The sequence below is a fragment of the Dermacentor albipictus genome, chromosome 1, assembly GCF_038994185.2.
Source record: "Dermacentor albipictus isolate Rhodes 1998 colony chromosome 1, USDA_Dalb.pri_finalv2, whole genome shotgun sequence".
Classification (NCBI taxonomy): domain Eukaryota; kingdom Metazoa; phylum Arthropoda; class Arachnida; order Ixodida; family Ixodidae; genus Dermacentor; species Dermacentor albipictus.
Window position 1 is genome coordinate 401,588,774 of NC_091821.1, and position 72,089 is coordinate 401,660,862.

The 72,089-nt window shown below is 44.8% G+C and overlaps 2 protein-coding genes across 3 annotated transcripts; both read right to left on the bottom strand.

Annotated features, from left to right (window-relative positions):
* Positions 1 to 10,869: 10,869 nt before the first annotated feature.
* On the bottom strand, positions 10,870 to 33,672 carry LOC135903563 (salivary anticoagulant protein P23-like). The gene is made up of 8 exons (XM_065433879.2): positions 33,364 to 33,672; positions 29,606 to 29,675; positions 27,734 to 27,811; positions 27,582 to 27,635; positions 26,913 to 26,978; positions 20,633 to 20,775; positions 19,654 to 19,836; positions 10,870 to 12,581 (listed from the first exon to the last, which is right to left on the bottom strand). The coding sequence occupies exons 1-8, from the start codon at positions 33,379 to 33,381 to the stop codon at positions 12,273 to 12,275; spliced, it is 921 nt and encodes a 306-aa protein (XP_065289951.1). The 5' UTR covers positions 33,382 to 33,672; the 3' UTR covers positions 10,870 to 12,272.
* A 9,885-nt stretch (positions 33,673 to 43,557) lies between these two features.
* Positions 43,558 to 67,174, bottom strand: LOC135903562 (salivary anticoagulant protein P23-like). 2 transcript variants are annotated; one of them, XM_065433876.2, is made up of 7 exons: positions 66,822 to 67,174; positions 56,791 to 56,851; positions 55,830 to 55,880; positions 54,986 to 55,153; positions 51,814 to 51,932; positions 50,339 to 50,518; positions 43,558 to 45,137 (listed from the first exon to the last, which is right to left on the bottom strand). In XM_065433876.2, the coding sequence occupies exons 1-7, from the start codon at positions 67,089 to 67,091 to the stop codon at positions 44,829 to 44,831; spliced, it is 1,158 nt and encodes a 385-aa protein (XP_065289948.1). In that variant the 5' UTR covers positions 67,092 to 67,174; the 3' UTR covers positions 43,558 to 44,828. The 2 variants fall into 2 exon arrangements, with proteins under 2 accessions (XP_065289948.1, XP_065289949.1); XM_065433877.1 differs by lacking the exon at positions 66,822 to 67,174 and adding an exon at positions 61,302 to 62,833.
* Between the last annotated feature and the right edge of the window lie 4,915 nt (positions 67,175 to 72,089).

Here is a 72,089-nt window from a genome sequence, read left to right on the forward strand (position 1 = left end):
ATTCACCCGTAGGCACGCTTACAACTGTGGTAAAAACGAAAAGTACAATATGAAGTACATCACATGTAATACATCATACTTTATGTAAACAAAACAGATTAACAAATGAAATAATAAATGGTGTCTGCTTGACACTGGCTTTGCCACACACAGCAACAACAACAACAAAACTCATTACCGCATCCACGCAAAAGCCTTATTGTCGGCCTCGAATTTATGATAGGTACCCGGGGCACATACAGATACAGTCTGAACTCGGGCAACAGAATTGAGCATTATTCTGGCTGTAAAAAGACTTTGCCTCGGGAGACAGTTATGTACCGCGTAGACTAGCGGCGAAGAAACTCGGCTTCACCGAGTTCGAACAACTGTTCTTCAAGATGACCCCATATTATCACCCGTAGTTTCCGCATTCTGGGGTACATTGATCTATTTGTCTGCCGAGATCGTTCTGCGATGTTACGGCAGCACCACAAAACGTAGCTAACGCTGTAGTAGACGAGACTCGCAAACCGATCTCGGCGATGTGGTGGCCGCACGATGGATATTCCGAACATTCTTGCAACTAGCTTCCAGAAGGTGCGTGCTACAACGCAGTCCTTTACTACATGCGCGTTGGTCTCTGTTTATGCGCAATATATGCATTTATCATTCGCTACCATATGCCAGCGTTCAAGCCTGTCTCTTGTAGGTAGAATGCCCCACTGATATTGCCAATGAAAATCCTTCACTTGAGAGGGCAAATCAGGTGAAAGCACAGCTGTCCATGTTTGTGTAGTAGCTGTCCGTGGAGGTACAGCTGTCTCACACAACATTTCACAAAGCCTGGAAACTGGTGTCGCACGCCACTTTGTAATTCTTAGTTGTACAAGCTGGCTTTTCAAGCGCGCAGCCGCCGCATACTGCGGTGCTGGCGTTACTGCCGTCGGAAACAAGTTGCCTGTACTGTGCGGCATAAGCGTTCGACGGTAATGGCCCAGCCAGTAAAGGAGCCGTGGCCTACCAGAGTACTCATCATCATCAAGTAGATCACATGTACTCTTAGTGCACAACAGCCTACCGAATGTAACTATGCACGGCAAGCTCCATCCTCCACTGAATTTTCGCAGACGCAAAAATTGCTGCGCTACGTATTGCGACTTGTTTAGCCAGGACCATGAGAAAATAAGTGAGTTTACTACTCGAACTGTTGGTGACGGCGGGAGAGCTACCCTTGCAGTAAACCATAGTTTACTGCACAATACGTTCTTAATGAAGAAAGCCCTTTCTGCCAGCGGCAGTGGCGACGCCGTCACTGCTTCTGACTGTTCTTTAATGGAGCTGACAATTTCTCGCCACGTGTGAGGTGAAACAACACTTGTACAAAATTTGATACCTAGTATTTGCATATGCTCGGTCTGTTTAATGTGTCCTGGTAGCGTTATTTCGCCGCGACCTAAATTTAATGCTTCACATTTTCTCATATTTATTTTGCCCCCTGACATTGAAGCATATTGATTATAAGTACGAAATACCTCTACAAGACTGTCCCCATCCCGTAAAAACAAAGTGATGTCATCCGCATACGCAGATACTTTTATGCACCCGGATCCCGGCTCTCGCTAAACCGCCTTAACAACGGGTCAATCGCAAGCACAAACAATATGGGTGACAAAGGACAACCCTGCCGCACTCCCCTTGTCACATCAAACCTAGGTGTTAAAATGCTGTTTAGCAGTAGCTCAGCTGTTGTTCGCGAATACAACATCCGCAGGATGTCTACAAACTCTTCACGGAAGTTATAGCATCGTAAAACCTCAAATAAGTACTGGTGTTCCAAGCGGTCCAACGCTTTGGCTTGGTCCAAGCTTACTAATACCCCTGAAGCTTCACGCGCTGTTGTGTATTGTATGATATCACGTGTTAAGTTGAGAGATGAAAATATACTCCGACCCGGCACGGAACATGTTTGATGTACACTGACTATTTCCGGCAATAATATCTTCATGCGATTTACAAGAAGGGTTGTCAATATTTTATAGTCTCTGTTGAGCAGCGTTATAGGCCTCCAGGATGAGGGTTCTGCAAGGTAGGAGTCTGGCTTTGGCAAGATCATTACGCGGCCCCGATTAACCGATTTAGGAATACCTTCCCGTGCAAGAATTCCGTTAAGGAGCGACACTAAGGCAGTGCCTACTTCCTCCCAGCAAGATCGGTAAAATTCGACTGGTAAGCCATCTGGACCGGGTGTTGATCCGCTGTTCACAGATCGTATAACGTCAAAAATTTCTTGCAGATTTGTTGGAGACAATAAATTCTGGCCTTCTTTATCTTCTACTTGAGGTAGGTTAGCGCAAAAGTCTAAAATTTCTTCACTCAATAGCTCTACATTATAAATCTTTTCCGATGAAAATGCGTCTGAGAACCAGTTCCAAAAAATTCTTTCGATATCTCGCCTCGCACCACTCTCTGTGCCATAGTGGTACTCGCTTCTGCGTATAGCCCCGCTCTAGAAAGGCAAATCTTGGCTGTTCGGCGTGCCCGCGACCGGGCCGGTGGCAACTAGCCGGTTGCGCGACGAGTTCGCGTCCTCGCCGCACCTGCAATAATGTTTCGGCACTCACTCACTCACTTGCTACCACGTGACAATATATACATACATACATACATACATATATATATATATATATATATATATATATATATATATATATATATATATATATATATATATATATATATATATATATATATATATAAGGTTACAAATGGGGATTATACATACATACAGAGGGAGGTCCCATAGTCAACAGACTGTACAGGGGACCTCCCATTACAAATGAGTAGGATATATAAATATAAAGCAGCTATATGCAAACACAACAGACACGATATTAAATTAGTCACTAGCGTACGCTGTAAAATATTTAACAACATAAAGCACTTATTATTATAATGATGACGATCAAATTGTTATATTGAGGGCAAAATTTTACGAAGGTTTGATTTGAATGTGTAAAAATGAGAGAATACTTTATTTTACACGGTAATAAGTTCCAAAGTAGTGTGGCTGAAAAATTAGTAGTAAATTTACCATAATCAGTTCTAGGTTTTTTTAGTAAATAGCTGTTGGTAGAAGCGAAACGGGTAGACGTGGAATATGGATACCGGCTGGTAGTAATTATTGGGAATGGGAGCTTTCCGTTAACAGATTTATAAACAAGTTTTCCAAGTGAGTATTTATTTAGTTTCTGTAACGATAAAATGCCGTTAGATCTGAGCAATGGAGATGCTTCCGATGTGTAGCTGCTACGTGTAATGATGCGAATTGCTTGATTTTGGGTATGCTGTAGTGAAGATAAATGTGTGGGATACGTGTTTCCCCATGATGATATGCAATAATTAATATGCGTGTGAATAAAAGCGTACTAGAGGGAGATGAGTGTCTTCATATTAAAGAAATTTCGAACTTGAATTAATATTCTAATTCCATATGCTGCCTTCCTTGTATATATATATATATATATATATATATATATATATATATATATATATATATATATATATATATATATATATATATATATATATATATATATATATATATATATATATATATATATATATATATATATATGTAAAAGCAGACTTTGCAGTCATTAATCAAGAAGTCCGTGCAAGTTTAGTTATCTTTTGCTGCAACTTTGATAAGCGCAATGTCCAAGATAGCTGATATTTATTACGCAACTAAGTCGCTGATCGCACTAATGCGAATGCAACCCTTGGGCGCATACGAAGCAAGAAGCAAATCAACAGCAACAACAAAATGAAACAGCGTTGTACATCTCTCAAACGTCAGTGTAACAAAAAAAACGTCTATTCTCCGTGCCTAAGTTGCGAAAGGCATCATTTATCGCTGGGCAACGTATAACAGTGCAGATGAAGAGTATACCGATCCAGTTTATGCTGGTAAGAAACACTCTCGACCTCATACTATGCCTGATCTTTTATCAAAAAACCCAAAGCAATTTTAGAGCGTGGTTCATCTAACGAAAGCAGCAAGCTTTCAATCAACGATCGTTCTGGTGAACCGTTGCCATCGTCTGAATGTGCGTTGCTGTTAAGCATTATCTTTTCCACCCATTTTTCGTTGACACAAAAGTGCGCCGTGAATGCTGTTCGATGTTTCCTGTTATCTTTGAACCTGCTGGAATTATGAAGTTAATTCCTCGAAAAGCGCTTTACATACGACTTAACGCATAAATAAAAACGTAGCTGATCGGCGCTGGTGGCCGGTAATGGCTGGCTCGCAATTAGTTTATTATATCTTGTATTACCTGTAGACGATACATGATTTTTTTTTCAAGCTTAAGTTAGATAAAACGTGTATGCTAGGTGGACAACTGTATTGCGAAATTTAGGCTTTTTTTGCAAAGTATTAAGATTTAAAAAAGTACTGTAAAGTAATGTGCGTAGGTACCTTGAGAACATAGGTAAGTTATAAAAATTGGCATCTTGGCGGCCTACCGTTACGATTGGCTCCAAAGAGACGTGCACGGTGCTGTTCCCTACACCTGTAGTTCGATGTTTGTGGCATTTAGTTTAAGTGTAACTGTGCCTTTCCGTGGGTATACGTGTTTATATGTTGGTGCGTGAGGACTCGAACATTACTTACGTTGAAAACATGCTGTGTTTCCTTTCTTACATGTTATCGTCCCGGTGGAATTGTGCCGTGATTATGACTCAGTGTTCGTATCGTCTCTTGTCGAAATAAACTTTTTCTAAACACAGTTCGATGTTTAATAATTGTGATACGACTACTGTGCTCGCCCACTGCGGTTGCTCAGTGACTGTGCCGTTGGGCAGCTAAGGACGAGGTCGCGCGATCGAATCCCGGCTACGGCGGCCGCATGTCGTTGGGGGCGAAATAAGAAAACACCCGGGTACTTCGACGCACGCTAAAAAACCCAGATCAAAATTTCCGGAGTAAGATAGTGGTTTCGGCAGGTAAAACCCATAATATAATTTTTTTAACGATTACGATACTCCCTAATGCGAAAATTTAACGCAGCTCGATACGTGTTTTTATTTCGCGAGGTGTTGAGGCAAAGAACTTCAGACCGAAATCACTGAACCGACTGGCAGTGGGCCAGTGCCGCCAGCGCCTTCCCAGAGGGAGAAGCAGTATGGGAACGCTGCCAAGATGAGCGCCGTCATCAACGTGGTTACACCGAGGGACGCCGACGCTTCTAACATATCTTCATCATGTGGCGCTGACAACATTATTTCATAGTTTCGGACGCAGGCTTGCGCCATATTCCTCTCCCTTCGCGCACAAACCTTTTCAGAAGTCGCTTGCTGAATGAATCTTGCCAGCGGATTGGAAAATCTGGGCGGGGGGTCTGAATACATGTCCGGTAACAGACATAACGCTTTCAGCTATGGACCCACTTCGCTAAGAAACATTCCTTGCAAACTCATGGAGCATACTTTGTACTCGCATATCGGTAACTTTTTATAATACAATTCATTTTTTACAACTCAATATGGTTTCAGGCGTACATTTTCTGTGAAATACGGTTGCTTCTATTCACTGCTGTACTTGATAAACATTGTAAGGTCGACTGCGCTTTTTTTTTACTTTGCGAAGGCTTTTGTAAAGGTCAGTCAAGCTTTGCTGATCCTTAAATTCTTCTCACTCAATCTCGACAGTAAGGTACTAGCTTTGCTTGAATGCTTCCTAACAAACACCTTTCATTTCGTCAGAAACAACGGCTATGACTCATTTCAAATTAAGCTAGTGTCGGGAGTACCTCATGGTTCAGTTTCAGGCCAAGTTTTGCTTTTAATATATAATAACGATTTGTCTGTCTCTTCTGTAAATCTGTATGTCGACAACTGCGTGCTTTAAAGGTCACTCCTAACGATGAAAATAAAGGTGTCTTGCAGACGGACTCGAATTACATTAGAACTTGGTGCGATCAATGGTTCATGGATTTAAATTCTGAAAAAATGCGAACCAATGACTGTTTCCTGGCAATGCGAAACTTTTTCAATGTATAAACTAGGTGACAATGTAAATTGTGCACGTTTCATCATACCATTACTTGGGCGTTACTATTATCTTCAATCTAACATTGGATACTCAAATTAACTCAAATTGTTGTTATCATTACCAGTGCTACGATTTAACTTCTATAAAGTTCCACCCTCACACAAATTGCTTCTCTGCAAAACTCTCGTGAGCTAATAACAGAAATCTAATTAGGGTTGTCGAATTAATTAAAACTAACGCCACTCATTTCATTCTAATTACCAATGCGCATCAACTATAATAGCAATGAAACGCAGTATCGCTTTATCAAGACCATTACTGCGCCGTCAATTTTACGCGTCTGTTGCCTTTTTCACAACGTCTACAATCATTCGTCATTGTGTATCGAAGTTGTCATTCTTCCGACTTATCGCGCATCGCGGACTGATCATTAACACCAAGTTAGATGCGCTTTCTGAAACACAGACTTTTTCTCATTACTTGATACAACAAACACCTAAGGACTGAATCCAGCTTCCTGTCGACATGATGATGAGCTTAAACTCATTGGCCCATACACACTCAGGGGGATTGCCCAAGAGTCGGGCTGATTTTGTAGTTGTGTTAAGGGAATAGAATTAGTAAGCAAAAATTTTGACGAATAAAGTAAAGCGACTAAAATACAACACGTTTCAGTGAACAATTATTCTGATAGAACGCAGAATATATATATATATATATATATATATATATATATATATATATATATATTCATAAAGCAAATAATGAAAGAAGACTCGCCGTGGTTGCTCAGGGGCTATGGTGTTGGGCCACTGAGCACGAGGTTGCGGGATCGAATCCCGCCCACGGCGGCCGCATTCCGATGGGGGCGAAATGCGAAAAAACCGGTGTACTTTGATTTAGGTGCACGTTAAAGAACATCAGGTTATCGAAATTTCCGAAATCATCCACTACCTCATAATCAGAAAGCGGTTTTGGCACCTAAGACCAAATAATATTTAACAATGAAGGAAGAATGAAATTAATGATACAATTAAAATTGTATGTATTTGTCATCACACGTATTTTGTCGTTGTTTATCTACACGCCTTCGCTGTGATAATTCTGCGGGGTAATTTCGCATTTCTAAAGAAAGTAAAGGAAAATAAAAGCCCCATGGTGGCTGTTTGGTAACAAAAAGCCACCGAACTCATCTACCGATGAATGCCGGCGGTAATGCGTTCGCATTCAGTCAACATAGCGACACATATTATCTTCACCGTCGAAACGAGTTATGTGCGAGGCATGTATTGCAGCGGGACTCCTTGTTCGCGCTTCCCTAAGATCACTGGGCGCCATCAGCCGAAGCTGCCGCGAAGCCTGCGCTTGGCCTCCGAAATGCGCGGCGCGCCGATGCGTGCGAACGCTATCGAGCTGCGCCGCGCGGCAACCGGGCTCCTTTCTCGCGCTTCTTTCTGGACACGCTGCGCCATCTAGCGGCACTGCCGGCAAGTCCGCACGTGGCCTCCGAGATGAAAGGCGCAGCGCGTCAGTTCCCGTGAACGCCGAGACTTGTACCCTCGCTTGCCGAACACTCAGTGGCACCCACTCCTTGAGAAAATTTGGCGAGAGGTTCATTGGAGAGAGCGCACACCTACTGGTACGTACCTAGTGACCACTGAAGAGGGCCACTGAAGGCCAGCACAGACAAGTTCCAAGCCGGCGTCAAAGAGCTCCTTCGAAAAGTGGATCCTACCCAGTCCCGCATCTACCCATGTCGGCGCGAAAGAGGTGGTTTGAAGATCGACGCTTATGTACGCATTATAACGTACTCGCTGACCCAAGTTGGCCCGATGGTTGGTTTCGGACCCTGTTCCCTCAGCAGCAATTCAGGTAAATCTCAGGATATATGCTGTTAAGGGACGCCGGATTTGTGTAGTGGGTTTGCAGGTGTCTGAGCGTACACCACGTGACTAGGCGAGGGCTCAACAGCTGCTTCGCTGGCGCTTGGTCGCTCAGTCTCGCCATGGATGAAGGACGCGCGGGTGCGAGCGGGTCAACTCTCCACCGCAGATGCCAATAAAGACTTTGATGTCCAATAAAGCATTCAATGAAGCAAAACTGTGTCCAACTGTGCTTAACAGAGCTTTCGCTCGTGTAACAAGGTTCAAGCTCGTGTAACTAGGTTCAAGCCACGTTGAACCCCAGCTATAAATTGTTTTACTTAGAAGGGTTTTCCCGCCGCCTCACTCCAAGCTAAGTAGGCCGCAGGCGGTCATGCTCAGACTCTTTCAAACTGACTTCTACCCAAATCCAGCGTCCCTTAACAGCATACTTAACAGCATAAAAGCATACTTCAGCGGTTACGTAAGTATGACTTAAGGAGATTGGGATTAAAAACAGATTCGAATAGTTTGACGCTATCGGAGAGAACAGCAGTTTACGATAGGTAGCGAGGCACTGGAAGTGGTGAGTGAATACATCTACGTAGGGCAGATAGTGACCGCGGATCCGGATCATGACACTGAAATAATCAGAAGAAAAAGAATGGGCTAGGGTGCATTTGGCAGGCATTCCCGGATCATGCACAGCAGGTTGCCATTATCCCTCTAGAGAAAAGTGCATAACAGCTGTGTCTTACCAGTACTCACCTACGGGGCAGAAACTGGAGGCGTACGAAAAGAGTTCTACTTAAATTGAGGACGACGCAACGAGCTATGGAAAGAAAAATGATGGATGTAACGTTAAGGTGAATAAGGAGAGAGCCGATTGGGTGAGGGAACAAACACGAGTTAATTACATCTTATTTGAAATCAAGAAAAAGAAATGGGCATGGGCAGGGCATGTAATGAGGAGGGAAGATAACCGATGGTCATTAAGGGTTACGGACTGGATTCCAAGAGAAGGAAAGCGTAGCGGGGGCGGCAGAAAGGCGGGCGGATGAGATTAAGAAGTTTGCAAGGACAACATGGCCACAATTAGCATGTGACCGGGGTTGTTGGACAAGTCTCGGAGAGGCCTTTGCCCTGTAGTGGGCGTAGACTGGCTTATGAGGATGATAGGGCCCCCGATGTGATGAGGAACGCTGCCAGCGTCTTCGCTGACGTCGCACTTTGGTGGTATACAAGTCCGAAGCAAAAACGTCGCAGTTTGTCAGCGCACAAAGACAATATTATTAGATAGATTGATTTTCGCATTTACTGGCATCCGTTCAGCTCAGACCAGTGTGTACTACATGTGCCACGGTGTGCTATACATGCACACAGCTGCTCAGCTGGAACGACATTATGGGTGTGCCAAAATACCTCGTGCCAACAGCGTTCGCCAAAACGCTGCACTGGCTCTGGTGTCAGGGCCGCTTGAGCGGAGCGTCACGGTGCCGTCCCCTCGGTTTCGTGGCTTTAGACAGTGCGACCTTGCCGGCGCCAACGGGCCGGGCGCTATAACACGCCTCGAGCCTGCATGTAATTTATGTTCCAATAATAAACCCGCCATGGTTACTCAGTGGCTATGGTGTTGGGCTGCTGAGCACGAGGTCGCGGGATCGAATCCCGGCCACGGCGGCCGCACTTCGATGGGGGCGAAATGCGAAAACACCCGTGTACTCAGATTAAGGTGCCCGTTAAAGAACCCCAGGTGGTCGTAATCTCCGGTGTCCTCCACTACGGCGTGCCTAATAATCAGAAAGTGGTTTTGGCATGTAAAACCCCACAATTTAATTTTCTTTATAATAATCTTGTGGTTGGATGCTTCATGGACGGCACTTTACAAGTGCTAGTGCGTCACAAGAGTTTTCGAAGAAGTCTGGGGTGAATGCTGCGTCCTTGTCATCGTTTTTCCACATTTGTATCATACGGAGGCAGAATGCCTATATTGATTAAATTTTCTACAGTCTGCTGTAGCACGTATGACGTGCTTTTCGCGAAGTGTAGAAGTTTGCGTAATTAAATGTGAGCGTTACCAAAATAACTGGCATTATTTTGTGTGTGGCGAGTGCGTGATCATTGTATCGTTTCATACTCGGCTGCAGACATCAGCAGGTGCTTGCTTCAACACTTCCATTTCTCTTCCCCATTGAGGAATATAACCTTAGTTCTCATTCTTACCCCAATCTGCTTCATTATGTCTTTCCCACTTCCTTGTGTGCAAATGGTCGCATTACCTTTCGAATCACCTTTCGACATCACTTTTTTTGCAGGGAAGATTAAAACAGTATAAAGAATAACTATGATTTTCTCAGCTGCATTGCTTTTACATTGCACTATAGCTGGACGCTTATTTAGACTGGCTGTTGCTACGTTCTGCCTGCCAGCGGCCGGTAGCTGCGATATGAAAACCAGACCGAAATAGCAGTGCGAAAATACGGCAGCTTATTTCCGGTTCGGGAATATAAAGAAATAAAAGGGATAGAAAGAAAAAAAGAGAGAGCGTGGACGCGCGCACCGAGGGGGGTTACTTGGTACAGACGTGTTATCTGCAGCAATAACCTTGACCGAAGTTTAGTTTTGCCTCTGGCCATATTATGTATTAAATTAAATGCAGAGCTTTATCTTCAGTAAGATCTATTTACCCTCAATCACTGCGCTTTCTAATTTCCGAGTGGCGCCCATTACAATTTGAAAACTTTGAACCTTACAAGGCAGTCGTAATTGTCTGTATTCTCGATATTTTTTATGTCGATAAGAGAATGATTATGATTACTGTGGCCTTATTAGTTATTATGTTCACCGAGACAACTGACCTACAGCTGCTCTTGAGAACCAGTCAAATGTAAGCGCTTTGCTTTCTGAGTGCATGTCAAGTTCCCGGTTCACCACTACCGCGTTAGCCGCGAGATTGAAAGACACAAGTTCGAATGGGAACGATCAAAAAGACTTTATTTGGTAGCTCATGCGCGTTGTCAGTTTCATGTAGCACCAGACTCTCAAACGCCTTTGTGCACACTTTTAACTTGCTCGACTTGTGCGTACTGTGCCGCCTTTCACGAAGTAAAACCTGCCACGGAAACAGATCAATGCCGCGTTGGTAAAAAAGAAAGAAAAGAAATGCTAATGTGCCAAAAGCAGATCACAGCTGAGTAAACTGTGAGCTCTGCAAAATCAAGCTAGCCCCTTCTCATATTTAGTCAGCATGAATAGGCAATGCTGCGTACCATCGCCGAGACATCTGCTCAGCGCGGCTCGGTGATCGTCAAGTCCCATAGCGAGATTATAATTATGGAAACAAAATATGGCTTTTGATCTGAGCAGTAAAAAAAAAGAACATTTAATTTCAAGGACAACACAAGTGAAGCCAGACTCTTTGACAGTTCAAGGTTTAGTAAAAGACTAGTACGACACATTTGCATGCAACAGCGCTCAGCTCGATCCACTTCGTATAGCGGAGAGCTTCAACAATCATTGCTGTCGTAACAGCGTGAGCATGCACTCTCTGGAATCGCATGACCAAACATTGCTATATCACATGATTGCGCGAAGCATCTTTAACATTATGGGGTGTGGTGGACTGGCTGAATGTTCACTGAAATTCGCTGAAGCTTCTCTTAAAGTCTCTCTCAGAAGCTCATTTCTGAGGAACATAATTCTTTGATACACGAAGACCTACTGCAGGGTGTCCAGAAAACTACAATCTCAAACCAAATTGTCTTGGTCGAAACTAGAAGTGTGAGCTTCAAGTTGACATTGAAGAGAAATGTCAAACCAACTTAGATGTAATGATTCGACACAGTTAGAAACGAGGATGGGTCTGTCTCTCTTACCATGACCTCTGTAGAATGGAAAGAGCGCTTTAACAAAACAAGGGGGGCGGGGGGGAGGGGGGGGAGGCTTCGGAACATCCCCTTTGGATTCATGTAGCAAATCCTCGCGACGTCATAGCATTCAGCAGCGTCTTTTCTGTACTCCGTTCATTTACCAATATGTATTTGAGTAACGTAGTGTTACACTGTGTTTAAAAGTGAACTAAAACTCAGCCTGCTGTCATTTCTGGACTTCTCCGGACTTCTCCACCGCAAGAAGTTTCGCAACATAGGCTAATTAAAACACCGGGAAATCCGCGAGGACAAAGTGGTGTCATCGCTACTGTATTTCAGGCGCAAAACTAAGAGACAGTTGCCCTCAATCTTCTCTGCTAATAGTCAGCGTTTTTCCACCGAAGAACCGACAAATAGATTCTCACAAATACGAACGCACTAGACGCACGCGACTTCAGCTTCAGTGGCGTTTGAGAGCAATCTCGACTGGGCAGTCTTGCGTACGCGTCAGGCCTTTGGCAGTTCCGTGGTGGCGATGGCTCTCCCCAGGAGCGGCGCGTACTCTTCGTGCATGAGGGCGTCCAACTCCCTGGCCACATTCGTGCGCACGTGGTGCTTGAAGCCCCTGTCGCGGTCCTCGTTGAGGCTCAGGTTGGCGCCGTGGGCGACGTCCAGACTGACGTGGTCGATGAGGAAGGTGCGCAGTATGGCCTCCTTGCCCGGCGCGGCCGTCGCCTCGACGCGGGCCGCTCCGGTGCGCACCACCACGTTCACCGGGACGGCCTTGATGGTGCCGGCCAGCTCGTCTCCTTTTGTCTGCAAAAGGCCACAACGTCGCTTAAAGTGTTGAACACGGGAGATTTATTTGCTGCTTCTCGCAGCAGTAGTGTTGTTAACCGCTTTTGAGATAAAAAGAGGGAGAAAGTAGAGAAATGTAGGAAGGTAAAGAGGTTGCGTCGCGTTGGCTACGCTGCGCTGTAGAATGTAGAAGCGATAAGAGAAGAGCGCTCAAGCTAGAGAAGGGGAACAGACGGCATAGATTCACGTAGGCATGGAATGATACCGCCCCACTCAAAGACGTTGGGAAAAAATAAAAAAAAATAACAACACTACTTCCACGAGGCGAACCCGTATATTGCGTGGGAGTGCTTCCTTTCATTTCCAACCACCATTGTTTATTTAATTACTCTATTATTGTTTATATTGTTACGGTGAAGTGAAGGAAGACGTTGAGTTGGACTAGAGAAAGACGAAGTCTGGCGGTTGCCTGAACGCCATATCCATCATTTGTAAATATAAGTTATTTTACACTCGTGGGCCTGCTTTCTTCCCGCAACATTTTGGTGGAAGGTGCGGGGTACCACCACGGAACTTCGCAGCGGACGTCATCTACCTGCTGCCACAATGGCAAATCAACCGACACAAGCGACAACGCCTCGGCAGCCCGTGCCCACGGTCATCCTCACTCACCCACGGGACCCGGGAACATTTTGTGGCACGGACAACGTCGACGTCGAGGACTGGCTTACGATGTACGAGCGAGTGTGCGACAACAACAGGTGGGATCCTACAATGATGCTTGCAAACGTAATATTTTATCTGAAGGGAACTGCGAAGCAATGGTATGACACACATGAAGCTGACCTAACGAGCTGGGATGTTTGCAAAGAAAAAATGCGAGACCTGTTCGGCAGACCTGTCGGTCGTCAGCTGGCAGCTAAAAAAGAACTTGCGTGCCGCGCTCAGACGTCCACAGAATCCTATGTCGTGTACATACAGGATGTGCTGGCCCTCTGTCGCAAGGCTGATGACAACATGACCGAGGCAGACAAGATTGGCCATATATTGAAAGGTATTGCAGACGATGCCTTCAATCTCTTGATGTGTAAGGATTGTGCCACTGTGGATGCAATTATTAAGGAGTGCCGGCGCTTCGAACAAGCGAAGGGCCGCCGCGTCACTCAAACTTTCGACCGGTTGCCCAATACCGCCGCGACATCTTCTTGCGAAGACCCGCCGCGGTTCGTTCAGCCCGCAGGACCGGAAGAAATAACGCGCATCGTTCGCCGTGAGCTTGAGGCCATGGCCCCGGCTCCCGTTCGTTCAGACTGTCGGGAAAGCGTACCCGCTATCTCCCTTATACAAGCGGTCGTTCGGGAGGAAATAGCAAGTTTGGGCATTCCATCTCTCTGCTCAGTCCGCCATACCAACACCTACCAAATTTCTCCGACCGCTCGCTCCCGGACGCAAAGCTTTCCACCACTCCGTCGCAACCCAGCTGAATGGCGCACAGCGGATGATAAACCCATCTGTTTTAATTGTTCCGGTATTGGACACATCGCCCGTCATTGCCGCAACCACTGGTCGTCGCCTCCTCGGTGGTCGTCTCCGAGTCACTACAGCCAAGTACCCGACAATCGCACTTTCTCGCCCTATACGCCGACTAGGAACATCAACGCCGACAGTGCTCCACCAAGATCCAGCCGATCCCCGTCTCCGCAAGGTCGTAGGTCCCGTTCGCCTCTCGTTCACCGCTCTTCGTCCCCTTCTGCAACCGGTCGCTTCGCTTCGGGAAACTAGGCGGTGCAGCTCCCGGAGGTGAAGCTGCAACTCCGACCCGGCCCACAAATCCTCTATTGACCCTGCCTACATGTGGAAACCTGCTGGACATTGAAGTCGATGGCGTTCCTGTTAGATCTCTCGTTGATACAGGAGCGCAGCTTTCAGTTATGAGCGCTGCTCTCCGCCGCCGGCTCAAAAAGGTTCTGACCCCCGCCGTACCGTGCACCGTGCGAGTCGCCGATGGGAGTACGTCACCTGTCCTTGGAATGTGCACAGCACGTGTGACCATTGGGGGCCATTATACCGTTGTTCTATTTATCGTCCTTGAACACTGCCCACACGACCTAATTCTCGGCCTCGACTTCCTTTCGAAACACTCTGCCCAAATTGACTGCTCCGCAGGTGTTGTACAGTTGGACCTGCCGCTTCCTGCCGACGCAACCACTTGTGCTCCACACCGCTTATGTGCTGCTGAATTTGCAAGGCTGTCTCCACAGGCTGCTACAAATGTCCTGCTGACGCCCTGTCCTCCCGTACCTGATGGCGAGTACGTCCTGTCGCCGCTTACTGACGTGGTTTTGTCGCGTAATATTGCCCTACCGAGCACCTTAATTCGGATCCGCGAAAACTGCGCTCGCGTGCCCATCCTCAATTTTGGGTTCTCGTCACATGTTTTGCCACACGGTATCGCCATAGCGCATATCACTCCTTTGGAAGAATTTCAGATTTCTTTTTTGACCTCTGAATCCTTCCTCAGTACGAACGGACCTTTGTCATCCACTCCTTCGTACTCGACGCCTGCGGACGATGTTTCTAAGATGATCGCCCCCGACCTTCCTTCCGAGCAAACAACAGCTCTTCGTCATCTCCTGTCATCTTATCGGGACATCTTTGATTTGGACGAGCGTCCACTTGGCCAGACATCTGTTGTCACGCATCGCATCAACACCGGTGACGCCAGCCCCATTCATAGGCGGCCATATCGTGTCTCGGCAACAGAAAGGGCCATCATACAGAAAGAAGTAGACAGGATGATGGACAAGGACATCATTGAACCCTCCAGTAGCCCGTGGGCATCACCGGTTGTCTTAGTAAAGAAAAAAGATAACTCGTGGCGCTTCTGCGTTGACTACCGTCACCTCAACCGGATAACAAAGAAGGATGTTTATCCCTTGCCTCGCATTGATGACGCTCTTGACTGCCTTCACGGATCCCAATACTTTTCATCAATTGACCTCCGCTCCGGCTATTGGCAGATTAGCGTCGATGAGATGGACCGCGAGAAAACCGCCTTTGTCACACCGGACGGTCTGTACCAATTTAAAGTCATGCCCTTTGGATTATGCAATGCGCCAGCTACATTCGAGCGCATGATGGACTCTCTCTTGCGCGGCTTGAAGTGGTCTACATGCCTGTGTTACCTCGACGATGTGATTGTGTTTTCGCCGAACTTTGAGAGCCACCTGCGGCGCCTCACAACCATACTCTCCGTGTTTCGCAGGGCTGGCCTTCAGCTAAACTCCTCCAAGTGCCATTTCGGTCGCCGTGAAATTAACATGCTTGGTCATCTCGTCAACGCCGCCGGAATCCAACCTGATCCACAGAAAGTTCACGCCGTGCGAAATTTTCCTGTACCTTGTTCAACGAACGATGTCCGTAGTTTTCTGGGCTTATGCTCTTATTTTCGGCGATTTGTGAAAAATTTTGCGGACATCGCTCACCCTCTCACTGACCTTCTTAAGAAAGACGCCTCTTTCTCTTGGGGACCGCTACAGGAGAAAGCCTTCTCTACCCTGATTGAGCGGCTTACCACTTCCCCGATTCTCTCCCACTTTGACCCTTCTGCGCCCACTGAAGTACGAACTGACGCGAGTGGTCATGGCATCGGCGCTGTCCTCGCTCAGCGTCAACAGGGCCAAGACCGTGTCATCGCTTACGCTAGCCGCCGCCTTTCCACGCCCGAGCGAAATTACTCCATTACCGAGAGAGAATGTCTCGCGCTCGTATGGGCGGTCGCGAAATTTCGCCCGTACCTTTTCGGTCGGAGCTTCTGCGTTGTCACCGACCATCACGCCCTCTGCTGGCTCTCCTCTTTGAAGGACCCAACTGGACGACTTGCACGTTGGGCATTGCGCCTACAAGAATATACATTTTCTATTATATATAAGTCAGGACGCCTGCATAAAGACGCTGACTGCCTGTCCCGCAATCCCGTGGATCAACCGGACGATACCGATGCAGACTCGGACATCAGTATTCTGTCCCTCTCCGGCTTCCTCCACATTGGCGACGAGCAGCGCAAGGATCCTGTTCTTCGAACACTTATGGACCGCCTAAGCTCCTCTCCCAATGACCCGTCCCTTCGGATGTTCACCTTGCGCGATGGAACTTTATACCGTCGTAGCGTTCGTCCTGACGGCCCGGAGCTCCTCCTAGTCGTCCCCAAGCACCTTCGACTCACCGTGCTCCAGCAACTTCATGACGCTCCTACTGCTGGACATCTGGGCGTCACTCGTACTTACGACCACCTGCGGCGCCGCTTCTTCTGGCCTGGCATTTATCGCTCTGTGCGCCGTTATGTCGCTTCTTGCGACCTGTGTCAGCGCCGGAAGACGCCTGCTATGCCTCCCGCTGGTTTGCTTCAACCCATTGATATACCTACAGAGCCCTTCTTCCGTGTGGGCCTCGACCTCCTTGGTCCGTTTCCAATTTCCATCAAAGGAAACAAATGGATTGCTGTAGCAACCGATTATGCCACTAGATATGCCATCGCACGAGCCCTGCCAACCAGCTGCGCTACAGATGTCGCCGACTTCTTACTAAAAGACGTCATCCTGCACCACGGCGCCCCTCGCCAGTTGCTGACGGATCGCGGCCGCTACTTTCTATCGAAGGTCGTTGATGATCTGCTCCGCTCCTGTTCTACAGAACATCGGATTGCTACCGCGTACCACCCTCAAACGAACGGCCTCACCGAGCGACTCAACCGCACACTCACTGAAATGCTCGCCATGTACGTCTCCAACGATCACCGCGACTGGGACGTCGCTTTACCATACGTCACTTTCGCATACAACTCGTCCCGTCACGACACTGCCGGATTTTCACCATTTTTCCTTTTGTACGGCCGCGACCCCACCTTGCCTTTTGACACGTTGCTACCTTCCGCAGTACAGTCACCCAGCACTGCTTACGCTCGCGAGGCTATTGACTTAGCCGCCCAGGCCCGAGATGTCGCCCGTCATCGCCTCACAGTCTCGCAAGCTTCTCAAAAGCGACGCTACGACCTTCGGCACCGAGACCACCATTTTTCACCTGGTTCCCTTGTCCTTCTCTGGACGCCTTCACGTCGTGTCGGCTTGTCGGAAAAATTACTGTCCCGTTTTTCTGGTCCGTACCAGATCTTACGCCAACTGTCCGACGTGACCTACGAGATCGCCCCACTCGGTCAGCCTTCCGTGCCTCCCAACTTAACCAGTGATGTTGTTCACGTCACCAGGCTCAAGCCCTATGTCCCCCCAATAAGTGAGGCTGTTTAACTTGCACCGGGACGGAGCTCCCCCACCGGGAGGGTGATGTTACGGTGAAGTGAAGGAAGACGTTGAGTTGGACTAGAGAAAGACGAAGTCTGGCGGTTGCCTGAACGCCATATCCATCATTTGTAAATATAAGTTATTTTACACTCGTGGGCCTGCTTTCTTCCCGCAACAATATAATCGTATAGTTTATCGTATAGTTTGTTCTCGTTCCTCCGCCGGCTACACGTTAACTCCGGCACGGCAATGGGCAGGACGGGAAGCTCGTCTTGTTGCTAGTCGAGCTGCTTGCTCTTCGGGGTCTCCTGAGCAAGTGTATACCCCGAATGTATGTCTTGCCGAGCCCGTTCGGCCCGGGCTTGGCGTTTAGCGACAACTTCGGCTTGCCCCCATCTCGGTCCTTTTTCTCGTCGTTCAGCTGCAACATAACGAGAAGGACTCCCTCCGTTCACACTACATGGCGATGAATCACCGACTGCTTCTTCCAAGCGCCGATACAGAACTGATGACGTGCCTCTTCAAGCGCCGAGATATGTTGGGCGCTGAAGCCATCCACTCCGCAACGCGTTACCTGTGCGAGTTGGAACTGCGCCATCTGTGCTGATGACGTCATCCGCAGCGCCACTCGGCTATTCTTATGTGTACGTAACCATCCGCCGTGACAGTTGCGCCGCTTATCTCATACTTGGCGCTGTGCCAACATTTCACGCCTAGCTTCAAACACCCGCTTCGCGAATCTTCAAAGTGGGACATATACGCTCACGCGTAAAACTTAATCAATCTCAGAAAATGCAGAAATGCATTCAAATCTTCGCGAGCCGACTGGTGGCGAGGGGCGATGTCGGTGCTAAGTTAATCACCTTAAGTTTAGAATAATATGAGTATACTGCTAGTGCCAGGTTAGTAGACTTATATATTCTTCACCTGTCTAATTTATTTGGGGTTTTGCTTTAGTTTTCCTCGAAAGGCTAAATTGAAGCCAATCAACGTGTGTTTAACTTACGTGTCACAGACACAGTAAGCTGTGTCTTACCAGTACTCACCTACGGGGCAGAAACCTGGAGACTTACGAAAAGGGTTCTACTTAAATTGAGGACGACGCAACAAGCTATGGACAGAATAATAATCGGTGTAACGTTAAGGGATAAGAAAAGAGCATTGGGTGAGGGAACAAACGCGAAATAATAACACCTTAGTTGAAATCAAGAAGAAGAAATGGGCATGGGCTGGACATGTAATGAGGAGGGAAGATAACCGATGGTCATTAAGGGTTACGGACTGGATTCCAAGGGAAGGGAAGCGTAGCAGGGGGCGGCACAAAGTTAGGGTGGTCGGAGGAGATTAAGAAGTTTGCAGGGACGACATGGCCACAATTAGTACATGACCGGGGTAGTTGGAGAAGTATGGGAGAGGCCTTTGTCCTGCAGTGTGCGTAACCAGGCTGCTGCTGCTGCTGCTGCTGCTGATGATGATGATAATAATAATAATAATAATAATAATAATAATAATAATAATAATAATAATAATAATAATAATAATAATAATAATAATAATAATAATAATAATAATAATGATAATGATAACTTACGCTACTAAGATGCTACCTTTAAACAAAAGAAACCATAAGGAGGTTTGAAAGCCTAATCTGCCATTCTGAAGGGATCTAGAATGTGTACTTGACGTTCCTTTAACACATATGTGGGCGAAAAAAATGCGTACACTCACTATTTTTGCAAGGACGCAAGAGGACAAACGGAAAAGGCACCTGCGAAGTGCCATTGCTGACTCACCACGGCGACGAAGCTGGCCGTGATGCCACTGAAGTCGAGCGTGCAGCTGACGCTAGTGTTGCGGCCCACGTGACTTGGCTTGTCGCAGTCCCCCAAGCGCCGGATGCCCGTGTCGAACCCGCGGAATACGCCCGCGGTCATGTTCACCTTCAAGTCCCGGTTCGTGAAGCCCGTCTTCAACACCTATAGAATGCCCGTAGGCGGGTAGGACATGCAAAACGGTCTGTGTTGTTCGTATGCAGCCTATGAGCAAACAATAAACCTTATTTTACGGTCAGTTTTATTGGTTACTACTCTACGGTTACATGGTCATTTTTTCGAGAAGCTTTTGTTCGACATATGCATCGGCAATAGATAAATTCTCATAGATCTCTGTGCTCTGGCACGTATATTCTTTATTGTCAAACTTGTGTCTACTGTAGTTTGGTCTGAAGCACCAGCCTTAACCTAAATAAAGGTGAATCGACGGGCTCGCAGCTGAATAGAGCGCAAGGGTGTCCCTGGACGTAATTAGCCACCATACCTCAATTGCGCTCATCCGCGATTGCTTCGATGAGGAGTCGCTTGAGGACCGCCTATGCGTGCCCTTTCCTACACGTAAGTGTTGAAGGTGTTGAATTTCTTTCGAAATTCAGTTTCTAGCCGCATTCAATACAATGGGATCTCGTACACCGGATAATAGCCGTCTTAATCACCCGTTATCAGTATTACACCTTCAGTAAAGCAGTATACGTTTAATCACATTCTAACATGGTTTAGCGGTTCTCAGAATGTCTTCGGCGATTTTTGGCCGCGATGTCCTTGTGCGAGAAAGCTTCATAAATCCTCATTACAACGAAATCGCGTCACAGAAGTCGTTCCGGATAGCAATTAAAATGCAGTAACAATATCAGTCGAAGAGCAGCACTGCCCCTTCACTCGGTGGAGGAGAAGAGCGGCGAGTCGAGGCACGTTCGTCCACACGACCAGAACTTCGTACCTTAAACTTGAAGAACGGAATCACTGCCGAAGGATACAGCCTCGGAGTGGCCTTCAGGAGTCGCAGCATCTTCTGCTGCACGATAGTGTCCATGTATGCGTTGGCATCTCTGATTGTGCCGCCCGGTAACGCCGGAGAGGACACTGCAGAAAAAAAGAAATATGGGCACACATATGTAGCGAAATGCTCATGTCGTGGCTGATTATAGCGCATCAGAGCACAGTGCATAACAAAGAGATTGCATAAAAGTTACGCATCTTTAGCGCATATTCTTGGAATCTACGTGAAGGGAAGCTTTCGTGGTGCGGTCAGTAAAATTCTTCACTAAGGTTTCTACTTGGGACAGTTGGTGTGCCATCAGAACGTATAACGTTGCACGTAAAAGATACGGACAAAGTTGCTAGCAACAAAGATACACACAGTTGCACACGCACGCGATGTGTGTGTGTCTTCGTTCTTTGCTTTTTATCCGTGTCTTTTACGCGCAACGTTATATGTTCTAAATAAATACTCCAAATTTGCCCATTTCATTCCTGCATCCTTGGCGTAAAGGAAACGCAAGTGTTGTCGTGTCCCCGTACTATGCGATGTGAGAACTCTTATCTTGCATTGTATTTCTCCATTTCTTCATATTTATTTTGAATGTACCGCCTTCTTTTTGGTCAACCCTGCGTTATGAGTATGTGCAAAGAAATCATCATAACGCGCATCTAAAGAAAACTAGTTGGAGTTGGTACGATAGATTTGTACGTGCGATTGTGGCATAATGAAGCTGCTGTGGCTTTCAGAGGGTCTGGAAGACGTGTATAGACACACGCGAAGCATTCCAGCCGTTCGCAAAAGTTACAGTTAGCTCGGGTTACTGAAATGGCTGGACTCGTTGACATTGACGCCTCATACAAGGCAAGTTGTTCGTACACGCACATTCAAGGAAGCTCTTATGCACGTCTTGATAGAATTCATGTTTCTTCAACGCTCCTATCCCATGGGCTTTCTTGCTCTACCAAACCAGTATAATTTTCAGACCATTGTGTAGTTATATCCCGACTAGGTGAATATTCTAATGGTAAATTGCAGCCTCACTGGGCCCTTTGGAGGCTTAACTTCATGCTCATCAGTGATAAGGAATTTGGCATTCGTGTGTGCAGTGCTTTTGACGATTTGCTCTATGACGGATTTGTCTTTATTTACTGCATTGGAGCTGTTTAAGCAAGAGGTGCGCACAGTCGCTATAGAACTAAGCTCTACGGGGTACTTTTAAAGAAAGAACGAAGAAAATGGGCCGGTGCAAAGTTTTAAAAAGCTTTTATGGGTTAAAGTGCGAAATGCCCGGTTCATACATTGAAGAAATTGCCAACGTAAAATGTCAGCTCAAAAAACACGACGCAGAATGCAACAAAGGTGCCTGTATTGGATCGCGCAACAACTGTGCTATAAATTTAGAGAAACCAACCGGTCAGGCTTTGCTCGATGAGCAATGCTACGCAAAGTCGAACGAAAAAATCACAAAGATACTCTAATGGCACCTTAGTAACAAGTACAGATTACATTGTGATACAATCTGAGAATTGCTACACAGAACTGTTTAGCTCTAATCAACATACTCATGAAGCTGAACTTCAAAACAATTTCATCTCTCTTTTAAGCCCTTTAAGAGACGAAGAGTGTTCTTCTGTAAGTGGTCCTCTTACTTTGCAAGAGACTGAACTTGCCATAGATCAACTGCCTTTATCAAAACCACCAGGTTCTGGCGAACTTCCGGTGAACCTTATAAAACATTTATGAATAACCTTTGTCCGATTCTAATGAGAACTTTCACCAAGGGTTTCGAAGGCAAGACCATTTCATAGTCCTTCACATTCGCCTTCACTAACTTCGCCTTCGTTAAGACCAAAATTCACGGGTTCGACTCCCACGAATGGCTGGGGTTCAACTCCCACCAAAATTCAAGGCTTTGTAGCCTTGAATTTGTCGACGTTCATTTCGTCGACGCATTTTCGCTGAAAATCGACTGGCTTATAAGACATACAAGGCTTTCACCTAAAAACTACGTCATGTTTCGGCTGCAGGCCTATAAAGTTATGCAGTGTTGACTACAAAATTTCTGCCAAATTTTGTCTGAGAGGTTACGATTTGTAATGTCAATCCTTTTTGGACCTCCCTAAACGTGTGGACTGAAGGGACACTCAATACAAACTGATGCCCATATCGCTTGTACTATTCTTGATTACTGTTCAAACGCTTATGAGATACTTGCATTGCTTCAGGTTAACTTCGCAGAAGCATCGTGTTGATCGTGTTTCCCACGCAGTTCTGTTCTCTATTTTACAACAAGCTAACGTTGATTCTACTTTGCTAAAAGGAGTGCAACTTTGTTGTAAACATTGTTCTACCCACTTGATGGTGAATGGCTATCTCTCCGAGCTTATATTCATCCAATGATCTGTCAAACGAGGTTGTCCTATGTCGCTTTTCCTGTTTTCTCTTTATTTGGAGCAGCTGTGCTTGAGTATTCTTCAATCTGGTAACATTCATGACTACAGCATGCTAGGAAAGGAGATGAAAGTGCTAGTATATGCACACAGTATTGTTTTTTTTTTCTGCAAATACAAACCGAGCATTGAACAAATTGTAGGTACCGTGGAGCGATTTGGTATTCTTTCAGGCGCACATATGAACATTCAAAAAGTTCAGGTCAGTGGTTAGGGTCATGGTGGTGTACATCAGCTCCGTTTGCTGGAATAGAGTGTATCTCTGGTGCCCCCAACATACCTTCGTGTTCCATTAAATGCACACAAGTTAAGTGAGCACTATTGGAAAGAGAAAGTTCTAGCCCTTGAATGTTACGTTAAATTTTTTATACCGGACAATCTTTCAATTTTTGGTGAAGCTGAGGCATGCAACACTTTCTGGGCAACAAAACTATGCTATGTAGTACGAGTACTCCACTGTGCCAGATCTTACATTGAACGTTTTCACCGCGTGTTTGAGACTTTCATATGGTCTTGAAATTGTGAAGATATGAGACTAGGTAATCTTTTCAGGCCGGTTAGGCGAGGTGGGCTGAGCTTAGTACATCTGTGTGTGTGTCACTTGGTGTCTCGCTGCTTACTTTTTCGTGACAGTTCTCACCTTATAGTTCGAACTTTCTTGCAGGTCAACCTGAAGAATGTGTTACCTAACCTAGTGGGCTCATCAAATTTTTCTATGCGGCCATGTCATTGGGGTTTTATGCGTGAAGTGTATTTCTCGGTTCGTTTTTTAACAGTGAGGCTCACAAATGAATATTTGTAGTGTGTATCACGAAAAAAAAAACAGTTTTACAGAGATTTGATGTCTATGTTATTCCCGTCACCACATTACGGCGCAACATACTTTGGCTTGCCAGGGCAGGGTGTACTAGCTCATGTGCGCAAAATGCCTCTGCCTCAATGTACAAAAATAAAGTTCGGCAGCATGTTACACTCCTGTAACACTCCTGTAAGCCTGCTGCACGCATGTATAGTGCCATAATTTACACAATTGAAGGGGTCAGACTTCTTGCAAGACATAATAAACCACAGTGTGAAGTAAACGTATTATACTGTAGGTCGACCTCTTCAACGACACATGGGAGCACCTTATGCACTACCTAGAGGTTATTTCGTTCTTCCTTTCTTCCCGTCTTTTTTTATTTCGTTGTTCCTTCTTTATTTTTTCTTTGATTCGTGCTTTCTTCCGTTCCTGCTTTCATTCCTTCTCTCGTTCTTTTTTTGCTTGCTTCGTTTTTTTTTTCGTTTCTCTATTCATATTCAGTCATTGCATTTTTGCTTTCTTACGGGGGTATGCTCGATTCCTGATCTGATAGTTTTTTTACTTACCGGACTAGACGCCGCTTTTTTGCGGGTGTAGGCCATTACAATCAGCCATTTAAGGCTTTCGCCTTAAAGATGTCTTTCTTTAATTACATTCTGAAGCCTTGCCTGCCAGGACCTGGCTACGTTCAAGAGACATTTTCATGAGGTCCATTAATTGCCACCTGTGTGACGTACTTGAAACAATCGAACATTGTTTTATAGGCTACAGGGATGCTATGTTGTTTCGGGATGTGCTTGAACGAACTCTTTACAAAGACTTTGATATAAATCCTTATTCCCTGCGGTATCTGCTGCAACCCTGTTGTGACATTCTACCCTTTGACAGGTTTCGGCTCATTGGAAGGCATAGCCTCTGGAAAACACGCACGCTCGGTCGAAATGCCTATCCATAATTTGATCAACTACCTTCATTCAAATCATTGTCCAACTGAAACATCTATACGAAAAAAATTGAATTTCGTCCAGATTGCCGTTCTGTAATGGTAAAGTACTTATCCTTACCACCGTTTCACTATTTCTTGTGAAGAGTGACCGCAACCTGAGCAGTGCGTTTTAATAACGCAGAAAAACTCTGTGGTGCTCCGTCTTTGTTTCGATTCGTCGCCGCGCAAGTAGAAGAGACTCCGTAGCTCGGTTATCTGTCTGTTTCGCGCAGGAGTCATGCGTTCCTAAATAAACGCCATGAAAGAAAACAAAAACTCTTGTGACATAATGGTTAGCGCAATGGCTGTTATGCTGGAGGACCGAGGTTCGACCCCTGCATCGAGCACGTAACTAATTTTCTTTAAGTGTGAGTTATTAGGCAAGGCGACAGCAACATCAGCACCCAGCCAGCAGCCAGGGTCACGAAAGTCTGGGGAGGGGGGGGATGGTGTTCTCAAGGATTCCTTCGCTTTGAAAATGATGAAGGAAAGAGCGACCCCAAAGAACAAGTTTTGATGCAGTGCTAGTGAGGTGTCTGTAGAACAACTAGCTAGTTCACATTTGCTTTAAAAATACTTCTAGGTTCGATGCTAAGAAATTACGCTAAAGTACACAGTGGCCATCCAGAAGCACCTGCTCTTAACCACCACCCTGTTCCCGTATTTTTTTTTAGTTTTGTGAGTCACTGGAGTAGTTTTGTGGAGCTAAGTAGGGAATTACAAAACATTTAAAACGTGCAGTGCACAATCCTCAGCTGCTAGGAGCTTTGTCGAGGGACCTGCTGCGTGCGCTTCCTGGCTCGTTAAGCATTGCACCCTCGGAACGACGCACCGCTCCATGGTTAAATCTTGTAACATCTGTCGAACCGGGAAGGGACAAATACGTGTTCTCACGGCACTTCGTGAATTTCTAGCAGACAGTGAGCTCATTCGGGGATTGTGTTAACATGTGAATTGGGTTAACATGTACAGTCGCGAGCAAAAAGTCTGGAAACCAGTTGGCACAGCCTACGTTCCCCTCTGACCAAGATAATGCATAGAGAGAATTCCATTTTACACTTCTTACAACTATATAGCCGCTCATTGCCGTACGTGCGACTGCCGTGTCATTTAGACGATCAGCGTACAGGGAAAATTATTGAAGCTTTCCACATATCTACAAGAACCACTCGTGCATAAAGTAACCCTCTCTTGACCTATTCCAAAAAGAGCTTGAATATCTTCGTGGGTGCTTTGCTTAATATCTTCTTGTTATTTCCCTTCTTTCCATTGTTATGCATTCACGCTAGCGGATTAAATATTTTCTGGCTTTCTAATTAAAAACAAAACAATTGTGTGACCGCGTTCCTCCATGTGCCGGTCTTTACAATCATCAACTTGTTAATTCTCTTGCATCTTGCATCTCTTGCAGCTCGACGTAAAGTCTCTCGTTTATCATTATTTCACAAACGTTTTCAACACACAACGCTACGTGATGTATTCATCCATACTCCGCACTACGTATCTCGCCGCATCGACCATTCTTACAAGGCTCACGTCCGTTCTTGCAGCACAAATACACTTTCCCAGTCATTCGTATCTCGGACATCACTAGAGTGGATCCACCTTCCCGCATACATTGTGTCCATCAATGATAATCTTTTGTTTCGTGATGCCTTAACCAACGTTACTTGCTAGAATGCTGTTTATTGTGCTTGTATATCTTGTCCTTTTTTGTAATACCTTTTGTAATTGCTCATTGTATTTCTACTGAAATATTTGTCAAATTGAACATTTATGTTGAATATTTTTCTTTTGCAAGACTCACTGTTTGAATTCATTTGTAAGCCACTCCCCTCTGCAAAGCCTTCACAGGCCTTGAGGGTATAATAAATGAAATGAAATGAAATTTCGCTGTAAATTCGAACCCGTGAGTCAGATTTAAGTATACAGCCCAGCTTTCCTCTCTCTTTCTATTTTGCCAGGGATGCATCGCTTAATAAACAATGACGGAAGACTTACAGCTGGAAATCGGTCTGACTGGCCTAAATATGCGTCTTGGTGGAACCGGAGGAGGCACTCGGGGTACTGCAAGAGAAAAAAAAACAGCAGAGAATTGAGAGGGAAACGCTGGGTTCGATATTGCCGAGGGTGTAAGTGACCTATCGAATAGAATTGGAAAATGTTGGCAGATAGTTTGTTGCCGCGAGCTTCTCTACAAACAAGAGATTTTGATCAAGGATCAAAGTAATGAATTTGGGTGATATTAAAGCGTTCCATCAATAAAACACATATCGCAACCACACTTATCACCGAGACTTCACTTGGAAACCAGTGCACGAGAGTTCTAGCCGCTCGTGAGCCACAATGCGGACCTCTTCACCTGCGGCAAATAAAGAAAAAAATGTGTGCAATGCCGAAATAGCCAGGTCCCATCTGCGAAGCCTTCATTTACTGTCAGCCTCCTGCCCACTGCTCTCACATAAAAAGGTCAGGCACGTGAGTGGAGAGGATAAAGTTCACGCATTCTTTTAAACGATTCCACAGACGTACCTCTCACACCGCAATTTTAATGATTTAGTTTTATATTCGATATCTTCAACAGCAAACAGGTGGGATTCCTGTCAGATATCTTCTTCTTTAAGAAAGAGCTCTTTTGTTTGTTTTCTTCGTGTACAAAATAAGACTCACAGCTCGGTCTGTAGGTGCTTCTTGGTCCCGGGAATACGGGTGCTCCGCGGACACCTGCATACAGTATACTAAATTAGTCAAGTCAGCGCTACAGCCTGAAATAAACGATAAGACACTCAGAAGTAGAATTACAGTGAAAAATAAACACGAACGTGAAGGGTCATCATCTTCTAGGAGGTCAAGGAACTTGTAGAGGGTATCCTCGTAGCGCTCTGTGGTGGTGGACGATCCTGCCAGAGTGATCGACGACACGAAGGTTAAAAAATACGAGGAAAACAAATAAACTTACTGATATTAGGCGTCGAAATTTGAGCAGAGTCATCGTTAAGATACTGATGACGTCAGAGTCTACAGACCTTACTTCAAATTGTTAACGCCTATTTCCTTGCGGGTGTAATACATATGTTACTACTGCTTTGTTGGAATATATTTTCCCCGAGCCAGAATTGCTCATTTTGTGGCATTTCATGGGTCGAGGTTTTGCTGTTGTTTTGAGGACAAAGATGCAACAAGTTTCGATTCGATGCTATGAGACCTACTTTATTTATATATTTAGGAGTTAACATGCACCAGAAGTTGAGCACATTACCGCACGGTTGACGAATATAAAAAAAATAATCATCAGTCACTTAAGGAGACTAAAAGATCGTGACTCTTAGAGGGATACGTCTGCCGTACTTTCTTCAATGCACCATTGGAAACAAAACTCAATACGAAGCAATTCATGAAGCAATACGATGCGATGTGTGTGCGTGCATGCGTGTGCGTGTGTAAGATGAAAAAAAAAAACAAAGCGTTAGACAACTGCATTCCAGTCATTTTACGCAGTTCTCTGCTCTGGAGTACCGGTTAGATAGTTACGTGTCTGCAACTACACCATAACAACCTATAACATAACCCTAACATCTAACATAACTTTTCCATCATCTGAAAGGAGCGTATTGTGGGAAAGAAAGAGGTCTGTGTCCCTGCAGATGCGAAATTTATCAGTGTTTAGATATGTTGGGGAGTCGCGGGCTGTAAAAGCGAACTGCCATAAAAGTGACGTACATTTCGGATGTTGTTAGTTTCGTTTTACGTAGTAGATGTTCTCTCGAATTTCTTTGCAGAAAAGACCAGGGGTAGAACTCACAAACCTGTACATTCATAAGTGCTGTTTCCCACGTTCGCTAATCACTTGCTTTAAGAACGTACTGACTTAAAAGCATTACACTAAGAAACAAGATGGAAACACAAGTTGACAGCACTGCACCGTCTTGTTTCTTTGTGTAGTGCTTTTAGGTCAGCACGTTCTGAAAAGAAATAAGATTGACCAATTATAGCAATATTTATTGTTCTGTTTGCTAATGTTTCCAGCAACAGGATTGTCTTCAAAGGGGTCTTACGAAAATTTCTACCATAAGACGTCTTCTTTAATACGGGACTGGATGATCTACAGTACCACCAAGTTACTTTGACTACGTAACAGCTGACACTCGTATTACTAATACATTTATGTACTAATTACTAATGCATTTATGGCTGCCGAATGTTTCACCCTGAAATTTTGTTTCTGGGTTGTCATCGCTTAAGTTACGATAAAAGGGCTGCATATGTCGCCACGAAAATACACGCACTCTTGCGGGTGAAGTAAACAGCTTCACTTATTAAACATTCACGTATTAAAAAAAGAACTGTGATTGAGTATCGATTGACGGAAAGGTTACCGTTAATTTTTGTTAAAGGCATGGCCGTATGCCTGAAGTATATTCTCAACTAGAAATGACATGTATACTGAAAACTGTCACGCGAAAACTGATGTCAGCATTGGAAAGCTGGAGGGGTATGTGCTGCTGCTCAGCAATAGGTAGCACTTCGTCTGTATAGCTGTATGAACCGCTTGCTGATGCATCCTAGCTCTGGCGTTAGTGTGGACGAGAAGGTCACACAAACGAGAGGCAACAGCAGGTTAAGCGGGACTCCGATTTTTTCACACACAGATTAAAATATTGTACGACAATTTTTTTTAAATAATGAATGCTTACTTTGGCTGCTGGCGACGACCACTGCGAGGCAGAATGCTAGTAACCGCAGCATCCTGGGAAAGTGTGTGCTCTATGAAAAGAACGGCAAGGACGCATAATTAATTTCTATTGTTTAAGGATGCAAGCCGCCTAGAAGTCAATAGTACTGAAAAGTACGAATAACGGCATGGAAATTGCTTATTTGGGTCAGCGTGCGGGGATGTTGATAGTGCAAAGATTGCCTTCAAGTTGTTTAAACAAAAGAAAAAGGGGGCGGAGGGCGGGAAGAGTTTCGATGTCAGGGAGGAGATGTGTCAGAATAATGTGTGACGGGTGTACAGCCATAGTGCGTTAGAAAGCGCCACATGTATCATTGTACATGCTTAAACTTGCAGACCTTTTTTTCTGAAGGTTCTGTTCGGAATCTGCACCATCTACATTGCATGACGGCGCAGATATTATTTATATGTTTTACTGATATTAAGGGAACCACCGCGCTACCATCCATACAGAACGAATTGAAGCGTTCAGCAATGATACTATTTAATCGCGTCGTCAAGGGCCTTGCCCTACAAATTGGAATGTATTGTTTGTAATCATTTTTGTTAATAAACTTTGTTCTTACTGTAAAGAACGGCCAGTAGTTGTGGCAAAATCCAACTGCATCTATAAAGAGCCAATGAAGCGCCACATGGGAATACCTTAATTAAACAATAACAATGTGATGGGAAGTTTCATACTAGTAGTGTTTGAAAGCTAGTGTTTGATTAAGTGAGAACGTTTTGCCACAAACGAATTATGTGAGGACTTTTTAGGTGTGTGTGGGGACAGGATGCGGAGGAACGGTAGGCTTAGGGCATCGAAATTTTTTGTTGGGCTTACATTATTACCACAGTATTTTCATACTTTAAAGAACGCTCAGCTCAAAATGACAGCTTAGCGGGAATACCGAAATACGACCTGCTCCGCTCGTGGAAAGTAGAGCCGTGAAAAAACGCACTCGTAAACAGGAACTCGCATGCACACACAAACACAAACACATCTTGCTCTTTTTAGTGGCACGAGCATCGAGGGACACACTTGTTTCTTAAGCAGCACTTCCAGTTCACCTCCTGAGACAACCGGGGAGGAAATTCAAAATAAATCAGAAAAAAAAGTAGAAAAAACAATAGTAGACTATAAAATTCATGGGTTTCATTAGATATGCTATCAGAGCACACGTTTAGTTGCAAGTTGAGTTACTGAAGTGTCTAGAATAATTGTAATTAATTAAATATCACTGAGACAGCCAGGGACGAAATTCAAAATAAATCAGAAAAAGAATAGTACAATACAAAATTTGCGGGTTCCATTAGAGATATGATATCAGCGCATAAGGTTAGTCACAAGTTGAGTTGCTGAAGTGCTTGGAATAATTAGAATTAATTTTAAATCTCAGATTACCGTACACCAAAGCACAGAATCGCAGACTTTAGAGACCCGCCATGCGAGTACGACTTCAGCGAAATTCCTGGAAACCCAGAAGTAGAAAGCTGTAGTAATGACGTCAATAATGATGTCACACGCAGGAAGGTGGCATGATATTTAACCGGCTAATTAATGAAGACCTGTTGCCTCCAAGTTCCGTTCGTGCGTTGCGTTCCCCTAAAGTTAACCTAAAGAACACCAACGCCGAGGTGCGAGTGCCACTAAGAGGATTAGAGACACCTACCATTTATTTTTTTCATTTTGCGTCGCTTTCTATTCTCCCCCTCGTTTCGGATTTTGTAAACACGCGCACACGTAGACACAACAGACACGCAAACATACGCGTTGTAGTTGTGATACTATTCGCGCGTGTTAGCATGAATATCCCTGTCACTCCACTAAAAATCTAACTCGCTACAGAGCATTCACACGCGCTGTTTTTGTGCATTCTTCCGAAACCCAGTTTTGTTTCCTTCAACTTTTTTTCGTGGTAGCCATAACCCATTCAGGTGGATTTCTCGGCTATCGCATTACACCTTTACTTTTTTCTGGGCTAAAAAAAATAAAAGCGATAGCGAAGGATAGAAACAAATACAGGGTATAGCTGTTTATAGCTCATCTTTTTCGTTCTCTTTTTTACTGCAGCACCCAAATGCTAGAGTGATTATATTAGCGATAACGTGACAAAACAGGTTCTTGATTCTATCTGAAAGTTTATGTAAGCATAAACTGAATGCTATGACATCATCGATATCTCTCGAAGATGTCCGTTGCTCTCTAGCTCTCTCTCTCGTTGCCCTCTTTCTCAGTGCAAACTACTGCTAAATTGCCTTGTTTAATGAGGCAGTAGATGTATTATATCTTACGACGTGCCATACTAGCGTATGCTGAGCAGAACTTCCTTTTACTTTATTCAGGGTCATCATCGTTTTTCTCTCTACAGTTCTCAAGACAAAAAACCCGCCAACCGAATCTTCCTTAATTTTGTCGTTTTCCTATCTAATTTTCCTAGTCTCTTGGTTTCATTATTGTATATTTCAAGGTTATTCTTCATTTGACGTAATGTTGCCTATAATAATGTGTTGCGTTACTGCTTTTATAAGCCTCAGTTTCTTGAAAGTGAAAAAAAAAACTTTGGCTTTGGCTAGATGATTCATTCTGATTCTACAGTCAAGGCTTCGTCTTGTAAAGATCGAGGACGAGAAAGCGACACGTCTAAGAAATGACGAAGATAATTTCTGCTCTACGCACTGCCGCGTTCTTGGCCCCACGGCTAGCGTGAGCAAGTAGGCCATTGCGGTTGGCCATACGATCATGGCCATCACGGTCAACGCACTTCCTGTTTGTCGTAGGGAAATACCACGTGCGCTCGCTTCTGACACAACGATAGTTTCGCAAGTGGCAGTGTCGCGTCCGAACGCGGATCAATGACATAGATCTAATATCGCTAAAAAGAAAAAGAAAACAATTTCTTTCCTTTTTCTCGAGTGATAACATGTGCGGGCACTTACTGAGTTATAGTCTGTTAAGTATATATAACAGCGGTCTTGCGACCAAAAAGAGCTTTAGTCAACGTATGGTTTGACTATAGTAGCGCACTATTTCTTGTGGCTGCATTTCCTTATTCTTGCTTCGCTAACATGCCGACCACTTATTACGTGCGGCGTTTCGCGAGACTTTGTGAGGCGGGCGACATTGACGATCCTCTTACAGACCGTCAACACCCGGTTGAATTTGTTAAAAATTTCGTAAACTTCGCCTATTTAAGCAATTCATGTTTTTAATCAGGGCAGTTTACCTTCTACAACGTTTATTGCAAAAGAAACCGCCTGCTTACGCATAATATTAACTTGCGGATTTGATTCAAGCTCTGCCGCAATCGAGAGCCTTTCTTTATTACAATAAAAGCGTTTCCGCATTCTCGCGTAGGTGTGACGAAATTAACTAACGACTATCGGTGCGAAGCATCGCGATAAATGTGAGAACAAGAAATAGTGTTTGTTTTTTGCTTATCAAAGTCAAATAACATTATTCGAGTCGAAAGACTGCGACAAATTCTTTCCTTGCAAGGTATTATCAACATGCATACAAAAGAGGGCGTACAAGCCGGTATAGGACTCTTGAAAAGCGTCTTCCTAGAAACGGCGCCAATACTGTCCTTGAAAGTGAGGCGTGATATGCATGCACGAAACGCCGCAGGCGAGGCATTTCTTGTCTTGCCGCAAGAGGTGGTAGAGAATCATTCGCTAACATGGCAAGGGGTAAAAAAATGAAGAAAGGGGCATCGTGCGATCTTGTAACCATGAACTTACAGTGCCGCTTCGAGACATCTGCGTAGAAAGTTCCCGCCGTGGTCACTGTGTTTACGCCTCGCCGAGAGTCCTTGGCACTGCGGTTCACGTGTCGATAGGAAACCGGCGGCGGATGTTCGCTGCCATTCGTGTCGCCACAGCGACAATTCTGGCCGCTCGGCGGCGGTACCGGCGACGACGACGACAACGACGTTCACGACGGGGCGGCGGGGAACGTACTCGTTGCCGAACGGCCTCAAGAAAACCGGTTGCGTCGGAGAAATACGCCTCCGAAGCGAACGAGAAAAATCACCGCCCTCGTCTGCGTCCTTGGCTGCGACAGAACGAATGCGAACGACGCGATGAGTCGCGTGCGCGTGCCTTTGCGCGCGCCGGCGTGTCATCGTTCACGATCGAGCGTGTTGGGTTGCCCTTCTGGATCCATTAGCGATGCGATTGGAGCAATCGTTCACGTGAAATCGGAGGCGCACGTTTGCATATGCCAAAGGCCTAGGCTTGGCTGCTCCCACGTTTTGTGCCTCCAGTGTTTGTCAGGCCCTTCTCAGCCATCTCGTCCTCATTTCTTTCATCACTTACTTTAAGTTAATTTTACTCCTTTCTTCCGTTATTTTTGCACGACCAAGAACTGGCAGGCACAAAACGCACTCAGACATTTAATGTGCGATCTTTCTGTGGCCTTCGATATCAAACAATTTGAGCTTCGGGGTCTGTATTCACAAACAACTCTTACGCTAGTACTGTTCCATAGTGCAAATTTGAGACAATCTTCGTGGTCAATGCCAAAAAGCACTTACGAATGAAAAGCTTTATGTATTCTACCCCACCTTATTTTTACTGTATATTACAGGCAGCAACAAGAGCTAGAGGACATTAAACTTGACAAAGAGTCTTGCTCCTCTTCACGCTCGAGATACAGATGCGTTTGCATTCGATATACGAACATCACTTTGCATACTTCTTGCAGATATTCCAAGAGACGTGTTTTACAGGCACGTCGCACGAGAAGATCATTCACTTGAGATTGCGCGACTGTTTCACGAACTTCTTAGACAATAAATAAACAATTCATGCTTTTAATAACCGCTGCGAAAGTTTCATTTAATGCCATGATTACAGTCCAATGAGCATTATTTGGTTGTCGCAAATATCATTATTTATCAGGAATTCCTAGTTCCTGCAAGAAAATATCTGATAACCTAGCTACCTGATAGTACACCTTACCTATAGTTCTGCACCGCGTCAGAAGTGTTCATCGGCAAGTATTCGGCAAATACTGATAGCAGAATCGTTGCACGGACAATGTGCCAGGCGTAAATAACTTTTGTTTAGCTGCCTTACACGAAGCACACTCATATTTCCCTCGCTGCCTCACGCCTCAAGTGACTCAGCAGCGTGTCCTCGTGAAAACCGAAAACAAGTCGACGTTCATTCCGACCTTCTAAATTTAGTTTTTTCTTTTTCGATGTCCTCGTGAGCCGTTTAAAATGATGGCGCTTCACAAAGAGCCCACGTTCGCCTCCTTTCTTTCCTTGCTCTTTGCGGTGGTCCGTGCATTAGCTGTGCGCATGTGTCATTCGGCACGCCAACGCCTCTCTATTCGGGGCTGCAGTGGAGATGCGGCGTCGCGTGAATGGAATACAAGCCAGCGATGGCGAAACCACCAACTGGATATCCTGTGAGGCTGGCTCTGTTTCTCGAGCGTGAGGGACGCGGTGCAAGTAAACAGGATGTCGACACATTTGCGCACCACGACATATCGTGAGACAAAGTGCGCCGTCGACGACAATCTTCGACCCAGTACGCCCAAAGGAGCAAGTGATCGCACGTCCCGTACCGATTCCCTGCTGAAAATGACTGGGAAGCGGGTGTTGCTTGAGACAGGCTGATGCACGGCGCAGTTTTAAAGGACACTAAATACTTTATCAGTTCAGTGTGACAAATTAAGCTCGTTTAATAGTATATTTTTTGTAATTTCGCGATAACAAGTGGTCCATTACAAAAAAAAAACAGAAAAAGAAAACTCACAGGACAGCTATAGAGTGTGCAACACGAATGTTTAAGCGTTAGCTGTGGGGCGGGCCAGGCATTCTCACTCCCGATCTAGACCTCGCCGAATCACTTGGAGGTCTGAAATGGGTCCTACTTATTTCATGACACTTCTGAGTAAAGGATCTTTTATAGCGCTCTTTTTTAAACTACTCTGTTCCTCCGCGGTGCTCGAGCGCTCACCGGCTTTCTAATCGTGCATTGGCACAAACCAAGGCGGCATGACGCCGAAGGCATGGTGACAATAAGTTAATGACAAGTGTATAACGATGATGACGTGACGACGACCTTTTGCAGACGACTCTATGAGGACGATGGGGCAACAAGGACTGCACGACGACGGCTGTATAATGACAACTGCAGGACGACGATGGCTTGACCGACGTCTGTATACGACTACGATGAGGTAACAACGATGTGGTGACGGCAACTGTATGACAAGAATCGAACGTTGACAACTGTATGAAAGACGATGAAGGGAGATGAGCGCGGCGACGACAGTATGACAACGACTGTGTGACGACGATGGCGTGAATATGACAAAGGTGATGATGGCGCGTCTCCCAACGTCGTGACGACTTACTCAGTGGCACGTACCCAACGGCACGGACTCGTGGGATCTGTAAACCGCACGGTCTCCGGCGTCGGCCCACCACTGCGTAAGGCGCTAATGGTGCAATACTGAGCGACTAGCTAAGAAAAGCGAACTCTTTAAGAATGATGAATAAAGATTCGTTTCTTTTAAACTTCTCTCCAAACTATGAACACCTCTAGGTCAGTCCGGCGTCACAAATTTCAAAACATTTTTGGAATGGCTGATAGGGCCGAGTGCAATGCCTGTGGTGTCTGGGAAACTATGGAACATCTCCTGTGCTACTGACCATCTTTTGCAAATGAAAAACATGACCTCTGCACAGCTCCCTACCAGTTAGATAAAAAACCGTTCACCTTGAACAAGATCTTGGGACCATAGCCTCACATATTGCAGCTACAAAAGGCCACAAAAGCGATGCTGCGATATTTTAAAGCTACAGGATTGAGTCAGCGTCTGTGATCCGGACTGAGTGACGGAATGATATCCCCAGTGGACTTTCTCTTCTTCTTTTAATCTTTCCGTCCCCTGTTCCCTTTCCCCAGTGTAGGGTAGCCAACCTGGCTCAGTCATGGTTAACCTCCCTACCCTTCATTTATCATTTGCTCTTTCTCTCGAAACATTTTCTTACATTTGGGCCCTTGCGTCTCATCACATGTACTTGAGTGTTGCGAAGTTCCATAACACGTCACTCGTGTTGTGGAAGCGCTGTCTATTAATACGCTCGATTCGGCCCTGTCTGTATGTTCCATTAGTAGTGTTCCATTAGGTATGTTCCATTAGTAATGTTAGATGGTTCTCCAGGCAGTATGTGTAATGGCTTGATGCTACGCAATCAGTGCGCTATAGTGTAACCTGGCGGAGGCTTATCAGTACTTGCCCGACCCAGACGTCAATGTACCGTTTATCGCGCAACTGCTGTTCTAGCGGCATCAAAAGTTAGTGCTTTGCAAGGTATCTACCAGTCACATCAGGGAAACTCAATTCTTTCTATCAATTCTTAACCCGTCTTTAAAGCTGTTTTTCTCTTTTTTTGAATTTTGATAAACGTATATATCATGGCAGCTCCATTCAAGTGGTCTACAGCTATTCAAAAGTCGTTGAAACCACTGTTGAATGTTTTTTTTATTATCGGGTTTTACGTGCCAAAACCACTCTCTGATTACGAGGCACGCCGTAGTGGAGGACTCCGGAAATTTGGACCACCTGGGGTTCTTTAACGTGCACCTAAATCTAAGTACACGGGTGTTTTCGCCCCCATCGAAATGCGGTCGCCGTGGGCGGGATTCAATCCCGCGACGTCGTGTTCGAAAGCCCAACACCGCAGCCACTAAGCAACCACGGCGGGTACTTCTCGCGTGTTACCAGCCGTGGTTGCTTAGTAGGTATGGTGTTGGGCTCCTATAAGCACGAGGTCGCGGGATCAAATCCGGGCCACGGTGGCCGCATTTCGATGGGGGCGAAATGCGAACACACCCGTGTACTTAGATTTAGGTGCACGTTAAAGAACCCCAGGTGGTCAAACTTATTCTGGAATTTCCCCCTACGGTGCGCCACATAATCAGGTCGTAGTTTTGGCACGTAAAACGTCATAATTGATATTTAAAACATTCTTGCATTTTTTCCTGGTTCTTCATCAGTCGGCGTCAAAGGGTTGCCGATGCAACATTGGGAGTTTTGTCACATCTCTTATCGTTTCAGCTGTTAAATAACTTCTGCCGTGAGCGCAATGGCGTCTGCTGGCGGTGTTTGTGAAAAATGTTCGGGACGTTCTCATCACGCGACAGCTGTCACTTAGCGTTTTCTTGGTGATATAGCACACGCAGTATTACCCCTATAGGGTCACGGGGAGTCAAGGTTGTCCCAACCAACGCGCTCAAAAGTCTCGCATGTCGCTGTCTCTCCTGTACGTACCAGCGTGTCTTTCAGCATGCGTATCACGCGCATGCAAGATGTTGCTCCAAGACGCGGCTAGCAGAGCGAGACGTCTACTTGTTTATCTTCCTCCGGTGACCGCTTTTCACGGGGTTCTGCGTAGGTTCTGCGGGGTTCTTGTCATTCTGCGCAGGACGCACCTGCATGTATCGAAAGTTTCTCGAATGTTATCGATGGTTCTATCCGTTGTCTGTTGTCACATAACCCTGCGTAATCAGATTGTGTACGCTACGCGAATTGTGTAGTACTTTCTGGAAGGCGCGCGGTCACCCGCGAGTAAGCTGGAACCTTCGACAAGTCACCTATAAAAGCCGACGCGCTAGACATGCTGATCAGATTTTCGATGATCGTCGACTGTGCTGGTCACTATCGTTGGGCTTCGAACGCCGCTTGCTTTTATGGGCGCAGGTTCCTCCGATAAAATGATAGTTTCGTGTATTCTTCAAACTGTGTACTGCATTCTTTAATGTCACTGGAACGTGACAATAGTGTCAAAGATAGAGCGACGAAAGACAGATGGGCTCCTCAAAGAAAAGCGTAGAGGTTCAGTCGAGTTGAGTTGAGTTGAGTTGTTGTAGGCTACTGGTGGGATTAGCCTTGCAGTTGCTGCCGGCAATTGCTCCACCGTAGCGACACTTAAAATAATTAAATAACGTAATCCGACACAGACCTCCAAATTACAAACGTTCACTCCTCAGTTCACCATGTGGAAGCAAATCCGTGTCCTGTAGGTAATTTAACAGAAGGCGAGAGACCTCCTTCCTACACAACCGGTTCCCGCGCGGGAAAACTATGTCCTGAAGCGAACTGTGAGGAAGTCCTGTGTTCTTGAGGGACCCGAATAACACCCTCCTTTCCGCGTTATACACAGTACAGCACATTAGGTAATGTTCTATGTCACCGCGCACACCACACGTTCAACATAATGGTGATAACGCCAGGCCAGTCTTAAACATCCACGCAGGGGTACGCGCAGAGCCCGTGCGAATGCGGAGCAGTAAGGTGGCTTGGTTTCTTTTGAGACCCTTGATCACACATGGCTTGTGAGGTGAGCTCCACAAAGAACTGAAGTGGCACGACACCGCTTCTCTGAAGAGTCTCCCGTCTTCTTGAGGCACTTTTCTCGAAGGATTCCCAGACGGCGCTCTATGGGCGAGGCTGTCCGCCATCTCGTTGCCTATGATACCTATGTGTGATGGCACCCATTGGAATCGTATGGAGAAGCCTTTGACACTGAGATTTTGCACCGAACGTAGGGAGCTTAGAGATAAGGCATCAGTAGGGAACCGGTGCTCTAACCTTTGAAGGGCGGATTTCGAATCTGTAAGAATGACAACAGGTTGAGGCGTACAAAACCGTAGCCTTTTGAGAGCTAGGCATGCCACCAGGTTTACCTGGCGGCATGCCTAGCAGGCTGCACCAGATGAACGCGATGGTATGGGAAACGACACACGGAGCACAGAAGAAACGAGAGCTGGGTGAATTGCTACATTGTCTTTTTTTTTAACTATAAAGCAGCGAATAAAGGACGCGGTAGATTATGAAAGATACAACACGGGCGCTCACTCGCAAATGCAAATTTTAACGCGAAAGCGTTAAGGGCAGCGCATCGCAGAAAATCCGGTATAGGCCTCCAGCATAGAGAAAGAAAAAGACTTTTTTTTCTTTCTCTATGCCTCCAGTGTCGGACGTCGCTTTGGCGAAAGGAATTTCGAACCAAATTCAAAACCACGCATACCCAACCACACTTCTACCACCAAAGTTACCCATACCTTGTCTTTCATTCTTTACGAAGTTGTTTCTCGGAATTTTGAGAACGCCAACCCACAAAGACAAGTAATAAAAAGAAAACACTGGCAGCGCAAATCCTTTATGTTAGCACTTCTCAGACTGAAATAATAAATGTGCGAAGCAATGACACGGGATCAACCTACGCAAGAGGCCGCGTTTCTACCAGATGCCTTCATGCCTTCGTGCATAACTTTCGCCGCCAGCGTTCCCCGGCAAACGTTATGGTTACATAAGCTGCAATTGCCGGGAAGCAGGAAAAGGAGTAAGGGGTATTTGAATGCTATCGTGTTCCGCTCATAAAGGCGAAGCTTAAGTGTCATCCAAATTTTTATTGGCATAAACGTCATCACGTATATACAAAAGAACAACACTCGTGTGCCAGTCAATGCGAAAAACAAACACGACACTGCTATGCATATCATTTATTCGGATTGATCGAAAACTAATAAGAGTGTCTCGGTGAAGCAACGCAGTGTCCGACAGTGAGGTTAAAAGCACCTTCGCAGCGTGGGACGCACAGGTGACTCTTTTTGGGGCTTCAAGGCAGGCGTCGTTCAGCTAAACGCATGAACCATGGCGCATGTTAAACAATGCCATTAGGATGGTTCTGCGGGAAGTTGCAACAACAGCAGGCTAAGTGAGTCATGTCTAGCCGGAAGATTGAAAGCGTGGTAAAGTGCCACTCTAATCACTAAACTTAAACAAGAAGCAGTGTGTTAGCAACGTTCGGAGGAACATGATGGGTTAAAAATAGTATTACTCCACAAACAGTTAACAATACGAAGCCCACGAGTGCCTCAACTTCATCAACCAGACCCTTGGATTTTTCGCTATGAACACTGCCAGTAAATGGGCGTCCAGTGTATACTAGACCGTTATTATAGATAACAAAACCGCCATCCACAAAGTTCACATACACAGTGACAGTACACTGCACAGTAGTGATGGCATGTAACACACACAATGTATGTAGCTCAAATCTGCACACGTGCACTAGGTATAATCGACAAACAGGTAGGTATACGTCAATCTAGAAGTGCGCGCAACGTCCGCAAGAAATAGTCAGCACATTCGAAGAATATGCACATGGTTGCATTTGTTATTATCCAAAGGTCTTGTACAGTACCCAGAGGTTCTGACCTGTGCAGTAGCCAGAGCAGCCACGCTACCTTCATTCCAAGAAGTAATGAACAGTATAAAGATGTTCCTTCTATAACTAGCAATAAACTTATAAGTGCTTTACAAGACATGACATGAAAAGCAGCAGGAGCGTGTGGAATAACAGTCGACATAATCAAAGATGAAGGAGATGCCATTTTTGGAAAGCTTGTGGCCCTTTATACGCAATGGCTCACGACTTCAAGTGTACCAGAGAACTGGAAGAATGTCAACGTTATACAAATCCTCAAGAAGGGAGAAGATAAAGAAGCGAAAAATTATATGTCCATTAGCTTGCTTTCGGTATTGTATAAAATAGCAACCAAGATAATATCCAGTAGAGTAAGGACAACAATTGACTTCAGTCAACCAAGGGCTGGCTTCAGGAAGAGCTATTCTACATTGGATCACATCCATGCCATCAGTCAGACAATGGAGAAATCCGCAGAGTATAATTAACCTCTCTATATGGCTTTGATAGATTATGAAAATGCATTTGATTCACTAGAGATGCCAGCAGTCATAGAGGCTTTACGTAATCAAGGAGTACAGGAGGCGTACGTGATCATCTTGGGAAATCCCTACAAGGATTCCACAGCTACATTGGTTCTCCACAAGAAAAGTAGAAAGTTACCTATCAATATAGGGGTCGAACAAGGAGACACAATCTATCCAATGCTATTAACTGCTTGCTTGGACGAAGTATTCAAGCTGTTCAACTGGAAAGGCTTAGGAGTGAGAATCAGCAGCGAATATGTCAGTAACATTCGGTTTGCAGATGACAGTGTCCTGTTGAGCAACACTGGAGACAAATACAAGTGATTGTACACCTTAACAGAGAAAGTGTAAGAGTAGGGTTGAAGATAAACATGCAGAGGACGAAGATAATGTTCAATAGCGTGGCAAAAGAACAAGAGTTCACGATCGCCAGTCAACCTCTACAGATTGTAAAGGAGTACGTTTTTCTAGGTCAAGTACTCATAGGGGACCCTGATCATGAGAAATATATTTACAGAAAGATAAAAAAGGGCTGGAGCGCATACGGCAGGCGTTTCCAGATCCTGACTGGGAGCTTACCACTATCGTTGAAAAGAGAGGTGCACAGACATTGCATTATACCGGTGCTGACTAATGGGGCAGAAACTTGGAGGTTGACAAAGAAGCTTGAGAACAAGTTAAGGACCATGCAAAGAGCGATGGAACGAAAAATGTCAGGCGTAACGTTAAGAGAAAGGAACAGAGTGGTGTGGATCAGACAGCAAACAGGAAAAGCCGACATTCTAATTGACATTAAGAGAGAAAATGAAGCTAGACAGGCCATGCAATGCGTAGGTTAGATAACCGGTGGACCATTAGAGATACATAATCCGTGCCAAGACGAGGGAAGCGCAGTCGAGGTTGGCAGAAGACTAGGTGGAGCAACGAAATTAAGAAATTTTCAGGCACAAGTTGGAATCAGTTGGCGCAGGACAGGGCTAATCGGATATCGTAGGGAGAGGCTTTCATCCTGCAGTGGACATCAGAATAGGTGGATAATGGCGACCCAAAGGTCATTGCTGACTCACATAAAGGGGCCATTGGGGATGTATGGCGAGTTCATTGCTTGCCCTTTGAAAAATGCCACCTGTCCGCCACGCGCAACGAAAACTCTAAGTTGTTTTCTGTATATGGTTTATACGGAACCCAACGAGATTTCGCAGACAGTATTAATGTGTCTGCGTGTATGTGTTGCTTGTGTGTTCATGTGTTCAATGCGTGAGGCTTCATATTTCAGCGTACATAAGGAGTCAGGTCTATGATCGAGTGAATATGTATTTCCAGTTTACTGATGCAATTCTTTTTTTCTTTCAGACTTAGTCGCTCGTTTCTTACTAACACTATTTTCTCTTAGTTACTGTTACTCAAGAAATAACATTGGATGGATGGATGCGAAACTTTAATAAAGAAATAACATTGTAATTTATTTATTTATTTATTTATTTATTTATTTATTTATTTATTTATTTATTTATTATAAACACGTCGCACTTTATAGGTTAACTTGGGTGCTAAATGTGTAACGCATCGTCAGTATCAAATCGTAAGCGTGGAAAGCGAGCTTTATGGCTCTAAAATTATAAAAATTAATAAAAATTAATATAAATTATAAAAATTAATACATTAGCGAATACAATATGTAGCGCAATAACAATAAATGGTAAATAATAACATAACAGCATAATAACATTGTAAACGTTTTTGCATGTTATACAGTAGTAAGTATTGTAAAAAAAAATTTCGGGAGCACTGAAATTCTTTAACATTGTAGAAAAAATGCAATAAAATTACGAAAGACATGATGTGTTTAGACGGTTGAAACGGCATATTGCTTGGTTAGCAGATTGCGAAATGCAGTGTGTTTAGGTTGGCATGCAATGGTATCTGGCAGTGCGTTCCATAAACGGACCGCATGGGGCAAAGCTGAAAAATTAAAAGCGTGTGTGTTGCCATAAATTCGGGTGTAGCTGAACTGATTGTTCAGTCGTTGTGACGTCGAGGATGCTTTTTTTAAGTTTGATAAGGTTAATCCAACTGTGTGAATAAATCTATGAAATAATAATAGTAGGGAAATATCACGGCGAGTAGTTAGTGGTTGCAACGAAAGATCGATTTTTATTTGGGTTACACTTGACTGGTTACTATAATTTTTGGAAATGAAACGGCTCGCTCTATTCTGGATGCTCTCCAGGAGTTCGATGAGGTAATTTTGATGTGGAGACCATATACAAGAGGCGTACTCAATTTGCGCTATTTTGTACATGTAACGCCACTCACAAATCATTTTTCAGTCAAACAAGGAGCTTGTAAGTAAAATCACTTTGTAAGTATATGACGTATCATGACAATGAGAATGATGAAGCACGCGAACAGCATGTCACCAGACGCTAAACAGACAAAGTAAGGATACACAACCACGCAGGATGCAAAAATAATGCTAACATGGTGATGACATACTGCAAAGGTAGCAAACACTGTGCGATTGTCGAAGTAATATATTCCCTTGCCTAAATAAAACTTAAAGACAAATCTGTAAGCAACCTAAAGGTAAGTCATTCTTGTTGAATGAAGACACTGAGGAGAATTAAGCTAACTAGTTCTTCTGCACAGCAAACACGGCTCTCCTGAAGTGGTGTCAGTCTGCCAAATCATCACTTGCATGTGGCTTTCTCCCTGCTGGCTCCAATAGGCATTGTTATCGCTTTATAGAACAGGAACTAATTTTCGACAACTTGGAATTGTGAAGTCTCGAGCCGAAAACGAGTCGAAAAGCAGGCACTAATTGAGTGATATTCGAACTTTGGAATATTTCTACGCCTGTCTGAGCGGGGCAACGGGTGCCACGTATGTGGCGACTTTTCTTTTGGCGTACGTGTATACTATAAGCAGACAGGTTCATTTCATTTTAGTAGTGTCCACGCTGACAAGCTTTATTCAGAAGTAAAACATTCCGTCCATGTAGTGGCATCCAGTAGCGCTTCCTTAGTTTAACATTGGTGCGAAAAAATTATCTGCTAACTTTAGCATACGTTGTGAAACTATCGTGTACCATGTACAGGACATTCCCGTGCTGTCGCCTCACTGGTGCTGCAGAATGCAAGTTGAGAATCGGAATAAAAGCCGCTGTTCGGCCCCGCCCGTGCGTCTCCTTTTGGCGTTGTCATATTCTGCTTCATTTCTGCCTGAGTCCGCGCCGCCGTCTGACCGCTTAGGCCTGCCTCTCGGCCAGCTCGATGCGCGTCCCCACACCACAGAACCTTGTTCACTTTTTTAAAACACGTGGATTACTTTTATTTGAAAGTTTCTACGTAGTCCACATAAGCAAAACAGGGGAGGGGTAAGCACATGCTTTCATCTGCTCCACCAGATTCCCCCCTCCAACTATATACAAGCGTGTCTAATTTGATCAGAACAAGAAAAAGCTGTTGCGAGCGAAAGCATGCCTCAGTATTGCCTCGTAGTTGGAATAAAACTTCTCGCGCATCTGTTCCATGAGATAAGCGGCGATGCGAGACTTGAAGTTCCTCATTCGAACCGAGTTCAAGTCGAGATTGTGTCCGGGCGTCACTTCGAAGCCGGCGTTGTTCACGATGAAAGTGCGCACGAAGCCAGGTTGGTTCAGAGCAGCAGTGACTTCAACCTTGCCGGTCGTCTGGTACTGGAGTGCTTCGACACGGACGGACTTTACAATGCCAAGCAGACCGTCTCCTTTTGTCTGTAAGAAAGACAAACAAAAGCGGTGTGACATTTGCCTACATTGTTGTACTTGTCAATTGAAGCCTGGCTGGTAACTGCGGTTTTTCCCCCCTAAGCCACATTTCCAGATGTTTGTAGAAAGTAAGCCGTTTCTGGCAAAATACTGTCGACCTAAGTTGAGAGCAATATATATGTATATATATATATATATATATATATATATATATATATATATATATATATATATATATATATATATATATATATATATATATATATATATATATATATATATATATATATATATGGCTGTGGCCGGCGGGCTGCCACAGCCAGCCAGAGCGCATACGTTTTTCTCGTCTGGCCCTGACCACCGCGCGGCGCACTTCGGTGCGTGTTCGGTTTGCTCTGGCCGAGTGGATTTTCGCCTGGCAGAGTTTTAGACGCTTTCTGGCTAGCAGACGAGAAAAAGAAACAATGGTCGCTCGCCGCCATCACTGTGGGGACACAATGGATTGCACCGCGTTCGCCTGAGGGCAACCTCTCCGGAAAGTCTTGGCTCGCCGGTGTAGGATACCGAGCAGTATGCGTATATAGTTCTGTGTGGACCAAGCGTCTCCCGTTTTTTTTTCGATATTCCTTCGGTAGCCACATGAGTTGCGCAAAGTAGGCATTCAAATGTGACCAGCATATTTACCTTGGTTTTTTTTTTTATTTCAGTGCTCCCGCCCCACAAAAGGAAAAAAAAATACACTGTTGCGGCGCAGCGAATTGTTGCATGGTGAAAGTTCGATTTTGTTACTTCTTCCTTTGCGGAAAGTAATGGGCCACGGGACGCTTCAGTTGCCAGATAGTCTTATTAAATTATTGCTATAGCAATTATATGGACACTCCATGCGCCTTCCTTCCGTCATCGTCGCCCTCATGTTTCGTATAAAGTCCAAGTGCGATAACATCCTTACCGAGCACCGCATGCTGTATGTGCGAGTGAAAGCGTACGGGAAGGGGGGGCTGGAATAGGTGAGCCGACGATGGTGACTCAGTCTTGTGTGAGCAAAGGATAAAAGCGGAGAGCAAGCTAGTCATCTTCCATCGCACGCGATACATCGAGGGGAGTGAATGGAATGGGGGCGGTATTTAGGATTCTGTGAATCTGTGATTGCGACATGTTTATTTGTTTTCTATGACGCATTATACACCGCGACTATTTCTTAGATACGTATATTTATTGAAGACTTAAACGAATACTTAAATATCTTGTTGGGAGATTTTGTGTATACGTGCAGTGAACTTCGTTTCCAGTGACACCTTTTTTGCCCTTTATCAAGCTCTATCTTCGCATTTCTATATCCCTTTGTATCTTCGAATTTCTAATGTACGAGGGCGAGTCAAATGAAAGTTAGCCTACCCACCCCACGCAATAATGGTTCGGTTCATTATCAGCGAGGCATGTGCGTAGAAGAGAGGGATGTCTCATATACAAAAGGGACACGCAGGTATGAGGATAAAGGTTCTGTAATGCTCTCATATATTCAGTTAAACATGGTTGCGTGACATATTGGAAACTCCAAAAGCTGGACGGCGTGGTGCCGTAATGTTTTTGACTGCTGAAGGTATTTCGTAAAAAGAAATTAGTTGCCGTATGGCTGCCGTGCACGTTGATCGTCGCATTTCATTGGCCACTATGAAGCGTTGGAGCAAACGCAAGTTGCAAAGACAATCCAAGACGGGACTAAAGCCATCGTGAAATCACCCTTAACGAAATTGCAAAAGTTGATGAGGTGATGAGACAAGAACGGAGGATAAGCATCGATGAACTGGCAGAGCGTCTGAACATCAGTCACGATTTGGTTCCCGCCTTAATTCATGAACATCTCTGTCATCAGCTTTTGTGTGTGCAATGGATGCCCAAGATATTGAACCACCGCCAGAAGACGGAGAAGTACGGCGCTGCCTTGACTGGTTTGATCCGGTATCACAGTGAGAGTGACGACTTCTTCTCTGCAGTTGTGAACGGGGACGAACCATGGTGCCATTACTACGAGCCTGAAACACGACGGCGAAGCTTACAGTGAAAACATTAGAATTCACCACGCCCAAAGAAAGCAAAGGCCATTATTTCCGCCGGAAAGGTGTTGTTACAGATAGGACTTGTTACAGATAGGACTTGCTAAGTCTTGACAGACTATTCATTGTTTCCGATACTGTGAAACGCCGAAACGGCTGCGTGTTGCAATCAAGAAGAAACAAAGGAGAAAATTGACGAATGGGGTCATCTCGTTCCACGACAATGCCGGGTGCGTCCACGACAATAAAGGGTGCGTCCCCCACATCGCTGATGTATTTAATACAAAACTGGCAACGTTCAAGTGGGAAACGCTGCCACATCCACCACACAGCCCAGACCTGTCCCCTTGCGACATCCACATTTTGGGGTAACCGAAAAAAAAAAACAGCTCAAGGGAACCATATTCGTGTCGGACGATAACGTGAAAGAGGCAGTTGCAGACTTTTTGAAGCAGCAACCCAAGGAGTTTTATACGGGAATCACGCGACTCGTTAGTCAGTGGGACAAATGTCTAAATGCTCATGGAGACTAATTTTAAATAAAGTACCCTGCTTGTCATATATTCGCATTGGCTCATTTTCTTTGACTCGTCCTCGTATATTTTGCAGAACTCCTGTTTTTTAAACGTGCTGTCTGTTGCGACTATAATTTCGGTGCAATTACTCACGATACAAGATAGGTGACAGATGCTCCTGCGTAATACATTGGAACAAATGCCAGCGTCATTGATATTTTGCACAGGCCGTTGCATACGTACATGAATGTAAACACGGTTCTTGATAGACAAAGTTTCATTAACATATTTGTCCTCAACTTGTTCATTTCATGGCCTTTACATTTTTCACATCAGCGGCATGCACTGCTTTGTGGTTTCGAACTGATATAGTTCTAATGTTCGTGTGATATTTTCTTTACTTATTAAACAGACTAAAAACATGGAAGCATTGATATCAGTTATTTTGAACACAATTTTTGGCACATACGAGTATATTCTTTTATGAAGAATGATACATCTTACTTGTTTTTACGGTACGTAGCGTTCAAGAATTCGCTTGCAGCATCTTTGCAATGGCAATGTAATCATTATTCATGTATTTGATCCCTCAACCAATTTTTAAGAGGAATCGCTTTTAATGAAATTTGTTGCATTTGAGAAAGTTAGAGTGTAGTGTCTTTTGGAAGCGGAATTTCGATTTAGGGCCTGAATTTTGGAAAAACTTGAAAGTTCCCCAAAATATAGGAGCATGAAATTTACAAACTAACAGCTCTGCATCAAGAACAGATATCGCAGTTCTGTCAACGGCATCTATTATAACAGTCAAAGTGGACAAATTTGGTACGTCAATTTGTATCTTACGTGAATTGGTTACGTTGTGTACAAGGGTTCTGCAAAAGCCGTGTTTCCATAATACTAAATTTTTTATACTCATGTGTAACATATCAATTTTGTCTGCTGCAGATGTGCTATTAGATGAAATTGCGATATCACTTTTCATTGTAGAGTTACAGAGTCTTAAACTGGATAGTTTCGTTTCCTGAAAATTTGCGATTTTCGCCAATTTTTTATAAAAAAATTGACAGCCTAAATGAAATCTTCGAAACCAGCAGACACTAGACCCCCCCCTCCAAGTTTTCTTTCAGCCCCCCCCCCAAACGATATTTCCGGCCATGCCACTGATATATATATACATATATATATATATATATATATATATATATATATATATATATATATGTGTGTGTGTGTGTGTGTGTGTGTGTGCGTGTTGTGTGTGTGTGTGTGTGTGTGTGTGTGTGTGTGTGTGTGTGTGTGTGTGTGTGTGTGTGTGTGTGTGTGTGTGTGTGTGTGTGTGTGTGCATGTTTGCATGCTTGGGGGCAGCTTTCTTCTCGCTGGTACCTCGGAGCAGCCACTCAGCACCTCACCTGCAGCCCAAATGCGAAATGGACAAGAGGTGGGAAGACATGCTTTACAAGCGTACATAAATACGAATAATGATATGGAGTTGGAGGCACATTGTATTTTCTGTTTAGTGTGGCTTCTTGTATTGCACGGTTAAGGATGCCTGTATCTTCCAAAATGCGTTCGAGAGCGTTCAATGTTTTACGCTGTGTTTTCTATGGCCAATGGCCCAGCAATTTCGCCAACGAGAATGGTCGGTGAGGAAAAAATTGAGCGTAGCTCTCGTTCTGGTTGCGGCCTATGCCTCCCGCATCCGAGGCACTCGAGAAATATAAATGGCAAACATCCTCATCGTCGTTGCCAAACGAGCAAGCCGGGGGGTATGAAGCTCGTCTTCTGCGGCATGGAAGATGTTTTGCGTGGGCTGTTCTCTTGTATTTGGTGCTGAAGCTCACTTCTGATTGTCATAACATTGTGCGTGCATTATTTCACGCGAGTGTACACAGCTGCTATGCGAAAAAGAGTGGCTGTCATTACTATAAGGAAACTGCATAGCCTTCTTTTATTTTCATTTGAATTATATAAAGAAGCCCAAGTTAACAGTCCACTAGTTGGACATTTACACATTACCCAGATTTTTTCTTGAAATTTATTCTGGCATGCGGCTTGAGGCAAAACTGATTTCACCTGCATGCTGTTCACGCTGAATGTTGACAAAAGTTTCACTTTACGTAGTAACAGTTTCAGAGCAAATAAAAACAGGCATTTTTTGTCCTAAATAAATACCATTTATTTCTAAATAAAGAAAGTAAGAAGTTGACGTGCATATTAGGGTTGTCTATAGTAAAACATACTGTGTGTTTTCTTTGCTTTGCAGGGTTGTGTTCTAGCTGAAGTGGGTTGTTCCAGGTCTCAGTGGCTTAAATAGGAATTCACTTCCTAAAGTCGGCAAAACTTGTGTTTACATTCATCAAAGCTCAACACATTCGGTACCATGAATGATCAGCAAGATTTTCCGTTCCCGTATATTTAGATAGGAGGTCCAGCGTTAAAGTTTCACCTTAAAGCGACAACTAAAAAAATGGATCACTCGAGAGGTGTTCTCGGATCAACCAGTCATTGCGCCAATCGCCCAACTGGAACCATTGTTTCAGCGCTCCCGGAGTTGCGTTGTCGCATAGGTAAGGGCATGCTATGGGATCCAACAAATGACGTTGGAGGGACCCGGTAATTATGTACCCACAGTCGTACCGCTGTGTGGAGTTCGGCGACGATGCCACCGATGCTCAGATCGCAGCTGAGGCTCACGTTCCCGGCCACCATGGCGAGCACGCAGTCGCCAACGCGACGCACGGCCGTGTCAAAGTTCCTGAACTGGCCCGAGTTTACGTACACCTTCAAGTCACGGTTTGTCCAGCTCGTCTTGTAGACCTGTGGAGAAAAGTTGGAAGGGGGAAGGTGTGAGGCGAGTGCAATTGTAACCTTGTCAGAGTGCGCTTAATTAAAATCGTGAATCCATCTGCTGACTGAAGTAACGTCAGCGCCTCTGCAATAGTCAAATGCCAAAACATAATTCAATATACAACGCACATTGAATATCAGCATATCTATTGAAACACTAGTCCGTCGTATAACGTTTGGTACCACGTTTATTAAAAACGCTTTCTGCATAAAATGAATTTGAGGCCACGCGGATGAGGATGTACAGCGTCTTCTACTAGAATGCGCACGAGATGAAGCTTAAAGAGGCCATTTGATACGCAGTCTAATAGCATTGGGCCGTGGGTTCTTAAGCACTCTTTCTTGATGTAAAGGGTGCTTTTCACAATGTTCTACATGATGCAATAATAGATGCCCTTGAAGAATATGGCATTGGTGGCCGTCTTCATCAGTGGATAGCCTGATATCTTCTAGAGAGAACGATATTTATGACAACTGTAGACGGTGACGGGGGGTGCATCCCGTGTATCGGGGGGTGCATCAAGGAGGTGTACTGAGCCCAACTTTATTTAATGCTGTTCGTTGGACACCTCAAAGAACTCGCACGCACAGTCTCAGTCCCTGTCTACGCGGATCACGTCTGCATATGGACAACGAGCTTAACGCGCTTGCAAATACAAACGAAGCTACAGCGTGCAGTGTCGGCAAGGTTTACATACCTAAACAGTCGTGGACTACCGCTCTCACCGACAAAAGAGTGTAGCGATGGCATTTACACGGAAGTCAATGGCCTGCTGCCCCGTTATGATTGATGGAAAGATTGTACCCTCGGTAACCCACTACTTGGAGTCACCATCGACCATGACTTATCTTGGTCGAAGCACATCTCTGCATTAAGAAAAAGGCTGACAACTTTGCTCGAGTTTGGACTCTTTGGCTGTTTTTAATATTCTGATTTGCACCGGCAATATACAAAGCTTCAACACCAACCATTATTTTTTTTTTCACGGCTGCAAAATGGGGCCTTCCGGGTAATTTGCATATTAGCAGTTACGGTAAGTTTATTTTCGATTCATGATTGCTCCCTTACATAATTTATGGCCCCTTTTAGCTAATGAAGGACACAAAGGACCGATTGTGAGTTAATATGTGAAAATTCGCACCATTATGGATGGTATAGTGTGCTTAGAGAGTTAAAGAGCAGCTGTTGCCGATATATAGGTTTCAGCCCTCTCCTACGCACTATGCACTATCGAAGGAAGGCAGTTAATGGTTGTATTACTTACTTTGAAGTAGTAGGGAGCGAGAGAAAAGGAGTCCGGATATCTTCTTACGAGAGTCGGCATTCTTTGCAGAAGCACAGTGTCAACAAAGTCGTTCGCTTTGCTCACACTGTCTGTGCCTCCTGTAATATGAATTGAGAGCATCAACAATGGCAGGCTAGCCAGATAAAGAGGCTCTTTATTAAAAAGGCTCTTTATTAAATATTACAGAGGGTGGCCCGTGTATGGTGGCTTGCACGTCTTTTGCAGGGGCACAGATAAACTGCACAGACGTACACGCGGTAACTAAAGAACAGGCACAGATATGTAAAGGAGCGCTTATGTTCAGTTTCGTTTAAGAATATCGGAGTGTCATCAGCATTATCATCATAATCATATTTATTTCCGCTGCAGGACGAAGGCCTCTCCCTGCGATCTCCAATTACCCCTGTGCTGTGCCAACCGATTCCAACTACCACCCGCAAATTCCCTAATTTCATCGCACCACCTAGTCTTCTGCCGTCCTCTACTGCGTTTCCTTTCTCTTGGTACCCATTCTGTTACCCTAATGGTCCAATGGTTATCTAATCTGCGCATTACATGACCTGCCCAGCGTCATTTTTTTCTGTTGATGTCTATCAGAATATCGTCTATACCCGTTTGCTCTCTGATCCAAACCGCTCTCTTCTGTCTCTTAAAGTTATGACTACCATTCTTCGTTCCATCGCTCGTTGCGCGGTCCTTAACTTGTTCTCAAGCTTCTTTGTCCATCTCCAAGTCTCTACCCCATATGTTAGCACCGATAAAATACGCTGATTGTATACTTTCCTTTTCAATGATAACGGTAAGGTCCCAGTCAGGAGCTCAGGATGTCTGCCGTATGCGATCCCAAGCCATTTTTATTCTTCTATGATTTTCCGTCTCACGGTCAGGGTCCCGGTGATTAGTTGACCTAGGTAAACGTACTCCTTCATAGACTCTAGAGGCTGACTTGCAGTCTTGAACTGTTGTTCCCTTGCCCGGTTATTTATCATTATCTTTGTTCTCCTGCATATTAATCTTCAGCCCTACTCTTACACTCTCCCTGTTAATGTTCTCCATCATTTGTTGTAACTCGTCTGCGGTTTTGCTGAATAGAACAATATCATCGGCAAACCAAAGGTTGCTGAGGTATTCGCCATCGATCCTTACTCCTAAACCTTTCCAGTTTAATAGCGTGAATACTTCTTTCAAGCATGCAGGCTTAGAGTGACGTCTGACATCTGCGAAAGATACCGAGAGTGAGTGGCGCTGTACTAATCCAGTGTTATCAAAGAATTTTTTATTTAAACCAGAAGTGTAAAAAGCAAATATATATGGCTGAAGGAAATGTATAAACGAAAAGAAACATATAGGCCAAAGAAACGTACGGCTGCATCAATGTAAACAAAGACAAACAAAAATAGAGTTGAAATTCCGATAGCCTGGCCTGGAGTGGCCAGGCCGCATACATAGTACGTATTTCTCTAACCTGCTGCATCTCGGAGGCAATGCCTTAAACTTTAATGAGGCGCTGTTCAACGGGTGTTCTAGAATATGTTGAACTTGGCAGTAGCTGAGATACCGACCTAAACCATTGTGTATTGGTACGTACGAAAAAAATATACTTAATCCAGAGGCAGCTAGGTATTCCAAGGTACTTTGCAGATAAATATAGATAAAAACTTGATATTTACCAAGAGGACGTTTAATGTAGCTTTTCTTATTTTTATGGTGCATGTTGTTCATGATCTCAGTAGGATTTTAAAATCAATTTGAGGCTATTGATGACGTCACACAAAGGATAGCTAGCTCTAAATGGTGCGCTTTCCGGATTCTACTGTGGCGTGTTGCTGGTGGTTCTGTCAGGGCATCCTTTTCCGAAAGCCGGCAAATCAGTGACATGTATTATTGATCAAACACGAGTTTAGCTGTTCTTCCAGTTTAGATTAAAAGGAAGAAGAGGACTTGAGAGTACGTATAGTGAAATGCTTAGAGTGCGATATCATGCGCCCGTTGGAGCAACCAAATGGGTGAAAAAGAAACGATAATGCTGTCGATTGCGGCGGAAGAAAGCGGAGTCTGAGGAAATTGAAAAAAAAAAGAGCTCGAATCCAAGCAGTGGTATCATCTGATCCAACAGATCAATGCGACGTATCCTTGGCTAGGACTGCCGAGCCTGAGCCCCATGTCGTTGCTCATATTGACGTTGGTGTTCTTTTCATCGCTCATCGTATTCTCTCTGCTGTTGAGGCGTCCTAACTTCACGTGGCTTGCTTTGGGCAGGAACCACTTCGTCCTACCTAGCGTGACCACGACGCCGTTGTGCACACTGACGTTGCTGTTCACGTCGCCGCTCACCGTGTTCACGCCGCACTTCGGGAGTCCCAACTATACGTTCCCTTTCCATAGCGCTATCAGAACAAAAATAAAGTCAGTTGCTAGGCGGGTACTTTTTTTACATACGAAAGTGTAATTACGTCACTCCTTGCTTCGTATGCCACATTTTCCACTTCCCGACAACTGCAGCCTATGCAACCGTAATCGCTACCGAGAAACGCTTGCGGAGAACGCTATGCGCGAAGGCGAACTTTCTGGTTCTTTTTTTTTATTTCCCCCGCATGGCCGGTGCCGCCGCTTCCGCAGGTGCGTGGAGGGGAGCGCCATCTGGTGGTGCTGCAAGGAACCCAGCAGCGTAATCCGCATGCGCCTCCCGCTGTGATTGGTTGAGTTTTTGCCCGCGAACGCGACAACTGCATTTTTGGGCGTAGCCGCATAAAGCTTCGCTGTAAAAATGTAAGTTCGAGGGGGCATGTATGGACATTGCAGGGGAATAACTTGAGCCATTGGGGTACTACGCGTTAAAACAACTTGGCGTTTATCATGACGACCGCTCCACGTTTCGCCTCCAAGCAGATACAACACATATGCACGATATGTTTAAAAACATTACTGGGCTTATCACGTCCCGAAACTACGTAGTGGAGGGACATTCTAATGGAATGCTCCGAGTTAATATCGACCACCTGGGGTTCAGCCAACGAGCAAAGCATAGTGCACGAGCACGAGCCACCAGCTACCGAACCCACGACCTCATGACCATGGCATTAAGACGCCACAAACACTGAGGCACCGGCGTGGTTGCGAGCAGTTTGGTGTGCACCCTGCGTACGCTTACTCGTGTGGGTCCACAGTGTACGGGATGCTACATCGAAACCCGTCGATTGTAGATGGATAGCATGGCACTCGAGGTCTCCATCACACGTGACGCGTGTGAAACCATCCTTGCAAGCGTCGAACGGCCACCACATGAAGCGGCGTGACGACAAGGACCGGCCATTCATAGCTGCGCAGGAGAAAAGATTTGCGCGTTAGTACCAGCGTCCAAGCGTTGCCCTAAAAACTTTCTTCAGGCGCGTACGCTCTGCATTCGCCTACACTGAATTTGAAATGAGTTAATACTGCGCTTGCTGTTGGAGCCTGCTGCCCTTATTTGTAATTGGTGCACCATTTGCGAGCATCGTTTTGAGGGAAGTTGAACAGTCAGCTACGAGTGGTGCTCGCCCGTTTTTCTCCCATCTCGAGTGCTAGCGGCTATAGACTTTCTAGCAAAATGAAAACTAACCGTTGCTGTGTTCACGTCTACTTGCCACTCTCTCCCCATACGCTCGTGGGTGTTGAAGAGAGCGACATTTTTTTTCCCACACCATCCAGCGTGCTACGGAAAATATGCTTGTGTGTATGTGTGGAGGGGACCTGATCTTGAGCGTCGCACCATTCTTTATGCACATATACGGCTACTTGCGTCGATAATGAAGTGAGTGAAGCATCACGCGTCGCGAAACCTCCTTTTACGGGATTGCGCTTGTCGTACCAGTTAGGGTTACGGTAATATATGGCACCCCATATGAAGCAACGCTTGGACCATAAATTAAATTCAGTGCTGTTATAACCACCACCAATGCCGTCAACAAATACCTATGAACATGCGAGAAATTTGATAGTAAGTACAAGTAACGTGCCTCTTTGCTGGGCTTCTGTGCAGTCGTCTTCATCGGAGACTTCGGCGTTACCTGCGAACATGATTTGTTAGTCAGTATAATTTGGTTATAGAATAATCAGTCCAGAATAAGTCAGACAAAAAAAAAACAATTACCAAAACTTTCTGAAACATCTTTAATGTTTCCTTGCTATATTTGATTGCCTACAATATTTGTATTCCGGCATGATATAGCTTTCTACCATGAAGTATTAGCGAAACCATCATCAGTTTGTTTGAATCCCGTAACAAGGTTGGCCATTATGGATACATTTCTTAGATTTAGTTTTGTGAACTGTTACCGTTGGTACGAGATAAGTCGTAGGCTCAATTGGAGCGGGGAATTAAAACCATTACGGCAACCCTTCGGTCAGCTGCATAAAATGGCGGCCCACACTAGCTTTGTCCCAGCACTATGAATATTTCTTTCACTGATGTAGCTAAATGCCCGGTGATAAAGTAGTCTAGATTTACATCTTTTCCGGCAGTAGAAAAAGTAAGATGAGGTTCTGAAAGCAGATATAAAATTTTGAATCCTGTGTACTTGCTAACGTGCGCAGACTTCACTTGAAGAAAAGAACTAAGCGCTAGAAAGACGCCGACTAAAAGAAGAATAAGAAAGAAGAGCTGCACATGCAGGGCTTCACCGTGTGTACTCTTATGGTAAAGAAAAAATAGTTGAGCGACATGTTGCATGTCGTGCGAGTGCCTAAACTCTCGATGCTATTTTTTTCAACTAAAAAAAAACGACTATGCCGGTAGCGGATTATTACTTCAACAAGTTCTACTAAATGAAGCGACTGAGACTGTTGTCAAAAACATCCTTGTGCATATGCACTAACCACATGCAAGAAATTAAGTGTTGCAAAACGTGTGTCTCTTAATGCTACTTCATTGCTAAACCAAAGCGGTTTGCTCCCGCAATACAAGTGAATAGCACTCACCGAAGTGGGCGACGATAAATAATACCACAACGAAGGTTTTCATAGTATTCTTCTTGAAAGCCTGTTCATAAAACAAAGAAAGTGATCATAATTTTTGAAGTTTGAAGTGAATGCGATTCCACAATAGCTCGCTCAACATACTTAAGTGTGTGGGTACGTGTAAGTGGGGGTTCACTTCGGTACGTGTAACTTCAGTGGCTCGGAGTCTCTTCTTTCTTTTTCTTTTTTTTACTCTCAGGTCAATAGTAATGCTTAAGCAGAGATACCAAGCCTACTTATTAGCGAACTTGCTAGCTATCTAGCTGATTTTATACAGAAAGAAATGCGTCAAGCAGCAGGTATTTCTTTTCTATGTGAACGAGTACCTTAAAGTTCAACTTCAAAGGATGAAGAAGTTATTTTGTATTGTAGGTGGTAATATGGGGAAAATACGCTGTACTTACCCGAAATAACTTGTTTCCCAAGTCAATAGAGTGTGGCGCTTTTGCTGTTTCTCTGTTACCGAGAGTATCACTATCCGATAATACATTCGCTCGCACAGCCGCTCCCGTGGTGTTTTACCCCGTGACCTTTGCTGCTACCAAAACTGACCGAATTTAATGTGAAGTACAAATTCAAGCTTCATAAGTCATTTAAATTTCTTAGGAAAATTTTGCTCATGTTTTCCAGTTGCCGCTAAGAATTTCAAATCTTTACTTAAGAAGATTTGTCATTTTCTAGAGTTCAAATCTTTTCATCGTTATCAATGCCCGGCACATCACTTTCCACTGCCAGTTAGGGATACTGTATTGATGTGAGATCGGATGCTGTCAAGAGCTTAAATGTAATAACTTTTGCCACTTTGGTTTGAGAATTATGGCCAGAGTTCTTGAGTACAAATTTTGGCATATAATAGGGATTCTGCCCAAGATATATATGCACTGCATGTCATTCTTTTACCGACTTTTGGCGCTGCGACGCGCAGCCAAAGAATTTGTATTAAGCATAACGTCTCATTATTTCAGCTGCGAAATTGCGTGACAGTTGCATGAAATTTCATTTTGAGAAATTATTTGGAGAGTAAATCGGAATTGGAGTCTTTTTTTCTATGGCTCATAGTCACAAATTTTAAGTGAGGGCGAAAATGAGGGCTCTGAGGAAATGCAACTATATCTACTACGTCCCGGCTAATTTGTACATAGCCTTCAGCTGAGATTTTGCAGTTCACGAATTCACATGCCACTATGTAAGTTTGACTCCTTCATGAAAATAAATGTACCTTCTCTCGCGCTCGTATGTAGTTTTCGTCTGCATCCAGTCAATACTACTTGTATTCTTTTGAGGCATAATTTGGTTTTTTCGGTGCTTTGTTGACATAACAGTTTCCTTTCATTGTATTTGGTAGTATTCAATTCGGAATCCTAATCATGCCAAAACCTCGATTGCTCCCAGCTCTCCGATCTGTCAAGCTTGTCAACTAATTCGTTCACGAACTTTCACTGCGTTCTATATTTATCGAATCCAAAATGGGGCAGAAAACATGCACAATCACATCGGAAACGTTCTGAATGAAGAGTGGACCACCTGATTTTAGCATTCGGTGAACTCTACCTTGGGGAAGGAGTCCAAAGAAATGGCAGAAACTGCCAGGGCTCGAAGCCCTTTATTCCCGGCACTGGGAGCACGTAAAATGCTTTGCGCTTCTGTTCAACTCTGCCACCTGCCGGCAGGGATGCAGATCGCAAACATGTATTTTAAAAGTACCTGTAAAGATTGTTCACAATTCGATGTGCATATCCGCCGCCCTCCCAAGCAATTTTGCGCATTCCGGCAATTTGAGATGTCAATTGCAATTCCCCGAAGTCTGGTCGTAAGCTAATGAGCTGGCGAATAAATAATTCCGTGAACTCGGCTTTTGTCAATTTATTCGGCTACAAACAGTCATATTATGCCGTGATGACTATGCCTTCATGCCGCGACCGCCAGGCTTAAAATTGAGAATTTCGTTCCCCTGTTAGATATGCCACGAGATATAACCTCACTCCCGTCGTATTTCACGTCGAACAGACCACTGTAAATGGTTTCTATTTTTTTCTTGTGTGCTCGCGTAATTGATATCACCGATTGAAGGCGTGCTTTCGGAGTGTATTTGGAAGCTGTCCCCTAGCTAAAGCTATTTCTTAGGCTGCTTGTAAAGGCTGAACATGTATTTTGACATAGGCACGCTACAAGTAGAATGGAAACGATTGTTTTAGATTATAGCGTACTCGGCGACTTGGCCTTTAGATCTTAACGCATAATTCTACATGACTGCGTATGCATTCTGGGAGAGTGTGCAAAATTTCGCATAAGGGAAACGGTGTGCAACTGTGCTCTCGGCGTTGCGTTCACAAATGCGGAATGATTACGCATTGGTATGGTTTATAGCCCTGCTTGCAGCAATTGTGGCTGCGAGGAAACGAACAGGTGTCCTAGATTGCCACCTCTTTTTAGAGCAACTCAGAGTCAAAGAGTCAAAGAGTTTACTCAGACAACGTATGGTACAGTTGGCTAGGGCGCAGACCAAAATTCAGGTGGATGCCTGACAAGGAGTCTGCGCCACTAGACGAGCGCTTTCGACTACGCTTGACAAACTGGACGATCCCTCCCTGTCGTGGGTGCGAGAGTATTCGGACACTGCTCCAGACCAAGTACAACACAGAATGCTTTCACTGCGGTGCTCCTCTGCTTGAGAACATGACGGCATGGTGATTGTGCGATCAACTTCATTTTGGCGCGTCATATCGAGTTGGTGTCACGCATCATTTTCTCTCTCTATTATTCCATCTCTTCTTTCCTTCTCTCGCATTCTGTTCCCAGCACAAGTTAGTCGGCCTATATTTACACTATATAGAACTTCCCTCTCCAAACAGTTCGAGTGTCTCTGTCTGTCTTTTTTTCACTTCATCCTGTAAGCTGTAGTTCGGACATGGACCTGTTTTGTTGTATTGTCACGTGGACCACTCTGCGGCTTGGGTTACTAAAGAAAATTTCCGGGTTTATTAGCCCTTCCTCCTCCCCCCTTTCAATAAAGTTTACCACCACCACCACCACCACCACTATCACCGAGAACGTGCGCGAGATTCCTCCATACGTCTACAAGGTCTAGAGTTATTTTTGTAACGCACCGATTTTGGTCCTGCAAAAGTTGGAGACCTTCTTTGCAAACTGGACTTTTGCGATGAATTCTACAATGCTATATCACATGCTAGCCCGAATGCACTTAAGCATACAATTTAATAGCAAATTGCGTGAACTGACTGATACGTAACGATTTGACGCATCTCAGTCTGTCCAAAGAGCCATCGATTAGCAATCGGGGCAGGGATACAGGCTGCGTTAGTTGGGGCTTTAATGAGCACGAGCTTATACCGCTGGAGCGTTGTATTTCTTTTTTTTTCATCTGCTTCAGAAACTCTCGAATATTTACTTAGATATTTACTTGAAGTTTCCGGCTAGTGGACACCAGCTATCGTCGGAGTACAGAAACGCATGAACAACTCATACACAGATTTAGATGCACCGTATCAAGAGCAGAGGGCACACTATCTGCGCTGACTAGAACTTAAACTGCGTATAATAAATAATTATCACTGACATGCATTTGCGAGTAGAAAAATGAAATGCGAATGTGTTCAGGATACAATATATACAAACATGACTCTCAGGTAAGTGCCGGTGATTACTATGATTAGGAGTAGTGAAAGTTCTAGTCAGCGCAGACAGTGCGCCGTCTGCTCTTGATACGGTGCTTTAAGAATTTTGTATGAGTTGTTCATATGCGTTACTGTACTCTGACAAAGGCTGGTCCACCAGCCGAATACGTTAAATACGTCGTCCAAAGGGTTCGTCGTCTTTTTCCTGCATATGTTACGTCGGTTCCTGCGTGCTGAACTTTGAAGAAGCCCAGTGTGTGTATATATATATATATATATATATATATATATATATATATATATATATATATATATATGCATATTTATACGCATTACCGTTACTGAATTAAACATGACCTTCGAGGTAACGAATTAATGAACACAATCTACCCCGTTACCTAGATCATAAATCATGTTTGCAGAAATAAATAAGACGCTTGCCCTGCATTATGTTCAAAAATCAAATCGACTTCCACTACGGCAAAGGCAGTACCAGTGGCGCAGTAGTAATAAACTTTATCGAAATATAATTAGGCCTATTTGGTAGTGCTTCACATGTCTTAAATTTTTGCTAAACAGTTATTTGCACAACTTTTTCTCTATAACGCACTCTCTACAATTATTAGGGCACAGATAAAGCTCGTTAGCGGCAGGCCTCCTTCAATTTATAGAAGACTGGTAGCACGAGGGGATATACAAATAATAACAGCCAGGCGGGAGCGAGAGAGAGAGAGAGAGAGAAATAGAGACATTTATTTCATTCCGGCCCGGGAGCCACCCCGAGAGGATGCAAACATGCGGATCGGCGAAAACATGAAAGCAAAGAAACTTGCTCACCGCAACGGAAGAGTCTGTCCACGCTTGTAGTCGGTCGCCGATACACTGGCGCATTGGGAGTTTAACTCCAAACTTTATAGTGTCAGCCTCTCTTGCTTCTTTTCTCTCGTATCAGCAGCTTCTTTATCTCGTCAGTGCACTTCCCGTTTCGCTAATCGGGTTTCTTGCAAAGTTCTTGGGTAGAAAGTTAGAGGCTGCGGTATCGCACATGAAGGCGCTATCAATGTAGCCGACGCCAAGCACCCTTCTGCGCGATATGTCTATAGTTTCGGTTTCTCGAGGACTCTCATGTGCTTGGAGCACTTGCCAAAGATAAATGCAGCTACTCCCATTGCAAACATGTTAGCTTTGCCTCGAGCAATGCTAACATGTTATTTATCAGTGGGCTACGCGAAGTGTACGTGCGCGGCACCGATGTGAAGTGCTTCTTGTTTTGGTTGGACCGCTGATCGTCTCAGCTGGTCATGGCTGCAGTATTGATTTGCGAACTCCCCGGTTATAATTTGTAAATTGCATTATGTGCCCTAAGGTAGTTAGTTCAAAAGTTAATTAGTGAAATGTTGTTGGTTTGTTTATTGCGGTTTTCAATTTTCTGTGCAAGTAATGTCCGCCTCTTCGAGTATAGACCAGCTCATGGACTAGAATTGTGCAAGAAATTAAAAAAAAATTGAAAGTGGTCGCTGAAACACCCGGTAAGCTTATGACATTTGTTTTTCATTACATCAGACACATTACTTCCCATTTCGTATTGGTGCCACTCTTCTCAGGATCACGGACACATTGAAGTCTAGCTTTGAGAGCCCTCTAGTACGTGCCTGAAGCATCTGCAAGATGTCGAACAAAGATTTTTGTTATATATTACTTGATTGAATAGTTTATTGGTTTCGTGAACTACGAAATAAAACATTGTTTTTGACGGAGCCAGGAGACATGTTCTACGTTCTCAGGTAGAAATGTCACGCAAGGCGATCATCCTTGACAGATTGATACGTTTTAATTAAGCAAAATTAATTTTTGCTTCCTTTCAGATGGATCATATTTACGATGATGCAACCCGCAGCATCTGCAGCCAAGTCGATGTGTTGTAGAATCGGTACGAAAACACAGTGGTATAGACAGGATTTTTTTTTTTATCGGGGGAGGCACCCAGTTGACCGGGCACGCAATGGGAGCGAGGTTGTTGTACAGGTGGCACCTTGGTACAAAGAAATTTCGAGGGGAAGGGTGGAGGGCGGGGAGGGATATGTATTTGGTATGTAGAAAGGGTATGTGACCCCCCTGCCCGCCCAAGCTACGCGCCTGCGAATACAATACAAAAGGTGAGAGGAGCGTACACCCGTGAGCAAAAGTATACGGACCACAGGGTCGCCGAAAAAACAGAATTCCTTCGTAATTAATACGCATAAACGGAAACTGACGAGTGCACTGGTAATGCCAAGTTTGGGCTGGAGGCTTTCATTTCAAGATGCATTCACAGACAGAGAAGATAATTATTTTTATCGCGCAGTCCCTGGTCCGTATACTTTTGCTCACGAGTGTACATCTGTCGTGCATATAAGTTCTCACTGCGAAAATGAAGAATGCTGACGCACCCCAAGTTGTCGTGCGATCGAAGGTTACGTTTTCGTTGTGCTGCGAGTGAGAAGTGTCGGCACAGGGCCTCCCGGTCAAAGGGATCCGCTGAGCTCCACGACGGGGAATTCGCGTGTTATCATATCAGAGCCAAAGAGTGCGTCCCCCACTGTGTGGCGTCAGCCATGCATCGCGCGCACTTAAACGTCGCAATCGCACAGCCTCTCCACGGTTCCGCTTTGCGCTGTTGAGAAGGAGGTCGTCCTTAATCCAGTCTTTTTCTATCAGTAAAAGTTGCATACGGCCCGACTGCGCCACTTTCTCTTACATGTTCGCGCAACGTCGCTTGCCGGTGTAGTGGGTTTGCCGCTTCTGCAGAAGCTGAGGACAACGACGACGAAGACGCATTCTCGGTCAAGGTGTCGCACCGGACCTGTCTGCCTCCATTAGATTAAAGTTAATAGTTTTTTTTCATGTATATAGCCTGATTACGTATATATACAGGTATATTGTAAAGAGAGAAGCAGACGATCGGCCCTCCGCTAGATGATGATGATGGCCTCATATTATGGCTCATGCCCACACTGGGGGATCGCCCAAGAATTGCGTGCTTAAACAATTACCTATTCTTTTGAAATGTTGCATATTCGAAGAAAAGAAAGAGAGAAAAGAAAACATACAAAAATAAACAAATTACAAGAGAACAACCAAGAAGTTAATCGTTTTGTTGATTGTATGTAATCGCAAATGGCATCAAACACGTCCCCGTGGCTGACCCCTATAGTTGACGCACCGAGAGATAGTATGATTTCTGATGAGAACATTAACCCTAATTTAGCAAGCGGAAGTTCTAGATGTCTTTTTCTTAACAATTTGTATCGCCGACATACGAAAATATAGTGACCTAGTGATTCTGTTTCTTGGCAGTATGGACGGAGAGGTGATAGCGTCAGACCAGTCCTGTGTAAATATAGATCTAATGGAGGGACATGGCAGCGTAATCTCGTGATCACTACTTCTTATTGTCTGAAAAAGGCACGTTCGAGTGGCAAGGTATTATCATGGTGTCCGTAGGTTGCTTATATTTCACTTTGTTGATTTGACAAATGTGGCATGAACGAACGTATCGATTGACGTCCTCTTTCATGTGAGGCCACGTAAATCTCTTGACTAGCTTGTTGTAGGTGCGCCAAAATCCGTCGTGTCCTCCAGATTCTGGGCTATCGTGGTACAAATAAAGCACCCTTGAAACCAGCGTTGGCGGGACGTGATAGCGACCTTCCATAAAAATCAATTGTTCAGCGCTGTCCCACAATTTAATTTCATTGATTTCTTCCGATTGTTCGTTGTTGGCCTGTATCATCAGTCTAGGCAATGCATCTGCATCAGTCAAAATGGGTCCAGGTCTGTGGGAGATAGTGAAATTGAACTGCTGCGAGTAGTTCACTCATCTGGCGATACGTCCATTAGGTTGGGTCATATTCAAGAGATGAGTGAGGGCCTGGTGATCGGTGAACAAAGTAAACTTCGCACCTTCTAGGTACGTACGGAAGTAGTGAATTGCTTTAAGGACTGCAAGAGCTTCCTTTTCAGTAGTGGTGTAGTTGACTTCAGGTGGCTTGAGGGTGTAGCTGTAGTAACCTACTACGTGCCGCTTTTCTCGGCCGGATGCTTCTGGACATTTCTGGTACAAGGCTGCACGTGTCCCATAGTGAGAGGCGTCGGTATTCAGTTCAAAAGGTAAAGTGAAATCTGGTGTGCGTAGAATATGGTCAGCAGAGATTCTGTGCACCAGATCACGGTAGGCTCTCTCACATTCCTCATCCCATTCAAATGGAACTTCTTTCTGCGTTAGACGCGTGAGGCACCTTGTTTTTATTGCAAAGTTTTTTATGAAGGGTCTGAAATATCCTCCTAATCCCAAAAACACACGCAATGAGTGGACGTCATATGGTTTTACCAGTTGGGATATCCTCTCGACGGACTCTTGTTTCGTGCTTTTGGGAGTCCCATCAAATACCCTTCCAAGAAACACAACTTTTCTTTGAAAGAACGCACTTTTCCTAAAATTAACCTTGAAGTGTGGCAAGCTCAAGGCATTTAATACCTGGGACAGGTGTTCCTGATGCTCCACCTCTGTTTTGGAGAAGACAATAATATCGTCTATGTACACGTTACAGAAGACACCTAGGAAAGGCTTCAGGACTTCGTTCATAATCTTCTGGAACCATGCTGGCGATTTTTTCCAGCCGAAAGGAAGCCGGTTATACTCGTACAGGTCGAAGGGTGTGATAAAATCAGTGTACATTTTTGTTTCTTCGGTTAGCGGGATTTGCCAGAAACCTTTGCACAAGTCAATGCGTGAAAAACTTCCGCAACCACCTGTCTCATCTATAATCATGTCTATCTTCGGCATGGCAAATGGAATAAGTTCTGTCTGTCGACTGAGAACCCTGTAATCTGAGCACAGTCTGAAAGTTCCATCTTCTTTCGGCGCAATAGTTATGGGAGAGACGACGGATTATACTGGCGTCTAGCATCTCCTGCAATTCCTTCTTCAACCATATCTTGCACTCTCTTGACATGTTATAAGGTGATTTTCGGATGACGGACTTGTCAGTTAGTTCGAAAGGCACCTTGCGTGACGTCATCGCTTGTGGATAGCTTCCTATACATACCAGTTCAGGATAGGTCGTTGCAATATCCTCCGCGCACTTGACAACTCGCAGGTTATCTTTTTTATCCGGCTGTGTCTCTTGCCTTAATAGTCCTTCCACTAAAACCGCATCGTCCCAGTATACGTTGATCTTTAGTTTCCTTATATCTGGTCTGGATAGCAGAAAGTCGTACGTCACCCCCTCAATCACCAGTACTTCACTCTCTGTTTCATGACCTTGGAACTCGATTTTTACTGAGGCCCATTGATTATGCATTGTCACTTTTCCATCGTAGCCTTGCACCCGTAGTACTCTTCCACTATGCAGGTGACTTTCATCTACCAGCTTGGCATTTATTATAGACACAGAAGCACCGCTGTCAACCAAAGCCATCATATGTCTGTTTCCCACTTTGACAGGAATGTGAAGTAGGCTAGAGCAAGTTAAATAAACAGTCTCAGTTGTGGTCGTCAGGGCGGACTGATCACCCTTGTTTATCAGTTTTTTTGTCGTCGGAGCCTCTTCAGCGTCCGAAAGTAGGGGGACAGGGTCGCGGTCGACGTTATTCACCCGACCTCTGGGACCGCGCCAACTCAAGTTCTCTGTTCCGCCTGCAAGGCGGCGCGCTTCTCGCTGATTACGGCTTGACCAATCCGCGCCGGACCGTGTGAAGTGAGTGCTTGAGCTAGCACTTATATTTTCTTCTGAAGTAGATGGTATGTCGTGAAGGCACTCCAGGAGCCCGTCGATAGTTTTAGGTGACCGTATTTGCACTTGCTTCAGGACTTGCGCGTGCAGTCCGTGCATTATTAGTGCTACTATGGCAGAAGGAGGAAGCATAGGCTCGGCCAGCTTTAAAAGGCGGCGTTTGTCAAAGAAATACTCGACGAGGGAGCCTTGCTTGAATTTGAAATTAAGCGCGGCGTCCCACCTTGGCACAGGGTTGCTTCGGAATGTCGTCAAGAATTTTTCTTTCCACTGATTCCAAGAGTTGACAGCCTCTTCAATAATGTGCGAATCATACCACTTCCGTGCAACACCGCTTAAGTAGCTACGCATGTTAGTAATCTTGTCCTCATTAGAGTGCCAGTTGTTCTTCCCAGCGGCATATTCATAGAATTCAAGCCAACCTTCTGGACTTGAAGACATGCCGTCGAACGCATCGGGTTCTACAAATTTAGTCACTGGCTTCTCAGCGTTTAAACAGCTTATAAGCGATGTCACCATGCAGTTGGTTTTGTTGCGAAATCTGTTCTTGTTGTAGCCGAAGAGCTTTGAAAACGAGGCTCACCTCTTCCGTCGACGACTGTGATCCAGGGTCCTTTCGACGCATCGGTTGAAGAACTAATTCGTCGAAGATTGCCAGACGCAAGTTCACTTTCACAGCACCCTTCCGACGTAGTTCAGCAGTGTCCATGGAAGCCTCCTCTAAAACCAGGTTCACGAGTTCTGCCGAGTTGAGTTCGCGAGGTAGTTCCCCCGCTGGTTCATCTTCAGCTTGGTATCTTGAAAAGATGATCTTCTCTGCGGAGGTCTCCTCAAGGAAAAATGTCACCCACATGTTGGAGTGCGCTGTCGGCTGCGCCAAAATAATGTAGCGTTCCTAGTTAAAGGAAACAATAGACGGAAAGTACTGCTATGGAACTGGCGTCCATCTTGTCAACCATTTTATTCTAACTTCGTTCTTCTCTTCCCCTGAACCCCGGTTCCTGCGCTTCATCTTCTATTCGAAGGCTCATACCGCTTCATTAATATTATCATTTGGTTCAGTTGATCGAATTACCTCTCTAATGTTCACATTCAGGCTATCTAATTGTTTTTGCACAAATACAATCTGTAGAGTGGAAAAGCGGGGCCAATGAGCAAGAAAAAAGGAATTTATATAAATAATAAAGGCGTATTCAGATCGTCTAAGCGCCAAGCTGTAGAATTTCAGAAATGCTTGAATTGTTAAGATGCGAAATCTGCAGGGCAATGTTGGAAGGTGCGCTTCTTGATAGGTAACATTAACAGCCACAAACCTGGGGAGTCCCAGACAAAGGCGTAGGGCGTCACGCTCCAAAAGAACCAGATGATGATGATGATGTGTGGTTTTTTTGTGGCGCAAGGGCCAGGTTTGGCCAAAGAGCGCCATGACAAGTTGTAATGTTGACGATGTATTATGGAAGATGTGACTTGGCTGTAAAGTGGCCTAAAAATATTCGCTGTAGAGTGCGTAAAATTAACTTGTTATAAAATTATGGCGATGACAGATGACGAATACTATGAACACTAAAATCCATCGTGAAAGAATGATGCAGAATAGAAAATATATGAGATGGTAAAAATGCCTGGAGCACTGTTGCCTCGCCAGAGCCCTTCAAACACAAGGGCCTAGAGGCACGTGCTACACGAAAGAACTATCGCAGCGCCATCCTCTGAAGAGAGGAGACGCTACGAACATGTTGGGCTAACAACATGCAACACAACATCTTTCAGATAACTTAGGACTGCGTTAGTGTCGAAGAGCGGTTCTGGGCCGAGTAACATTACAGGATGAAGGGGAATATGCTGCCGGTATGCTAACGGAAAATGTTTCTTTCTGTCAGATTCGGCTTTCCGACACTCCAGGAGGACATGGAGGACGGTCAGCCTCTCCCCGCATCTACCGCAAGTTGGAGGATCATTTTCAGTGAGTAAGAAGTTGTGTGTACCAAATGTGTGTCCTATTCTGAGGCGACAGAATAGGACATCTGTTCGCCGTGATTTTGTTACGGAGGGCCAAGAACCTAACTGTGGCTTTATCACGTGCAGTTTGTTATTTACTTCTACGTCCCACTTACGTTGCCAGTGGTTTCGCAGTTTCCTTCTTAAGAAAGGCTTCAGGTCCGTGACAGGGACCGAAGCAGTAGGACTGACTGTATGCAATGAAATTGATGTGGCCATCTGGTCTGCTAGAACGTTACCCTCGATGCCCCTATGTCCAGGCACCCAGCATATAATGACATGCTGGTTAGACATATACGCTCTACAGAGGACGGAATAGAGCTCAATAATTACGGGGTTTCTGTGTTTACAGTGTGACTTCAAGGCTTTTACCACGCTTAAGGAGTCTGTAAATAAAATTGTTTTTTGAACATTTGATTTTCTGATATGTTTCATAGCCGACAGTAGTGCATAGGCCTCAGCCGTAAATATGCTTGTTTCAGGGTGCAGTACACCGGATTCCGAGAAGGATGGGCCAATGGCTGCGTAGGACACCCCGGCATGCGACTTAGAAGCGTCCGTATAAAACTCTGTGCACGAGTACTTGTACTGGAGCTCCAAGAAGTGCATTTTGATATGTGTCTCTGACGCATGTTTAGTGACCTGTACAAAGGATGTGTCACATTCTATCAGCTGCCACTCCCAGGGTGGTACTAGCTTAGCTGGAGGCATTAGGCGTTGGTCGAGAATTGGGACATCCATTTCCGTGCTAAGTTCTCTTGCACGCAGTGAGAAAGGACGTCTCACAGAGGGTCTGTTATGAAAAAGTGTTTCTCATGTCAAGTCGTTAACGGTTGTGAAACACGGATGTTCCTTATTAGAGCGCACTTTCAGAAAATAGTTGAAGCTGATGTAAGTTCTCCGAAAATGGAGTGACCACTCATCGGACTCAACATACAAACTTTCAACAGGGCTTGTTCTAAATGCCCCAGTGGCCAGACGGATTCCCAGATGGTGTACGGGGTCTAACGTCTTTAGCGCGCTCGGGGCGGCAGAGTGATACACTGCGGCTCCATAGTCTATTCGCGACCGAACTAGGCTCCTGTAAAGATTCAACAGGCACTTCCTGTCACTACCCCATGTTGTGTATGATAGGATTTTAAGTAGGTTCATTGTTTTTAGACATTTTTCTTTAACATGTTTTATGTGAGGAATGAAAGTGAGCCTAGAGTCAAGAATAACACCAAGGAATTTGTGTTCTTTGCTGACAGGAATTTGGTGTCCGCCCAGTTCTACACAAGGATCTAGGACCAGGCCTCTCTTTCTTGTGAAGAGAACACAAGCACTTTTGTGGGGGTTGACCTTAAATCCGTTTTCGTCTGCCCACTTGGAAACCTTGTTCAAGCCCTGCTGTACCTGTCTTTCGCATACTGTAAGGTTGCAGGATTTGAAGCCTATTTGTATATCATCTACGTATACTGAATAAAAAATGGCAGGTGGTAGTGAAGCACGTAGCGTGTTCATCTTTACGATAAAGAGAGTGCAGCTGAGCACGCCTCCCTGGGGTACACCAGTTTCTTGCGTAAAGGGACGTGAGAGTTCATTGCCGACTTTTACTCGGAAGGTACGATTTGACAAATAGCTTTCAATTGTGTTCAGCATATTTCCACGGATGCCAATTGCCGACAGGTCTCGTAAGATCCCGTAACGCCATGCCGTGTCATATGCCTTCTCCATATCGAGGAATATCGATAGAAAAAACTGTTTATGTATAAAGGCATCGCGGATATTTCCTTCCATGCGCACAAGATGATCGGTTGTGGACCGCCCTTCTCGGAATCCACACTGATAAGGATCGAGTATATTGTTGAGCTCAAGGAAATGTATAAGTCTGCGATTTATCATTTTTTCAAAAAGCTTACACAGACAATTAGTTAGAGCTATCGGACGGTAACTAGCCGCCAAGGAAGGGTCTTTTCCCTGCTTTAGGACAGGAACCACAATCGCTTCTTTCCATGTGGATGGAAGGTACCCCGAAGCCCAAATAGTATTGTATAGTGTAAGAAGTGTAACTTGTGCGTCAGTATGTAGGTGCCTGATCATGTCATACATGACTCTGTCTGGTCCCGGTGCAGTGCTTTTACATGTGTTCAAGGCAGCTCTCAACTCGGCAATACCGAAAGGCCGGTTATACTGTTCATTCTGCCTGGATTTCCGTATGATTGGCTGACGTTCTATTATTTCTTTATGCTTAAGAAAGGACTGGGAATAATTGATTGAGCTTGACACACGCTCAAAGTGCTCCCCTAGTGAATCTGCCTGGTCTTGCAGGGTTTCGCCTTGTGTGTTTACTAAAGGGAGGGAGTATGTTTGTCGCCCTCTTATTCTACTAACCCTGTTCCAGACTTTGGCCTCATCTGTATACGAGTTGATACCTGTTAAAAAGTTCTGCCAGCTCTCTCTTCTGGCCTGTCGGCGGGTTCTCCTGCCTTGGGATTTTACTTTTTTAAAGTTAATAAGATTCTCCGCAGTGGGGGAGGCGCGTAGCAACCCCCACGCTTTGTTCTGATTTTTACGTGCGATCCTACAATCGTCATTCCACCACGGAACACGCGGTTTGCACGACAGGCCATTTACTTGTGATATACATTTAGATGCGGCATCTATTACGAAGGCTGTAAAATATTCGACAGCAGCGTCAATTCCTAGCGAGGACATGTCATCCCAAGAAATACAAGGTAGAGTTCGGAATTTTTCCCAGTCGGCAGTGTCAATTTTCCACCTAGGAGCCTGTGGTGGATATTCCTTTACTTCAGGTGTTCTAAGCAGGATTGGGAAGTGGTCGCTTCCGTAAGGATTGTTCATAACTTCCCATACGAGTTCAGGCAGTATACACGGGGAAACTAGGCTGAGGTCAATTGATGAAAATGTTCTGTTGGCGAGAGAATAATATGTGGGTGCCTTCTTATTCAGCAGGCATGCACCAGAAGAGAAGAGGAACTGTTCAACAAGACGACCTCGCGCATCTATACGAGAGTCGCCCCACAGGCTGTTGTGCGCATTGAAATCCCCAAGTACAACGTACGGTTCTGGCAATTCATCTATGAAGGACTGAAATTCATGTTTGCTTAGTTTGTAGTGTGGAGGTATATAAATCGAGCAAATAGTGATAAGTTTGTTTAGCAAAACAATTCGAACCGCCACTGCTTCAAGGGCCGTTCGTAGCTGTAAATGTTGACATGCTATGCTCTTTTGGATTACAATTGCAACACCTCCCGATGATGCGATTGCATCATCGCGATCTTTGCGAAAAGTAACATGCTGTCGGAGAAAGTTTGTGTGTTGTGATTTGAGGTGTGTTTCCTGTAGACACAGCACTTTTGGATTGTGTTTGTGTATAATCTCTTGCACATCATCAAGGTTCCTAAGAAGACCTCTGACGTTCCACTGTATGATTTGTGTATCCATATTTAAAGTAAGTTGGTGCTGTGTGTACGGAAACTGAAAGATGTCTTAGATTACAGAGCTCTTTCGAGGCCCTGTAATCGGGGTTTTGCCCTTTCTGGAGCGTTCGAGGGAGCCTCGCCGCTCCTTAGGCGCTTGGCGCGCCGTCAGGACAGTTGTAGTGTCCATTGTAGTGTCCAAAAGAACCAGATGCTTTATTTTATAAGCAGGGCAGTCTGAGAACAAGACACACCCAAATTCCAACATGAGGTGCATATACATTTTATAAATCATTAAGAGTGAATCCCTACGTAGTCCATATTGTCGATTACTCATTCTGCGCAGAATACCTAAAGCACGCTGTGCCTTACACGCTACTTTTTCTATGTGTGGACTCCAGTTGAGTTTTCTATTATATATGATCCCCAAG

Excerpts from the sequence above, each read along its gene's own strand:
- LOC135903563 (XM_065433879.2), bottom strand. Across the intron at positions 27,812-29,605 it reads GGTCGTCGCCAGCAGCCAAA|GATCGTCCACCACCACAGAG; the intron begins GTAAGCATTCAT and ends TCACTCTGGCAG. Across the intron at positions 20,776-26,912 it reads AGTCAGACCGATTTCCAGCT|TGTCCTCTCCGGCGTTACCG; the intron begins GTAAGTCTTCCG and ends TTTTTTCTGCAG.
- LOC135903562 (XM_065433876.2), bottom strand. The coding sequence starts at position 67,091 with ATGTGGGTGACATTTTTCCTTGAGGAGACCTCCGCAGAGAAGATCATC. Across the intron at positions 50,519-51,813 it reads TCGCTCCCTACTACTTCAAA|GTCTACAAGACGAGCTGGAC; the intron begins GTAAGTAATACA and ends TTTTCTCCACAG. Across the intron at positions 45,138-50,338 it reads TCGCCGAACTCCACACAGCG|ACAAAAGGAGACGGTCTGCT; the intron begins GTACGACTGTGG and ends TCTTTCTTACAG.